The 60,275-nt window shown below is 44.2% G+C and overlaps 2 protein-coding genes across 3 annotated transcripts; both read left to right on the forward strand.

Annotated features, from left to right (window-relative positions):
• The first annotated feature begins 9,709 nt into the window (after positions 1-9,709).
• fn1a (fibronectin 1a) lies at positions 9,710-43,073 on the forward strand. The gene is made up of 49 exons (XM_062403156.1): positions 9,710-10,016; positions 10,912-11,037; positions 11,132-11,269; positions 11,501-11,632; positions 11,869-12,006; positions 12,530-12,688; positions 13,158-13,361; positions 13,544-13,726; positions 13,887-14,063; positions 17,776-17,931; positions 18,528-18,656; positions 18,752-18,895; positions 22,037-22,158; positions 22,306-22,474; positions 22,829-23,014; positions 23,166-23,294; positions 23,553-23,642; positions 23,758-23,952; positions 25,593-25,871; positions 26,010-26,273; positions 26,875-26,969; positions 27,320-27,488; positions 27,587-27,673; positions 31,276-31,467; positions 31,981-32,253; positions 32,765-32,879; positions 32,990-33,066; positions 33,163-33,252; positions 33,369-33,635; positions 33,735-33,851; positions 34,070-34,234; positions 34,352-34,507; positions 34,631-34,744; positions 34,865-35,134; positions 35,277-35,488; positions 36,204-36,291; positions 36,479-36,664; positions 36,781-36,870; positions 37,060-37,251; positions 37,369-37,458; positions 38,406-38,514; positions 38,633-38,852; positions 38,991-39,161; positions 39,292-39,430; positions 39,604-39,771; positions 40,811-40,936; positions 41,110-41,216; positions 41,388-41,507; positions 41,876-43,073. Exons 1-49 carry the CDS (start codon positions 9,887-9,889, stop codon positions 41,942-41,944), a joined length of 7,524 nt encoding a protein of 2,507 aa, XP_062259140.1. The 5' UTR covers positions 9,710-9,886; the 3' UTR covers positions 41,945-43,073.
• Positions 43,074-43,663: 590 nt separating this feature from the next.
• umps (uridine monophosphate synthetase) lies at positions 43,664-50,013 on the forward strand. Of its 2 annotated transcripts, XM_062403158.1 has the most exons (11): positions 43,673-43,753; positions 44,250-44,624; positions 45,524-45,677; positions 45,813-45,937; positions 46,063-46,250; positions 46,349-46,446; positions 46,900-47,060; positions 47,141-47,258; positions 47,384-47,559; positions 47,640-47,754; positions 48,393-50,013. In XM_062403158.1, the coding sequence occupies exons 2-11, from the start codon at positions 44,475-44,477 to the stop codon at positions 48,569-48,571; spliced, it is 1,464 nt and encodes a 487-aa protein (XP_062259142.1). In that variant the 5' UTR covers positions 43,673-43,753; positions 44,250-44,474; the 3' UTR covers positions 48,572-50,013. The 2 variants fall into 2 exon arrangements, with proteins under 2 accessions (XP_062259143.1, XP_062259142.1); XM_062403159.1 differs by lacking the exon at positions 44,250-44,624 and having other exon boundaries at positions 43,664-43,753.
• Positions 50,014-60,275: the final 10,262 nt, after the last annotated feature.

Consider the following 60,275-nt stretch of genomic DNA (forward strand, 5'->3'; position numbering starts at 1 on the left):
ACTATAAAAACTAAAAAAGCCAATTATGCAACAGTTATAAATTATTATTTTGAAATATTTGAAATAAATTGTGAAAAACTGCCTCACATAAATATACATAATCACAGGTATACTTTAAACTACTGGGTTAATTTCCTCTCAGTTAATATACACACACACACACAAACACATAAATATATATAAGACCCAACAGAAGTTTGTCATAGTGATACCCTACTATGTCACAAGAGAAAAGGTTTAAAAATGGCTTTAAGAGACTGTAATGTGAATCTTCTTTCTATTAGTTAGTAAAGGTGCGTCTAATAACTGATAGGGCCACACCAATATGTTTCAGGTTTGAAATGCATAACTCCAGAGTTGTTCGCCCACTAAAACAGAAACTATTGGAACCACTGCTGAGCTGGTTTCTGTTAGTCCGGGAACTGAGACCTTTGGAAACACTGACTCAGTCCCACACATTTATTTAGTGATGGGGTTTTATCAGTCACGATTTGACCACCAGCTGCGAATCCAAAGTGTTCCGCCCAAGTTCGATCTGAGAAAAGAAATCCCTCCTCTCAACCGACTGCAGTGTAGACTGCTTCCCATCAACACCAGCACGCACATGCCCAGTGTGTATGAACGACCAAGCACGACTCTTTGGACGGAGATCGTATTTAATATTTAATAAGTGTGGACAAAGCCGTCCAGAGTTCTCCTGGGGAATTAGGAGGAAGAATAGACTAAAGGACACAATAGGACACATCCCAACTCACATCTGTCTGTGAGATGTACTGGCTAAACACACACACAACCCCTCCACCACTATGCTCCCTGGTGTATCCACATACTTCCTCCCCTCCAGCGAAGGCTCCCTGTGAGTGGCGACAGCCCAGTGCATTATGGTCTGTCACCGAGAGATTAACCAAATGTTGCGGCGATGACATCATGTGTGTGTTTGTTTACAGGGGGGAGGGGTGAAGGGAGAGGCGGAGACCAGGACCAAATGAGAAGTCATGTTGAGAAAGGTAGAGAGGGACAGAGAGAGGAAAAGAGCGAGAAGGAAGCAGGATGCATTTATATAAACCCAGAATGAGCTGGGTTTGTTTAACCCGCAGTTTGCTCACTGAACAACCAAACACTCGCAGTTTGCTCAATGTCTGCTTTCAGGACACAGATGCTTAGTCTACAGTTGAGCTTTTCAATTTAGTGCAGCTTAAATCTGTGTATTATTCTATGATGTTAACAGATACAGACGTCTGGTCTCATGGTTTTCACCATCGACGGTTTGGTGTGGGGGAAAGTCTCATGAAAGATTCTTACACAGGGGAGAGAAGTTTGGAAAGCAGTGAAACTGAAGACATGAAGATTCTGCATTAAAGTCAAATAAACATGGGATTAACATGCAACTCATGAGGAAACTGTGATAGATTATAGAAAAATGTATTCTGACTGCACAGGGATCCCAAAAAGTATTAAACACTTAAATTTGCATTATTTATAGAACACGAAAAAGACAGGAAGTGCTTTCTCTATCATACCTCCCTCAAATCCCTGCCGGCACAGCCATCAGCGGCAATTTGGCGTACAGTGTCTAGCCCAAGGAAGAACTGGAGATAAACCACCGGCCCTCTGGTTAGTGGACGACCTGCTCGACCTCCTGAGCTGCAGCTTCCCCGGTTTTGTAACTAAAGCTGAGGTCAAGATCATCTCATTATGTATATAACTTGCCTTCAAAACATGTGATTGTAAACAGTATTTTTAGTTAGGGAAAGGGTAGTAGCACAAGGCCATCATGGTGTCACACTCAGAAGCAACTCAGCGATGAAACAAGGAGAAGAAACGTTTAAATCTCGACCCTGGCCAATCCTGTCAATTTCAGAAAGCTACACAAATGAAGGCGAATTCCCCCACGTTACCATTTCTGACAACGATTTGGCTCGTGATTTTTAGACCTAAAACAATGAATGAACTCGTATGTTCCCACCGCCGGTGAGACCCAGAGAGCTCACATGGCACCTTAAAACAACAGCTGAATATCAGGTTCCACACGTTTCAAAAAGGCTGCTCCTTCCCAACACGAGAGCGGTGGAAGTGGTGCGTGAGGTGTACGTGACACACTTGGAAGTCCCCCCCCGCCTATCCACAATAACTGACTGACTGGTTGGGGAAATGTGAATCACTCAATATCTGTGGCGTTCTGCAGCCTAATGGTTGCGGAGGTGGTTAGAGGCCATGTTGCTCTCACGCTCCCAGAACCAGTCTCCTGCACGTCTCTGCAGCAAATAGCCATGACTGGGGTCTCACAGAGGAGGGGGGGCAGATATCAGAATCTCCAGGGGGGTTGTTGTGTAATCGGTTGACTTTTTTTGGTTGAATGGAGACATGAGTATCAAATATCCATGAGATCTGCATCATATATACCCAGCAACAAGTTCTAAAGGTCAAATGAAATACACATTTAATCCCGTTGACTACAAACGTATTTTGCTGTCGAATACTTGTGAGCAACTTAATCTTAAAAGATTTAAAAGGCCACATCTGTAAACTCAACACCCGAGTCAGATGTCGACAGTAGCTGCTCCAGCCGTCACTTCTCGACGCGTGAAAGAATCGCGGGACGATAACTTCTCAGTTGCACATTGATTTACGAGACACTTCAAACCAGCTCTGAACAGTTATAAATACCGAGATGCCTTTTGAAGATAGCCCGGAGCTAATCCACCCATGAAAAGTGTGGAGTCTGAGATCCTAATCACTCCATCTCTCCCTCAGACTGTGACCTCATCTCCCCGAGGAGAGGAGAACGAGGCTGGAGGAAGAGGAGGAGGAGGAGGTGAGGCATATCAGAAATGTTTTTGTTACATTTTTGTGTAATTCAATATTTTCTTCCAAGTGAGGCGCATGTAAGAGATCTTTATTGTATTTTAAGTGCACACGGGGGGTGGGGGGGTGATAATGATAATCTGTCTGTCGGTGGGTTTAAAAATCAAGTAAAAGCAGAAACAAACTAAATGCATGACTAACAGACTTCCACAAGTGGACAAAAGGTGTAGGCATTGCACAACTGAATGTTTAATAAGCTCCTCCTCCTCCTCCTCCTCCTCCTCCTCCTCCTCCTCCTCCTCCTCCCCCCTTCTTCCAAATGGAGGTTCCCACACGTTGCCAGTGATAAAACCTCGGTAAAGCCTGGTCCTCATAAAAATCCTGATTTTACTAGAAGGGATTCCGATTAAAATCCACAGTGGAAGTTAACAAGTGGCGATGTGTTACTGGCTACACAACGGGGAAACACAAACACAATCACAAACAACAGCAGGACAGACAAAAGAACAACATCTCCACACAACTATGGTGTATAACAACACACACTGTGCACCTCCTCCCACTGTAAGAATGTATGTAAAGTAGCCCAAACACAGGTGCAGCCATTTGAGGCCTAAAGCTATGCAGCACTGACCAGAGCATCAAGCCGCGCTATCAAAGCCAGCCAGCAGGGGGCAAACTACACGCTTTGGCTTCACTTTTCCGTTCGACTAACAAGAACCAAGAAATGTTTACGCCTGTCTTCAATTTTCCATCAATCCTGTTGTTATGGTTCCGCTCTTGATTTAATTAGGACTTATAAATAAAAGGACAGAACAGTTCATTCAACACAGATACATACGAGAATATTAAGAAGGGACGAGGGAGGTCAGACTGAAAGACGTTTTATTAAAACAAGGAAAATACAGAATAAATCAAGTCTGGAATAGAATAATGGAGGTGGAGGAGAGCAAGTGAAGGGGGGGGGGGAACTCATCTGGGATGTTACAGTAACATGTGAGGAATGGTTGATTGTTCAATGCCGGAACGGGACACTGTGCCAAACCACAGAGAGAAACAGAAAGAACGAAAAGAGGGAATAGCAGATGAAAAACAGAAGTGACAAAGAAACATTTGAGAGAAGCTTCGGTCGTAGGGAGGCTTCGCAGCTGCGACCCCTGTCCACTCTCAGGATTCTGATGCAATCACGCTGTTACAATAGAATTTCCAAACGTCAGCATAAAACTTCATAAAATGCCTACATTTCTCAACTCTCCAATCACTCTCATGACCCCCCCCCCCCCCCCCACAACCCTCCATTACAGCTCCATAAGTCTGTGAGGATTATTCATGCCTCCTCCTGCTTGCAGATCAAGTTGCACACTTGGAAATAATTGCAGCACTTCTCAGTGTGCTCCCCCCCCCCCCCCAGTGTGATTTGCTTTTAATAGCCAATTACCATTTAAAGCCAATTGAACCGTAAGAATGTTTGTATGTTTATATGGGAAGCCCACAGAAGGCAGTTAGCCGGCACAATAACCAGATAATGGCTGTTCAGTGAGGTTTCCGTCTCAATCATCACTCGTCACATCAGCGCAGTGAGATCCGTGGTTCAACCACAGGCAAGTGATTCCAGTTGAAGGTTTAATGTAAAGCGAGAAAGGATGTAGGACTGTTTACTCAAGCATCAGTCAATTTTGAGATTTGTGGAACATGACTTGCTTCCATAACATGTATTCATGTAGACAAGTCAAAAGAAAACGTCAAAATTACACATTTAGGTGTTTATCTTTGTCTTTTTGGAGGTGGGGAAGTTTTTTTGGATTCTTAGACACATCACAATCCGGACGTGGACGTCGATGCAGAAACAGAACTTTGTGTTTGGTGATTCACTTTATGAGACATGTTTACTTGAACACATGCATCACGTGAGCAGCGTAGTTTATCTGCTATAAACAACAAGGACATCAGTGTAAGAGAGACTGAAACCATCCGGATTCATGATTGAACACCATCAATGACTAACTAAATACATGTGGTTATCAGTTTTTGTGAGGGACAGAGCCAGGAAGACACAAACACACAACCACACACACACAAACACACAACCACACACAAACACACAAACACACAACCACACACACCCACACAAACACACAAACACACAACCACACAACACACACACACACACACACACACACACACACACACACACACACACACACACACACACACACACACACACACACACACACACACACACACACACACACACACGCTGCAGACAGGAGAGAAACTTCTCCCAGATTATCACACAATGCTGAATTCTTATTTTTTAACTTCATTAGCAGAAGCGACGCCCCTTTTATCCAGGAGATTCCCACTCATAGTCTATTTGTGTGTGAAGAATTCAATTACATATCTCTGTGAAGGTTCTTTTCTATGAATAATTTTTTATCTCCCTTTGCTAGAAATCTGAAGGTCAGTAGCACTTCCACTCACACCAAACTTAATCCCACTTTCATACCTCTATTCTGAAGGTTTTATAAAGGGATATCTTTCATGATCTATTTAATATTATACTCCTGATATCTATTAGTTAACTTTATGTATTTGGACAAACTTGGAATCGGAACATGTGATACTTTCCTGCAACTAAAAGACAGACAGAGAACTGGAAGTGGCCTCCACCCAGTGGAAGTATTGAATCTGGTGGTTAGCACTTTCAGTTAGTCATTATCTCAGTGCATCAAATTAATAGCACTGTGATTACCTCACACTGGAGCATGATGCAATGCCACATGTCCGTTTCCACTCCTCTGCTTCGAGGCCTCGAAGTCGACCGTCCCTCTGTCCCTCTGTCCCTCTGTCCCTCTGTCCCACAAACTCTCCGACGCTCTGTCGTCTCCACCTCTGAGTTCAAGGTCAACTCAAAAACATGATACTGTCAGTGACCCTGTGGACGGAGACCCATTCAGGGAGTAAAGATGCCATCAGCCACATATCTGATGACCTCTTCACCTCCGTCTCACATCGGCTTTCAACAAATACATCATACTGAGGAGTGTGATCTGGAGGTTTGGTGGAAGGAGAGATTCTCAGTAACACATAGAAGGAAGGAAGGAAGGAAGGAAGGAAGAAAGAAAGAAAGAGAAGAAGGAAGAAATACATGAAGGGAGGAAGGAATGAAGAAGGAAAAAGAGAGAAAGAAAGACAGATATGAAGGAAAGAATAGAAAGAAAGAAAGCCCTTAGCTTGAGGTAAACTACCACAGAGCTGTGTTGTATATGCACACAGATAATCAGGTTGCATTGACACTGCAGCTCTGTAACTAGAAACATGTGTGGAGTCTCTTTGCTCAGAAGTGACCTGCCCTCACTCATTGAGCGGGATCCTGTTTGAAACCCACTGTCGGATAAAAGGTGAAAACCAGAGCCTCATACAGGTCCTTTTATAGAACAGAAAACCTCAGACACACTGTGTAACTGACGTGTTCTTTAGAGAAAACACAAACTGCACAGATCAATGTCACGGTGTCCCTGTTGAACCTCTGCATGCCATAGTTCTCCTGACCCACAGAGGATAAACCCACAGAAGTCTGCCCCCCACATCTTACCCATGGTTTGATTCGCTTGACTAAGCCGTCTGGTGTTGAACCTCTTTACTCTAACACATGAGCTCATGGCTCTGCAGAGGAAAATAATCATTTTTTCATCTTTGTCAGCACTGGATCCCTTGTTTAAACTGGTTTAGGACGTGAAATACACATCACGTGTCCAGGACAAACCATTAAACACGCTCTGGCCTTATCCTTCTTTCTCAAAAGCAATTATATTTTGACCTTATCTCCATCTATTAAAAAAAAAGTTCAGTCATGTACCCTGTAATACTGCTTCCTTATGTTTAATGCTGACAAACCAAAGTTAAACTCCACACAAGGCCAGTTGTTTTCACCACAGGACACAAATGTTTTATTCTGCCCACTGGCTCGCACAGATTGAAAGCATTTTTAATTATTACAATAAACGTTTAGTTTTCAGTTTTTGTTTGACTGTATTGAAGTCATCGCATAATCTTAATTGTGTGGAGGTGACTGAAGCCATGAAAGGACGTCACCACTCATGGATACAGTTAATAAATATGCACTAGGGCAGAAACATGTCAACATTACAGGAGGTATCTATTGATATCATTATTATTTGCTATGTTTACAGCAGAAAATGAAGCCAGGCTGGAGAAAAAGGGACAAAGACACAGAGCTGAAAATCTCACTCTACATTTCAGTTACTACACTAACACACACATATATCTCACTGACTTTAAATGTACAAACCTTAAACGAACCCTGTGCTTCTCCCCAGTATGTAATGCCTCAAAGCACAAAACAAGCCGTCACAAGAAATGTGCAAACTCTGAGATAGAGCGCTCTCCTCTCTCTCTTTCTTTATATGGTGTGAAAGACTTAAACTGGACAACCAGAGGAGTAAAAACAAAGCGGAACCTCTTGACTTGCATATCACAGAAGTTAAGTTTGTATGATGGAGGGATCATTTCAATAATCCCCCCTGGACACCTAAACACTTTCCAGACATTGAAACTTAAGGCTACTGGAGGTTTTCCAGACACTGACGCCATGTGACCCAGTTCCTGCAGATGATTACTTGGACTGTGTAACACCTATAGGCCGATGCACTGCAAAGCATCAGTGTCCTGCAGCAAGGCTGTTACTGTTTGAATGAACATGTCAAGTTCGACCTGAAACCAGGCTTCGGAAAACAACCTGAGGAAATAGAAAAACATAACACGTGACCACTCGTGAACACTGGGGGAGTCCTGGTAAACAAGAAGGCATGCGTGTCCCTCGTAACTGATTATCCATGTCGCGTTCTACACTGGTAGCCGAGGCAGATGCTAGTTGTTTTCTTGCGGGGTGGGGGGGTGGGGGGGGGGTGGCGTCATGTGTTAGGAGCCTGACGAATCAGAGAAAGGCTCCGTCGACCCAATCGGCAAACGGTTGTGAGAGTCTACATCTTCGTTTCCCTACATTTCAGTTCCTGCCCTTCCAGATGTAAACGCAGCCCCGGTTTTCAAACTAACACGGGACCAGACGCATTTCTAAACTTCTCCTTTTTAGCTGCTCTAATACTCTGGAGTAGTGTGGATGCGTTGATGCGATTCCACAGACCCTTGGTTTATTGATGCATGGTGTGAATTTGAGCCAAAATTAATGTTTAACAATCGGTCAATTGTCCTGTTTGAGATATCATCAGCCTTAAAGGATAAAACAAGAAACACATGAGTGTCCCATATTCTGCAAATGTGTGGTTTCACGCACAGGATAGTCACCAAATTCAGTTAAGATCGGCTTTCAGGCACACCTGGGACTCTTCATGCACACTTCAAGAAGAGGGTTGCTCAAGTTACTCTCATCAGAGGGGGTTGGATGTGTTTACCGACGGTGGGTTGAGGCAGAGCTATGTGGCCGACATGATCCTAATCCTCACTCCTAACACGATTCTTCAGTTCACTTCTTTTTTAAGATTCATTTTTAGAGACACCGTTATTAAAAAAAAAAGTACAAAGAAGAAAGAAAACCTGAAACTGCGCAAAAAAAATAACCCATCCTGATGTTTTCTCCAAGATATAACCAATTTCCAAGAATCAAGTTGTTAAATAAGAATTTCCCTGATGTTTTATGGCAGACTAGGCTCTAAATGTTGTAAACAAATTAGGAAATCGGTGTTTCATCTTTAGGCTCAACACATGTGATGGTGATGATGGGGGCGACACGTTGGCTTGGAACTTTCCAACGTGTACAGATGTTAGAAGCGGAGCCCACTACAGACTGTATAGCTGCACTTGTGGTGTCATGTAAAAAAGAAGTGTGGTAAAAGTTATGGATTCTGAATTTCTCTCAAGTTTCCAAGATGGACAAGTGCACGCCACATGTCTGTGGCTACAGCAACGTCTCCACCTTTTCATGCTCTGCTGTGGAATTTAATGTGAAACTTTAGAATAACTGAGTGAGGGTTTCAACAGAGACAACAATATGGGAATTGCTGTAGCAAATGTCGGTGGGATTAGAAAATGGGATGATTGTATTCTATATTCTTGTGCTGTATTTTGCAATTGACCAACAGTTTTTAATTAAAGCTCGACAGCAGAACATTTCTGGATTGTGAACAGATATTTCATGTAGACTAGATATTATTAGATCATCACAATAAGTGCAAAGCGAATGAAATGATTCAATAAATCTTAATTCACACAACCTGTTGTCCTCAGGGAAGGATTCCTGTCCACAGCAGTAAAAAGCCTCTGACTTCTCAATAAATTTGCAGTAACAAATTGAGATGTTGGCTTAACCCCCTTCACTTCACATGTAGCATGTAACTTTCCTCTAAATGCACTCAAGCACCATGATAAATCATTTCTCCACACACAAACACACAGCTTTCAAAAGCTCAGTAGGCCACTTATTGAGACCTGTGTGATTTACTCCAAAGAAAAACCCTCGTTTTCAGCCTGTTTCCAGACATATCAGACATTTGGGCCCCTGCATCTTTAACCATGTGGAGGGGGAATCGAACTGAGCTAATGGGCTCTTCCTCGGGCGTCCTGGAGTCAAAGACACGCTGGAGTTTGTTTGCCTCCGTGTTGCAGGTCGCTTGGAAACAAACCGCGTCTGGATGCTGCTCTTACCTCATAGCGAGGAAATGAGTTTACGTGCGTAACCATCTTCGCGTCGTAAAAATTAAAGTTTGTCAGCCTCGCTCCGACACGCTGCATGAGCACAGCAGCCCCGGGTCCCTCCCGTTGGACCTCCCACCTCCGGGGGAGAGCCGTTCCCACCCACACCCCCCGCCCCCCCACAGCCTGGTAACCTGCACTCTGCCGGGGCCGCACATCAGACCGGAGAGCCCGAGAGGAGCGAAGTGGAGCAACGGAGGCGTGCGCACTGATTTTGGGGAGGTTGGAGCGCGCACTGGAACCGAGTCATCTCCGTCCACTGGACCCAGTAAAAAAAAACACCAGCTTGCAACGAAGGGAGCACCTGTGGGCTCGTTCTGCAGAAGTCGAGGGGTTCTTATCCTAAACAGTGATGTCCGGCAGCACCATGGCCAGGGTGCTGGTTGCGCTCTGCATCGGGAGCGCGGTGCACTGCATGCCCAAGGGGACCCACAGGAGTCGGAGACAGGGGCAGCAGCATCTGCCCTCCTCAGTCTCTCAGGGTAAGTTTGTTTATTATTTATCCTCCATGTTGGTAAACACAAGAGGTCACTTTCTTATACTGAAGGATAAATAAGTGATTAGATAATGAGACTTGTTGTGGAGATGGAAAACAGGACACATCTTTTGTCCCCAGCTCCTGACTCTGCTGTGTGGATCAGTTTATGCGTCCCTGCGACCGATGCACCTTATGGTTAATGCCTTGTGTATTGTGTTGATAATCGCCACAAAAATGATAATCAGTTGTTAATCCTGAACAACTTCTTAACTTCATCTGATGTGAAGGTTACACAGATCAAACCTTCAGAAAGAGGAAACATTATTATTCTATTTTTTAACTTGGGAAAATAAAAGGTTCCAAAAAAGATATATAAGTGGCATGTGAGGTCATGAGATGTGAACAAAGAACATGCCTGGTGGGGGTGAGAGAACAGAGAAGTGTATATTATTCTCCACTGTGTGAGTGTGTGTGTGTGTGTGTGTCTGTTTGTGTGCAGCTGATTTATTACTCTTTAGCCTCTGGGCCCTTTGAAGCTAACTTTAACACATCCACAGTCACTTTCACAGACATCAGTGAAGTCTAGTCCCCGACAATAAAGTGTGTATACCCATTTTAGGGTTTGTGTTTATTTTGGTGTGCGTTTGTCTTTTTTGTCTTTCAACCCCCTGACACTCACCACTGGAGTTTTAGTTGTGGCTCAGGCGTTTTCCAGTGGTTGCGTTTGTCTTTCCACAGTTGAAAGAGGCCGTGGTGGGCAGGTACAGGGGTTTGTGGGTGTGTGCCGGCCGGGCTGATGTGTGTGTTTTTTCCTCCCTCACATTTTCCCTGCACTGTGTGTTTTGGGAGGTTCCTACACCAGAGTCTCATCGGCTGCATGTTTTCCTCTCTCCTGTCAGACGGCTGTATAGAGAACGGCAACTTCTACAACATTAACGACCAGTGGGACCGGCCGTACCTGGGCAGCACTCTGGTCTGTACCTGCCACGGAGTCGCTGGCATCAAGTGTATAAGCAAACCCGAGGGTGAGTGTGTCTCTGTTGCATCATCTCCCACATTGGCTTTGTCTTCGCCTCCCTCTTCCACACATGCAACACACACGTTTTTCTCTCTCTGCAGCAGAGGAGAGGTGCTTTGATAAGATCAACCAGCAGTACTACACCGTGGGAGCGACCTACGAGAGGCCCAAGGACGGCATGATCTGGGACTGTACCTGTATCGGATCCAGCAGGGGCAAGATCAGCTGCACCATTGCCAGTAAGTGTGTTTCTCACCACAGACCACACACCCCTATGTGTGTATATCCCTGTCTGCCAGACTGGGGCCATTAAACTGGTAAATCTCCATATTCTCTACACCGGATTAACAACTGGTGGCGTGCATGCGGCTGTTTGCAGTTTCCCCGGGTGGTTAGATAATTGGTTTGATGTCTGTAGAGTGTTTCTCAGTTTCTTTACTTCCTCTTTATCTCCTTGTGTCTCCACCCAGATCGCTGTCATGAGGGCGGGGCTTCATATAAGATCGGGGACACCTGGAGGAGACCCCACGAAACAGGAGGCTACATGTTGGAGTGTGTCTGTCTGGGTAACGGTAAAGGAGAGTGGACCTGCAAACCAGTGGGTGAGTCACTCAGACAGTCACTGACACACAGACCACTCCCCTTGGCCGATCACTGACGGATTCACTGTAGTTGTCAGACAGAAAATATCGGAGAGGGGACAAAGTCAGAGATAAAGATAGAAATAGAATATAAACAGTGCGAGCAGGAACATATAATAAAAGATAAAACAAATTATAAACAGAATCGAGTCATATGTCGTTGATTCAGTCGTTTTACGAGTGTGTGTTTCCTGCAGCGGAGCGATGCTACGATAACTCGGCGGGGACGTCCTACGTGGTCGGGGAGACGTGGGAGAAGCCGTACCAGGGGTGGATGGTGGTGGACTGCACCTGCCTGGGGGAGGGAAGTGGACGCATCACATGCACCTCCAGGAGTGAGAAACCCTTTGTTTTACTTGTTTTTGGTCAAATCATCGGCTGCACACACACACACACACACACACACACACACACACATGTACTCCTGCTGTGTCTCTGCACTCTTATTAAACAAGTATTGTAACTCGATCCCACCAAATTTTGGAGGAAATGTTGCTCATGTGTTTTTCTAATTGGGATCAAAACTCAAATCCTTAAAAATAAGCTGATCCCACACATGATAGAAAATGTTCTTCACTTGTGTGTTGTCGTCACATGCACGACTTCAGGGTGGCCTCAAAGGCTGTTTAGTGCAGGTCATCAATAAATAGTTATCGTGCATGTGTTCAACAAGGAACCAACAAAGACACCGCAGCACAAACAACACAAACAGCTGGTGGCCAGGAGGAGTCCCCCCCCCCCCCCCCCACCGGATGACTGCTGACTCTTACATCCCTCCTGGAGATCTCCACCAAGAGAACCACAGTGCAGTCTCTCTGTGTTTATAATTAATCTCAGTCACTCTGTCCTCCCCTATAGATCGCTGTAACGACCAGGACACCCAGTCGTCCTACCGCATCGGAGATACCTGGACCAAGACAGACGCCCGGGGCCACCTGCTCCAGTGTCTGTGCACAGGAAACGGCCGCGGGGAGTGGAAGTGTGAGCGACATGCCTCCCTTCACACCACCGGCCTGGGTGAGAACTGATAGCCTGTCCCCTTTTGTGTGGAGTGAGAGACGCACCCCAGAGACAGATGCTGAAGGGGGGGAGAGGGGCTGATAAAAAGGTGCCGAGTGTCCAAGTGTTGACGTGAGACAGAGATGGTCCGAGGGAACGGGAGGATGAGGAGGGAGGGATGAAGGCGAGGAGAGCTGGTGGGAAGAATGTGCCTGAAGTGATAATGAGGTGTGAGACGCCACAGGCTGTGACCTATAGGAGAGTAAAGGAAAACTCAAATGGTTTATTTTTAGTGTTTTATGGTGTTTCTAACTCAGGGGAACTAATTGATTGGTGATGATAGAAGCCTTTTACCAATTTAATCTCTCTTAATCTCTAGTTTGGTCAAGTTTTACTACTACATCACCACTTAAACCATCCTGATAGACGTACTAGCTTAAACTTCATCACTGGCATATCTGACCTTGATTCCCGGGTTCTGCTTTAGGCTCCGGCTCTCGTGTGATCACTAACATCCAGCCGGCGATCTACCAGCCCGCCACCGTGCTCGAGCCCCAGCCCCCCCAGGACGGGCCCTGCCGGACAGACGCAGGACTCAGCTACTTCATTGGCCAGCGCTGGATGAAGACCCAGGGAGCCCAGCAGATGATCTGTACCTGTCTTGGGAATGGAGTCAGCTGTGAGCAGTGGGGTAAGAGACGCTCTTTTGCTTTCTTCATGAATTCAGGGATTCTAATTATCGGCACAGTCACAGACGACCCATTGAGTTTTAAGATTGTAGGCTGAAACTAAAATAACACAATTCAACAGGTTCAACAGTTTGAAGTGGTCCTATCTGTGTGTGTGTGATGTTTACCCCTCTTCTTCTTGCAGACGGACCAGCTCCAGTGTACGGTGGCAACTCGGGAGGTCAGCCCTGTGTGTTCCCGTTTGTCTACAAGGGCAAGACGTACCACTCCTGTACGTCTGACGGGCGCAGCGAGGGACAGCTGTGGTGCTCCACCGCCTCGGACTTTGAGGCCGAACAGAAGTATTCCTTCTGCACAGAGCAGAACGGTGAGCACTGAGGTTGAATATTAGTAAAAAGCGACTGATGTGGAGGAGTGTAAAACTGGAATTGTTTGTTCTTCTTGTTTAATACAGTCTTATGAACACACAGGTCGCAGAAACAGGAGTTGTAATGTGTTATCATAAGTTTATTTCTTCCTTCTAACAGCGATGGTGACGACTCGAGGCGGTAACTCTAACGGCGCCCTGTGCCAGTTCCCCTACCTCTACAACGGCCGTAACTACACCGACTGCACGGCTGACGGACGCAGAGACGGCATGAAGTGGTGCGGCACCACCGTGGACTACGACACCGAGCAGCGCTTTGGCTTCTGTCCCATGGCGGGTGAGTGTGAAGTGACGAGGGAGGAATGGAAGGACTCATGAACGGTTATATTCAAAATGTTTCCAAACAAGGAGACGTACAACATGTTCATTTTAGATGTTTAGATTCGTTATTTGTTTTTAGGGGAATTGGTTTGCAGCAGTAATCACAGGGCAACATTACAAATGTCACTTATTTCAAATCTTCTTCCAACAATCAAATGTCAATTTTGTTGAAAAGTAAAATTATTCAGCTCAGGTCCCAAAAGGAGAGACATTTTTAAAGATGTATTCATTTAAGTGCTTCAAAATAATACATATCCACAGGTTATAAACAGAGAAATAAAATAATACCAATAATTACTGCAATTTATCAATGACAAAATAACAAGGAGCCAGTTTTTACCCAAACATTGCTTCTAAATTGTTTTAGCACAGTTTGAGGAGTTATCACCTTATAATGTTTTAATGTTTTAAATAGTTTGTCCTTCTTTGCTCATGAAGACGAGTTTCAAACCTTCACCCAGGAGCAACAATCAGTTTTTTTTACTTTCATCAAATATAATTGTGACATCTATCGTGATAATCAGCCATATCGCTCTGGCCAAGTTATTTATAACCACTTAAGTGTTTTAAGTGGATCTGCATTACTGTGGCTCTCACAGGCCTGGGGACTGCGGATCACCTCTGTTAACCTGGCATGGGGGTAACTAACGTGATTAACACAGCTAATTACAACGTCTCTCCCAGGCTTCAGTGAAATGTTTCTCCGCCCCGTCTGAATCAGGGAGTTGACGCGGCCTTTGTGTTCTTCCTCTTCTCTTCTTCAGCAGTGTAAACATTTGATGGGTGATATTATCCCACTCGCATAAAAGCCTATTATCAGAGTGACGTTAAAAAGGAGTCCGAGCTGATGGAACAGACCCCAGCTCATTTACACCTGTGTGTTTAGTACAGACAAACTCCCATTGAAGTCCCTGTTGCCTTCTAAGAAAAGTGCTGTTGTGATGTGTGGGTGTTAATTAGGTCTCCGTGGGTAACAAAAGAGGCTGAGGCCAGTAAAGCAGCGGGGGGGCTCTGACGCTGCACTAATGTCTGTGAAGGAGTGGTGGGATGGTAATGATGACCACCAGGCTGTAAAAGAAACAAGAGAACCAACAATCAAAATCTGCAGAACTTCTTTAGAAGTTGATGTGTGTTGACGTGTAAATAACAACAACAGGCTTTTTTTAGAAATCACACAATTATATTGTCTATTGACCATAAGTTTATAAAAGTTGCCAAAGCCACTTAATACAAACGCAGCTGAGGGGTTGTCAACAAATGTGAGTCTCTGGCACTGCTCTCCAAGCAGACATCCTGCTCTATTGCACTTTTAGAAACGTAGACATTTTGTAATCTGCGTCCTCTCCCGTCCTCTGGATCTAGACTGGGAGGATCTTCATCTTTGAAACAAGGCCATAACCTCCATGCTTTTCCAGGCATTGGTTCAGTTGAGTGACTGCACGATGTGTGCATAGTGCCAGGGCAGTCTTAACAATATCCCATAATAGAAGAAAGAGTGGCTGTAATTTATTTAGAAAAAGAAATCCCCTCTTATATCTGTCTACGTCAAAGCGGACTTTTGTAGACTCCAACTTGGACAGACAGAAGATAAAAGAGTCTGTTTGGCAGCGAGCTGTGAAAGGTGCACGGTTCACAGTGGAAAAATCGACGTGTCCTATCTGAGGTAAAGACGTCATTGAATTTTAGAGGGGGAACAAAGGGAAGGACTGAATTCATCTGAGGGAATTCTCTTTTTACTATGTTGTGTAAGATAGATAGGTGATGCTTTCAAGCAGTTCAGGTGTTTTGCACTTCTTTGACACATGCACATGTCTCTGTCCTGTGTTTGGAGGTTTCTGGTTACTTCCTAAGCTTGTTTAGGAGAGAAGAGTTTTCCTTTACACGTCCACCTCAGTGCCGGGACGCACCTCTGAGCCAACACCCTGTTGTTAAAAACAAAAAAACGCCCCATCAAGATTTAACGAGGACACAATCGGTGCTCGTGCCCTGCAGCCAGGGCCCGAGCAGGTCGTGTGTCAGTGCGGCAGGCCGAGCAGCAGGGAGTCTTTGATATTAAACAAACATGCTGCTTGAGATGTTAATGGTGACGTTTTTTAATCTGGTGTCTGCCGGGATGGTGGGTCAGTGGACTCCGCCTGCGAGTCAACATGCAGGGCACACCTCCGTTATGCAAACAGCACCAATTAGATCCACATATCAGAATCTCTACAATCTCTCTCTCTCTCTGAAATCCAGCCCCATGTGTTTGCATCATCAGATCGAACACACACACACACAGGTAGTTATAAAGCTGTTTTCCTTGGTGGGGGGGAGGGGAGGTGGGGGTTATAGCTTTAGCTCCCACAGCTGTTGCCTGCAATGACCAAACAGCCAGTTAAGTTTTAAATGACCACTTTCAGAGTCGTTAAATTAGTGGTCAAATTACCCATAGAACGCATGAAGTGGTTCTAAAGAAAAGAATGTAGGTTGAATTGTTAAGTTCCTTAAAACACAGTTGTGTTTCAAGTAAATAAACTAAAGTCCTTAATGTCTCTTTGTAACTTGAACAAATTAAAGTGTAATACGGGGACTTTAACTGTTTCTCAAAGACTAAGGCTGTTATTTATTTATTTGTATTTTTATTTCACAGCTCATGTGATGAGGTATGAAGGACATATGCTAAGACATATGGTAACAAGGAAATGTCAAATCATAGGAGTACATGTAGCTCAGCTGCTGTACCGCAAATAAATAAATCAGTTTCAACTTGACCACGTCTTATCTCAAACAACGTCTTAAGGATCTCGACCGTCCTTCACCGTCACCTAAACACCTCACGCTGCCGTATTTCAGCCCTGTCTATCCGGCCTTGATGCACTGCCATCTCACCCAGTCCAGAGGATCTTCAATTCCAGGAACCAGAGGTCTGGCTCTGCTCCGGACATAAAAAAAACAAACCTGGACGGGCTCCCAGACAGCAGATCTGCCATCTATCTCCCTCTCCTCCTCCCCTCTCTCTGTGAGGGTTCAACAGATGCGTTCAGGGGCATGCAGGCGTATCAGCTGCTCCGACTGAAGCAGTGTCAGTCGTTTAATCTTCGCCTAATTCATAAAAAATTTTGCAAACTTAACTGTAAGTTCTGTTGCTGCACTCACAGATGAGCTCAGAATCTCCCCTTATATTATTATTTTCCACATGGGGGGTCTGGTCCCTCTGCATCCAGAAGACACAGAGGCGTGTGGTTTCCTCACAGGCAGGTCTTTGCTTGTCCCCTCCGCCTTTAACAAACTTTCTCTCCCTCCTGATGAAAAGCACTCTCTCTCTCTTTTAATAACCGGGGGAACGTGGGGCGAACAAACACAGTCATTCATTCACACCGGGAGACAAAACAGCTGTTTCCGACTTTGAGTCTAAATCTACGGGTGCAGGTGTTTCCGAGATGGTGGCGTCCTCTCTCTGCAGCCCTGTGTTGTAATTACAGGTGATCTCCACGGGCGATCATTCATTATAACGTGTCTGTTTTTTATTTTGAAAATGATGCCATGCTGGTGTTGCTAGTGATGCGTTGGATGCATGTCTGTGCATGTGCATCGGTTTATTTTGATTGGTTTAGTTCTGCTTGTGAGTCTGCTGTAGTTTCCAGACCAATGTATTGTGTTCCTAACTGGTTTTGTCGCGTGTGTTCCAGCCCACGAGGAGGTGTGCACGGCAAACGAAGGGGTGATGTACCGGGTGGGAGACCAGTGGGACAAACACCACGATGTCCTGGGTCACATGATGCGGTGTACCTGTGTCGGCAACGGCAGAGGAGAGTGGAGCTGCGTTGCTTACTCCCAGCTCAAAGGTGTGTATCGCTTTGTGTGTAACAGTCTGGTTAGTAGTGGCTCGGGGGGTAGAGCGGGCTGTCCACTAGCCAAAAGTGTCACAAGGCAAGATACTGAAGAGAGGTCGATAGGGTAGAGGAACACATACACAAAAGCAGGCAGATGTCTCCAGGTTGGGTCAAAGTTCATATTTATATATATATATATATGTATATATATATATATATATATATATAGGTAATTTCCCATTTACCCAGAGGAACCAGTATTCATGATCGTCTGTCCCGGCCGTGTTTCTCTCTACGTGTGAGGGTCCTTAATTACAGAGTAATATTAGAATTCTCTGAGTGACGAGGTGAAAGGTCACGTGTCATATAATCACTCACCTGCCAAAAGGTCAGAAGTGAGCCGGCACACCTGCACTTTAAGGGGCTTCAGATGCACCTGCAGCCCATGTGTACACACACACACACACACACACACACACACCCTTCAGTGGAGCAGATGTGCACAAGCAGTGACGTGTTCAGAGGAGAGAGGTTTCTTTTTGGACGTGTTGTGCACGACGTCACATACCTTATGTTTGTGTGTGTTTGTGTGTGTGTGTGTGTTGCAGACCAGTGTATTGTGGACAGTCTGACCTACGAGGTGAACCAGACCTTCACCAGGCAACACGAAGAGGGATACACCATGAACTGCACCTGCTACGGTCAGGGGCGGGGCCGCTGGAAGTGCGACGCCGTCGGTGAGTTAGTTGTGTTAAAAGTTCACATCTTGGGAAAACTGCTCTCCTTAGTGGGACCTGTTGAGTGAACTGGTTTCATGCCCCTCCGCCCACAGACCAGTGCCAGGAGCCAGAGACCAGAGCGTTCTATAAGATCGGAGAGTCTTGGGATAAACTCATCCACGGGATCCAGTACAAGTGCTACTGCTACGGCAATGGTGTGGGAGAGCTGAGCTGTGAGCCCCAGCAGTCCTATCCTGGTGAGAAGCGAACTTTTACTGACTATATATTCTTAAACAAGTCCGATTCTCTGCCACAATCTTGACAATCTACTTTTCTTCTCCCGTCCTGGTCTGTGACTTTTGATCCTGTGTCAGTCTCTGGTTGTATTGTTTCATGCTGTGTGGTTGTTAGGTCTTCATTCAGTGTTGTTGAAGCTGTTGAGGCGTTGTGTCTTTGTAAAGCCATGTTTGCACAGAACTGACTAAATGCTCACAGCAGACAAACACAGACACTTATGGGAGGAAATCAGTTAAAGTTACAAATTGTGCTTCATTTCTTGCAGTGCAAAATGTTTGCTTAAGTCACCTCCAAAATGAGGGCCGGGACTTTGATGTGAAGCAGACAGGGGTGGGGTGGGGTGGGGGGGGCGTGTGTGATTTCCTCTTTTACAAATACACCCCCCACCCAGGGGCCCTTTGTTCTTGCTGGCATGTGGTACATCCCCTGTGCTGTTGCCACAGCTGTATGGAACACCACACTGCAGCGTGTCTGTTAATGTGTGTGTATGTGTATGTATATGTGTGTGTTTGTACCACTAACACCTTCTACCTCCTTTTTAAAGCTCGTTCAGCAACAGTTTTCAAGTTTATGGATTTTTTTTCTCCATCGGTTTTCATGTCTCTGTCACTCTATCACTCAGAATGGGATCATGCTTCAGTGCAGCATGTCTGTATGGAGTCATGATGGCTATGTTACCTCATTCCTTGAAACCAAGCCGGGCCAGATAGCATCACTGATTCCAACCTCTTTGTGAGATGGTTTGTCTCAGGCTTTATTTCTTTGTCCTTCAGCATGAGACAAATTTCTCAATCAACTTAGATTTCCAGGCTTTTTCCCACTTTGGACTTTTAGAGTTAATACAACCCCTGTTAACTCATCAACTATTGCGTTTCCACTGTCTCTCTCGTGTGTTGTATTGTGTTCCTAGCCCTGCCAGTGCCGCACAACATTCAGAGCTGTTGCCATTCCCTCCTCTCCCCATTTCCCCCTTGTTCCTGATCAAGATTGTGGTGTGAGTTTATGATGTGTTTTGAGCAAGGAGAAAAAACACTGTAACACATCCCATAGAAAACATGAATATGCATATATCAGTTAAAGTGCAGGCCTGTGGGTTGACTAGTTTTTAGTAAAGGAAAATCGAACTGTTCCTCTGTGTGTGTGAAGCAGGTTGACAGGAGATACAAAATGTAGGGCGCTGTTCTGCCATAAGTGGCCGTAATGGCAAACAGCTGTGAACATGCTGTGTGTGTGTGTGTGTGTGCGTGTGTGTGTGTGCTTAGACTTACAAAACACAGCAAACTGAGATTTAAGGGCAGGCAGGAGCAGATCCAGACACCAAATCACGTGGCTTACTGAGTAAAACACCATAAAAGGTCAAAATGGCCATTTCTCCGGATTCAGCCATTTGATAAGATCTCGTGAAAAAAAATTGAGAATGTTTTACCTTTAACCACCTGTGTTATCATCTCCATGTTTGGGTTTTAATCTTTAGACTCTCAATATGACTTCCCTTCACTTTAGTCCTTATCACCATCTTGTCGTGCATCTACCGTCATCAAGAATGACTGTTGTGTCTAGGTTTGCAAAGTAAAGGGGGGGTTTGTGCATGCGTGTTTGGGAGTTAAGCAGATGTGCGTATAATGCCGGGAGAATGTATGTGTGTGTTTTTGTGTGAGTGTGTGTGTTTTTGTGTGTGTGTGTGCACACATGCATCCACTGCAAGTGTGCTTCCGTTTCCATGCACGTCCCACATCTGATTCTACGTAGCCCTTCCACTCGCCAGTGGCCTGTGGGTCTGTAATAGACAGTAATTGGTCCCAGATTGTTTTTGAGGTTTGCGTATCTGCGAGCGACTTCTGGTTAACCAAGCCACTTGCTCAGAAACTCTGATTACAGCTCTGCTATTTGGAAAAACGGTCCGAAAACCTCAGTTCTTTATAGAAGCTACCAGCTTCTATCATCACAGCTCATGTTCGCCGAATTACCTCTGTTCCCATTAGAGATGATTTGATACCCTGGTTTCATTTCTGGGACCAGTACAGAGTCTGCAGCTGTGAGCTTGTGATGATATCAGGTTTCTTCTTTTTATCTCCACTCACCTGATTATGTATTCAACCTGCACACTCAGATATGTGAGATGTCTGGTAAGCTTTTTCCTGGAAGCTGCACAGAACCCAGGTCTGTCCAGTGCAGTCAGATGTTCATTGAGCTCCCGTCAGCTGCACAACTCCCCACTGCAAAGCCCTCCACATAGGAATCCACCAACAGGCGTTCCCTAATGTTAAAGACAGCTGTTAAATGTTTGGCAGCGAGGCCTTGAGATCAATTAGGTATCAAAACCTGGTTTTCTACGACCTGACTTCATCCAACATTCTAATACCTCTCCTCTTGGCTGCTTACAGGTTTCTACAGTTGTCATATTCCCTTGCGTGATCATATCACATGACACCAAACCATATATGTCCACAATGTTTCAGGGTTTATTTGACAATGGATTAAACTGTATTTATTTTGTTCCCATAGCTATATTGTGTTTTGGGTGTCGTCTTGTGATGAAATCTCTAGATCTGTTCCTAACAGAGGTTCAAAATAGATTTTACAAGGCATTTAGATACAGGTTGTTTACAGTAATGTTTCTTGTTACTGTGTATTCAGTTTATTGTGTTCATACTTACTACTAGTAAAGTGACCGTTAAATGCTGATTCACTGAACACAAACTGTTCCTGCAGCAACATAATACTTCCAAGAGAACAGGGAGGTTAGGAACATGGTGAAATAGAGAAGGTTGCAGAGCAGAGAAAGTCAGAGATGCTGGAATCTCACAGGGACGTGCTGTCCCCTCCCCCCCCCCCCCCCCCCCTCACTACTTCTGTGTTCTGCTCAGGGAACAAGCTGCTGCAGTGATACTCAGTGTTGAGAAGGGTTCTGTAAAAGTGCAGGTTTTTGGACATTTCAAATGATGTGGCATTTTGTTGACGTTCAGTTATTGTACCTTTTTAAAAGCACAAATTCCTTTCGCACCATCCATAATATCACTCTCTATCCAGTACAAAAGTGAGACTGGTTTGTTTACACCTCTGTATGTGTCGGTCTCTCTCTCGCTCTCTCTCGCTCCCAGGTGGTCAACGTCCTGTGCAGGTGCTCATAACAGAAACTGGAAACCAGCCCAACTCGCACCCCATTCAGTGGAATGCTCCACAGTCGGCCCACATCAGTCAGTACATCCTCAAGTGGAGAGCGGTGAGTTTTCTGATCGTGCATCACAGTTAATGAAGACCTGACTTCTCCTCTAAATCCGTCTCTCTCTACCTGACTTTTCTAATATTTCACTTCTTTGAAAGAACCCTCATTTCTCGTTGTCTAACGCCCTCTCATCCCATTTGACAGAAAAACACCCACACCCCGTGGAGGGAGGTGCTGATCCCAGGCCACCTGAACTCCTACACCATCTCTGGACTGAAGCCCGGCATCACCTACGAGGGTCAGCTGGTCAGCGTTCTGCGGTTCGGACGCCGAGAGATCACACGCTTTGACTTCACCACCAATTATGGATCACGTGAGTTTGGCCGAGCTGCAAAACACACCGATTGTGCGACAGTATTTACCGTGTCCACATCACTGAGCTGCTTTTTTCCATGTTGGCCTTATGAGACGCGGATGTTTTTCTTCTGCATGTCATTGCAATATGTTTGTCTAACCTCATCCACTGTTGCTGGTTTGCAAAAATGTGGAAGATGATACTGTAAACCGGGGTCTGGGGAAGTGCTTGCAACATCATACAAGCACAATCTTTTCTTCTCCCCTTCTTTGATTCTGTTTGGTTCCTGGAAGTCCTCTGTGAGATAAGATTTCCTGGACAGTCTTGTCTGGTAGCCAACTCTTGTTTTCCATATGTGTGTCCCCCCCGTAGTGGCTACATCACAAGGGGAGACCACCCAGCTTCCGCCTGTGATCGACACCCATGAGTCGGTGACGGAAATCACCTCCAGCAGCTTTGTGGTCTCCTGGGTCTCCGCCTCCGACACAGTCTCCGGTTTCCGAGTGGAGTATGAGCTCAGTGAGCAGGGGCAGACCACAGGACAGCCCATGGTGCTAGGTAACTGCAGATGCATACATGTGCAGAAATACGTTTGCAAATACAGTTTGGTTGTAAAGTGGCATCAAATAAATGTGTATCGCTGCATTTATTTAGCTGCTGATGCATGAAAACTGAGTTGTTTTATAATAATGTGTGTTTTTCCCCTTAGATCTTCCACGTTCAGCTACCTCAGTGAACCTCAATGAGCTTCTTCCTGGGAGGAAATACACGGTCAGCGTCTATGAGGTCACAGATAGTGGAGATGACAACCTCATTCTTACAACTTCACAAATCACCGGTGAGACGATGCACACACACACACTCTTTCCTCTTTCCTCTTATTTCTTATTCCCATCCATGTGTCTTCTCTGGTGTTTTTTCCCTTCCTCATCTGAGGCACAAGGATTACTGCGGCTAGACTGAAATACAGTTTTGCATCTGCAATCAATCGAGTGAACGATGTGCCAGCGCGTGTAAATCAAGTGATCCAAGAAAATAAAAAAAAACTGCAGCTATAATTTTCCTTCCACTACCTAACACATCGTTTGTTCCACAGCTCCTGATGCTCCTGTTGAGCATGAAGTGGAGGAGGTGGGAGAAACCTCCATTGTGATCAGCTGGGATAAACCACTGGCTCCCATCACAGGTTAGTTACGTCAATATCTTGAGTTGCAGCCAAAATCTAATCTCTCAGCTCCCTGTGGCCAAGTTGAGCCTCCGCCTGCACTCGATGATCTTTCACGGTCTCCTCCTGCACGCAGGTTATCGAGTGGTCTACACGCCGTCACTGGAAGGCGAGAGCACGGAGCTGAATCTGCCCGACACGGCGACCTCCGTGACCCTGAGCGACCTCCGACCTGGGAAGCTGTACAACATCAGCATCTACGCCGTGGAGGACAGCCTGGAGAGCGAGCCTATCTTTGTGCAGGTCAACACCATAGGAGATCCAGAGCCAGGTAAACGATGTGTGCAAAGGCCGACAACTAATGTGTGTATCTTTTATTGTGTGTTTGTCGTTGTGACTGAATGTGAGAAATTGTCGAGCAAAGTCTTTAGAACAGTGGGAAGGGTTTCTGGAGAAGTCACTTTTAAATGTTTTATGTTTTAGTCATACTTACAATGCCTATGTATTTAGTGACTTATAATTAGTATAATTGGTTGAATGAGACTGGAATTTACATTAGCTGGCACTTACTATGTGAAATGAAAAGATTAATAAGCTTTGGGACACATGTCACTTGTTTTGTCCAAGTAGGATTTGTTGAGCAGGGACCACATATCTTAACCCCCCCCCCCCTTAGTTCCAGCTGTATGTTCATGTGAAGTCGAGTTGAAGTTCTCCCTCCAAAATCCACCTGCGAGTCGTCTTGTGGCCTATTTAGCGATTCTTTATGGAGACGTTTCAATTCTCAATACTAGAAGTCAAGAGAGTTTTCCGATGGAAAGTGAAGTCATCGAGTTCACAGCTGCTGCTCTCTAATTCTAATTCTGCTCAACTGTGGTTACGTAAAACAGCAGCGAGTCTGCCAGGTCGAAACATGCTGCTGGGTCGGTCAAGCAGATGCTGGAAAAGTGTGTGTGTGTGTGTGTGTTTGTGTGCTTGGTTGTACAGTACAATGGAATACATGTAAATAACCTAGTTCAGGGTAGGTGATGGTGTATTTGGAGTAAATCTCCCTCAGGATTTTTATTTCTTTCAGTGGTGGAGGTAATACTCAAACATTTTACTGAAGTGAAGGTTCATCTAAATTGACAAAATGTACTTGAGTAAAAGTACACATGATGCTTGAGTAAAAGGAAAGTAGGTACTTGCTTTGTACTTTGCTTGAGGTAAAGATATGTGTGTGTTTTGTGCAGAACGTGAGGCAGTGAAATGATTTGACACCTTCTCTGCAGATACTCTGTCATACACCTGATATGTTCGTTAAACATTAAACCGGCTTGCGCTCTGATGATATGAAACATAAAATGAAATGAATGACGTATCAGAGACTGATTTAAAATCATGTTTTGACATAAAGGTACATGGAATTTAATTTAATTTCCATCTTTAACTGATAAGAAGGATCAACTTTTCTGTTTTCGTAGTAAAGGTCATAAAAGCTGAGATAAATTTGAACTACGGATATTAACAAAACATTACGCTCTTATCTAAACTTAAACTTAATTCTATGCTGCGGTGAGTTATGGGCCCTTCCCTCATGCAGTTAAGAAACACGCGTCTCCACAGAACCACTGAGTTTATATCCAACAGCTGCAGGAGAGTTATTCCAGCTATTCAGTGATAAACCGCTGGGGTTTAGACGAACCCAGTGTTGAAATGAATCTTCTGCAGATGCATGTTTGGTTAAGCCAGAGAAAGGAAAGTGCATTAATACACATGAATTATGGGGGTCTCATACACACTGGGTGAGCAGCGTTCATTGGGATTTATGGGATGTCATATATGGACATGTTATCTGTTGATGAATGCTGTACATGATTTGCTTTTGTATCTCGACTCTGCCAAAATACACCAACTCTACAATATCAATAAAACTTCTGAGAAAAATCTGAATGGAGATTAAACAAAGACTTCTGTTTCCTGTGATCACAGAGGAGGTGATTTCTCCCACGGACCTGCAGTTCTTCGAGGTGTCCGATAAAAAGATCGTGCTGACCTGGGCCGGCCCGGGCACTGACGTCTCGGGCTACCGGGTCACCGCCGTCCCAGTTGACGAGTCCGTCTCCCCCCTGAGGGAGATGACCCTGCCTGTCAGTCAGAACTCCTTCATCGAAGTGACACACCTACAGCCGGGAACGCTGTACCGCTTCAGCGTCTACACCATCCACAACGGAGAGGAGAGTTTGCCTCTGATTGGCGAGCAAACTACCAGTGAGTCCAACAGAGAATACAAAACCACACCAGTCCGCCAACTACAAACCTTGGAAAATGGTTGCGTTTTGTGGAAAATTTTATTTTTTATCAAACTCTCCCACATCTAACGGTGTTTATCGATGTTTCTCCTGCTAGAGCCAGATGCTCCCACAGATATCCGCTTCACCAACGTCACTGAGGACAGTGCCGTCATGCTGTGGTTCGCCCCCAGAGCCAAGATCAGCGGCTACCGCCTCTTCCTCACCGTCGGGGGCTCCAATCCCAAGCAGCTGCGCCTGCCTGCTCGCCTCTCTCAGTACACCCTGCTCAACCTGCGGCCAGACACCGAGTACACCGCCACGCTGCACGGCGAGCAGGACACCACGCTGGGTGAAGGACAGATCGCTGTGTTCACCACCAGTGAGTATCTGATATACAAAGGAAAATGAAGGCACTTTTATTGTGGGTCCGATACCTATGGAAGGAAGTGAAAAAGATTCTGATGAAGATATTGGCAGTGATTCCTCAGATGTCTCTTTTCAAACCCTGATGACAAACACATGTAATATAATATAACTGTGACTGCCTGGTTTTAGAACAGCTCTGGTTCTGGAAGTACATTTCCAGATTTATTTTCTCAATTGACATTTCATAAAATCCTTATAGAAAAGAGTTTAAAGCTTGAGACCAGGCCGACTGGCTACGAGAATAGTGAAGGAACTATTTAACTTCCAGTGACACACTGTTAGTCTCTATTTAGGATATTTGACAGTTAAACCATAGTAGTTATTAAAGTTTCCTACAAATATAAAGAAAACACACATAGAACTTGTAACAACTTAAAATGAACAATTTCTCTGTACTGTTTATTCTGCAAGATAAACATTTTAATATCGTCCAATAGATCGATCTGAGTTGGTTGAAAATTAAGGAGCAATCTTCTGAATGTGCATCTACTATGTTAAAGTTATTTTACACCAAAACTGAACCTGACCCACTCGCTCTCTCTGTGTGATTGCAGCTCCCCCAATGGGCAACGCTCCTCAATTCAGCACTGATGTGACTGACACCTCCATCATTATATCCTGGAATCCAGTTCCCAAGATTGGATACAAGGTACGTTCTCTGCTCATACATAACAAACACATTTTGTATTGTATATTTACAAATACATGTAGACTGTACTGTGTGATTGAGCTTATATACAGTATTTCCCTCTGTTTGCTGTTAGTAGCACATCACTACCTTCTGTGTTTGGCCCCTTTGGAGTTTGCCGATATGGGAACTAGGCTCAGGCCTCAAGGATAAATGTGATTGGTCAAAATATGTCACACCAGAGATGAGAATGTTCCGCTGGCCTCCATGTTCTTGGGAAAACATTGACCTCCGACCCTTACCTCCTACCCGCCCCCTCCCCTTCCTGTGTCCCTCTGTCTCTCTGACTCTCTTGTTCACTTGTCTCTCAGCTGACAGTGCGTCCCAGTCAGGGTGGAGAAGCCCCCAGAGACGTGACCTCTGACTCAGGGAGCATTTACGTTTCCGGCCTGACACCCGGCGTGGAGTACATCTACAGTGTCCAGCCGGTCATCAACGGCCAGGAGCAGGGAACGCCAATCACACGCCGCGTTGTCACGTGTAAATATAACTTTGATTCCTCCCATGCCACATTTTCAATCTGCCTTTCCTTTTGTTTCGCTCTTCCCCTGACTCCTCTTCCTCCTCTTCCTCTCCAGCTCTGTCTCCTCCCACTGATCTCAACCTGGAGTCTAACCCCAACACTGGCGAGCTCACTGTGCTGTGGAATGGAGCCAGTACACCAGGTACACACACATACACACACACACACACACAGACGTATATGAATGCACTGATAGGGGAGCTGGCTTGGAGGGTGATTTGGTTGATTTCGATATTTTACTCGATGGATAACCTATGTTTGATCAGTATGAGACTGGAGGAAACCTTTTATTTATTGATTAAAAAAGGTGCAGCTAGTGAACAGAATGTATAAACGCAGCACAGGTGAAGGTCTTCAGATGATTCTCACTCCCTGGAGAGTTCAAATCACATAATCTTCAGTCGTACTTGGACCCTTCCTCCTTATCCTCATCTTCCTTTTAGCCTGTACACAAAGACAAACATGTCAGACTGTGATATCAGCTGCAGGGACCGTGTTGAGTGTAAAATGATATGAACATATATGAGTTGTATGTGAGCATAGTGCATAGTACATACGTATTTGCCACTCCACCCAGGGAAAAGCTGATTTTGAATCTGTTTCTCCCTCCTTGCATATTCATAGTATCTTGCCTGCTCCTCTTTTGACATTGACTTCCACTGTGGACACACAACAACACAAGCAAAAGCATAAGTGCACACAGAATTATAGTTAGAGGAACAATTCAACATTTTATAAGTGTTGTCTTTGACAGTGCTCGACCGCTTTTAAATCTTTTATTAAACTCTGATTTCCTAGGGAATCTTTTTTGTTCCTTGATGACTCTGGTGAAGTTTGTGTGACACCAAGTGTTCCACACATACAAAGCAAAGACACCTACCCTCTTTCCAATGACTTTGTCGACAGTCGACAATCTATAGTTTTGGATCTCCACCATAACGTGTGGCCTCTGTTCCATCAAGAATATCATGAAGGCGTTTGGGGGCTTCTTGACATACGGCTGGCTCTCGTCGTGCAGCTTTGTGTAAAACCTTTTCTTTCAATGGGAAAAAACAGCAAAACAGAGGGAGAGCATGAATTGAGGTATGAGGGGACGGTGATTTAATTTTGAGTCAGGCTTTGTTGTGGTCAGCCACAGATGATGAATCAGTCAGGTGGACTTACTTTGGCTGGTTAATTGCAAAGATATCTGAAGCGACAGGAGGAGCTGAACAGTTCGCAATCCCATAACAGATCTCTCCATTTCTATAAAGACACAATCAGGCAGACTCATTAGATGACAGAAGAAGAGGCTTTGAAGATACAAACAGAGGCTCACAGGTGTGTGTTCGTTTGCATTTATGTGTGAGATACATACATGTATCCTATAGGAGTCAGTTCCGTTCCCTGAGGGAGACTCACAACTGGGACGTTGTTGAACTGGAGACACAAACACAAAGTTTCAGAAACTGCTTGAATGAACTGCCGTGGACTAAAAACACAGCCTGTACACACTTATACTTAAACCAGGCTTAATAACCCCTGTCATGATGCTAACATTGTCAACCCAACAATGACGATTGATAATCTGTCATAGTTGCGCTGTGGTATATCCCAGAACTCAGTCAGGATCACTACTCTCCATGAACTGGTTCTATATGTAAATAAGAAGTATCGTTCTTATGAATCAATCTTTAAAATGTTAATACCTTACCTGGCTGTGGTTAAAAGAAGCTCCCTGGTAGTACATGTGGTTTGGCTGCATGACAGTTGGTGGCTGGTACATGGGAGGAGCCTGTTCAGGGGCAGGCATGACTGGGTGCTGCAGACTGAATGGTGCTGCTCCCACAGGCATGTAGCTGTCTGTCTGAGGCTGCTGGGGGCCAAACATTTCCTCAGCTGGGGCATAATAAGGAGGAAGAGGAGGTAAGCCGGTCTGTGCAGCATGAAAGTCAGTGGTAGACACATCTCGCTGCTGGAGGGTGAACGGTGCTGCACCCAGAGGCAGGTACCACCTGGTCTGAGGCTGCACAGGGCCAAACCCTCCCTCAGCAGGTGCATTATAAAGAGGAAGAAGAGGAAAGTCGGTGTGTGCAGCATGAAATCCAGGCTCAGGAAGGACAAGCTGCTCCAGGCTGAGCGGTGCTGCTCCGGGAGGCATGTAGCACTCGGTCTGAGGCTTCTGGGGGCCAAACTCAATCTCAGCAAGCGCATCAGAAAGAGCATGAAAAGAAAAGTCGGCCTGTGAAGCATGAAATCCAGGCACAGGCAAGATTGGCTGCTCCAGGCTGAGCGGTGCTGCACCGAGAGGCATGTAGCACTCGGTCTGAGGCTCCTGGGGGCCCCACTCCTCAGCAGGGGTATCATTAGGAGAAAGAGAAGAGGGGATCATGTTTGACTCCCATTTTTCCATTAGCATGTCAAAGTCCAAAATACTGTTCATGGTCTCCATCTCCTCTAAGTCAATCTTTGGGTTTTGGTCCATTGTCGTTAGAGATAATAATAAAATACTTGAAAGCAATATTAAGTCAAAATATCCAGGTCCACTCTGCACGGGTCTGAATTGTGTGCAATATATATATGGTTAAAAGCCTTTGAAGTAGATCGAAGCTGGGACATGTGACAAGATCAAAGCCACTTGTGTGTTCACTTCTGAGGTAGCTGAATTAGCTTAATGCTAATGCGGGCTAACATTAGCACACAATTCTCCGCTCACTTATTGAAGTGTAACTTTTTATTCAGACTTTTTATTTATTCTATTATATATCGTATGAATACAATTGCAAATCACATGATTCATACAATACATTTGTATAAAAACAGAGAAGTTAGAAAACGTATTGTTGAAGTTCATGGCTTTGATCTGTATATATATATATATATATACACAATTGTGAATAATTGAAATAGCTGGTGTTATTTTTTCATACTTTGCACTTAAAATATTTCAGAGGTCTGATAAGCAACCTTCAGACCTAAACTCAAAACTATCCTAAATAAAAGATCTGTGATTCAGCTCGATAGGAGCAACAAAACGAAAGTTGTGTACTTACAGATAATCATTCTGTATGTTGTTGTTCCATGAGATCAGTATCGGCTGCCCCTGTCTCTGTGTTTCAGTCCCATATGGTGAAATTAAATAAACAACTCATCAAATCATCATGTGCCGATTTTAAACCCGAGGTTTGACCCAGTGACCCACAGCCTGCTGCAGTGGTTTATCTGATGACTTAGAAGAAAGTTTGACTGGGTCTGTGGACTGTCTGTTGCTAAAAGCTGCACCTTCCCCCCCCCCCACAAAGTTTTATAAAGTGTGTGTGTGTGTGTGTGTGTGTTAGGGATTGGTGGAGGGAGGTAGGGGAGTCATTCTGGGTTTTAATTTGACAAATAGCCCATTGGCATGAATGACGGGTCTAAGGGAAGAAGACATGCCAGCTCACCAGACACACACTGATGCAGCACATCCACACACACATATTTATAATGGAAGTACTGACAACCTGGAAGAATGAAAGTGTTTGCATGCCAGCTCCTGCCATCCAAATACACACACATACACACACACACACTGACAGACCTTGTCCTGTCTCACAGATCATTTAATTGAGCCTTAGTACCAGATCTACCCAGCAACACACACACACACACACACACAAAAACACTCACAGACGTTTGTACACACACACACGCACATGCCAAGACATTCAAATAAAAATTATCCATAATCAAACTACAGCTAAGTTTCTCTCATGTGTCCCCCTCAAGACATCACTGGCTACAGAGTGATGTGCACTCCGACCAATGGGCAGCAAGGAAACAGCTTGGAGGAGTTCGTGCAGGCGGGAGAGAACTCGTGCACCTTGGAGAACCTCAGTCCTGGAGTGGAGTACAACGTCAGCGTGGTGACGGTGAAGGATGATATGGAGAGCACCCCCGTATCGACCATCATTACTCCAGGTGAGATGTGAATGAGATCAATGGCTGATCGATGGCCAACGGATTATGAATTACAAGTTTTATGAGTTTCTACGTGAACAGGTAAGACCGAGATGTTGTTTACAGAATCAACTTCTTTCAAAAGATAATAGATCTGTTAGCATTGCTGCTCTAACTCATCACCAACCAGCTAGTGGAAAAAGGAAAACAGATCTGCAACTGTTTTTTAATATTAATGCTTTATTTCCTTGGTATATATTTTAAGAGAAATTCAATGGAGAAGATTCATTGAATAACTAGTAGCTAACATCTCACTAAACAGTAATATATACCAGGAAAAGCAGCTTTATGGACATTCACTCTTCCATAGTTGTGATATATTGAATATATAAACCTAATGGAAGAGAAGAGTTGTCCTCGCTTCTTTTAACCCCTTTCCTTCCACCTTGCCTCTGTGTTTGGTGTTCCGTCTTCTGTCCCCTCTTTCTCTCCATCCTCTCCCCCTCCTTCCACACCCTCTCTCCACTTACCCAGACATCCCGCAGCTGACAGACCTCAGCTTCCAGGACGTGAGCGACACCACCATCAGCCTGCGCTGGTCGCCGCTCAACACCACGGCCATCACCGGTTACAGGATCACGGTGGTGGCGGCCGGCGAGAGCGTGCCCATCTTTGAGGACATGGTGCAGCCGACCACGGGCCAGTACACCGTCTATGGACTGGAGCCGGGCATCGACTACGACATCAGCGTGATCACGGTGACGGAGAACGGCGAGAGCGAGCCCACCACTGTCACGCAGCACACCTGTAAGATCGAAAACTCCCCAACAGGCATTGTCGTTAGTTATGATCAGCTGTACACAACTGTGTGTTGGTTGTGTGATTTGTGTTGTCTGCGAGTGAGCCATAAATCACGCTTTGTTATAAACCCCAATACATGGCTCTTAGGTCAAACGTTGAAAGTTGCTGATGTAATTGCCCTGTATTCTGGGTTTCCAGTTTAATAATCCTCAGTCTGTGTGTGTGTGTGTGTGTGTCTGTGTCTGTGTCTGTGTGTGTGTGTGTAACATCTGGTTTTAGTTGAGGAGGGATTTATCCCACTGAGGCAATTTTGCCCCCTAATGCAAACACTGCTTGTTCTCTCACTTTTAAGATGTCGTAAATCTTCAGACGCACATTTACACACAGACACACACAGACACACACACACACACAAAGCAGACTCCCTTTTTAAGGAAATTAATCTTTTTCTCTTCTACGTATTTCGTGTTTTTGCTTAGATAACATTTTAAATCATTTTGCTCTCTCCTCTCTTCAGCTGTACCGGCCCCCACCGATCTGAAGTTCGGCGAGGTCGGGCCTAACACTATTGAGGTCACATGGGTCACTCCCTTCGTCCCAAACTCTGCTGACATCAACAGTTTCCTCATCAGGTACAACAAAGAAATGCCCTCAATATTTTCATCAGATTAAGATGTCATCTTGAACGGATGTAGATTTCTAGTAGAAGTTCATCAGCGCATTATTCTTCCTATTTATTCAGGTATCACCCGATTGACGATGAAGATGATATTACAGAGACCAGTGCCGGAGGCCGGGATAACAACGTGGTGCTGAGGAGTAAGTTATTCGCCAAAAACAAAGCATTGACCTCAATGTTCATATACAAAAACAAATGACTACATTTGTTTTTTATTTCCTGTCCCCTCTGCACAGACTTGCTGCCTAACACAGAGTATCTAGTCAGCGTGGTGTGTGTGTATGAGCAGAGAGAGAGCTCGCCTGTTGTCGGAACCCAGAAAACAAGTGAGTTGTGCTCATCAGATTTGGTAATAAGATAATATCGGTCCAGAACTCCCCTCTGGTATCTAAGAAAACAGATGAGAACAAATAATAATGAATATATTTCCTTGTATCTTCAGCGATGGATTCACCGGTGGGCCTGCGTTTCTCGGAGATCTTCACCAATTCCTTCACCATCCACTGGCTCGCCCCCCAGAGCAAAATCACCGGCTACCGTATCCGTTACCAGATGGTCAGCGGCGGGAGGACGAAGGACGAGAGGCTGCCCCCCTCCAGGAACCACTTCACCCTGACAGGCCTCGCCCCAGACACTGAGTACCTGGTCAACATCTTCGCCGTCAGCGGGATCCAGGAGAGCCTGCCGCTCGATGGGAAACAGAAGACGAGTAGGAAACCTCGATTTAATGCTTGACTGTCACTTTTTCACCATTTTATCCTCATTATGATGTTAACGTGTGTCTTTTAATGTCTCTCTCTCTCTCCAGTTTCTGATGCTCCCACAGACTTGGACGTGCTGGACTCCAGCCCCACCAGTATCACTGTGCGCTGGGACGCCCCTCCTGTCACTGTGCGGTACTACAGGATCACCCACGGAGAGACAGGTGAGCTATAACATCTTACCATCCAATGTAATACGATAGGATTAAATATGATACGATTTTAATATGATACGATACAAGAAACCTTGTTTAGCCCTCCCTCTCAAGTTCTTAATAGTTGCTCTAGTTTCTTTCCATTTCCAGTTAAGATTCCTGTTACTTGTTCATCAGACTTTTAAAAGGCAGTTCTGTTTTCTTTACCATTGCTCATCTTTATCCAGGAGGTCACAGTAACCCCAAGGAGTTCACCGTACCTGGCTCTCAGTCCACCGCCACAATCTCTAACCTGAAGCCTGGTACCGACTACACCGTCACTGTCTACGCTGTGACTGGTCGAGGAGACAGCCCTGCATCCAGCACTCCCATCTATGTCACACACAAAACAGGTACACACAAAAGCGTCATGGATGCAAAACCAGGTTTCACCCATTTCTAGCAATTAGGCAGTTTCCTTTTGTTTCCGCTCTTCCTCCTCTCATCGTCTCTCCCGTCTCCTCCACCAGGTGTCGACTCCCCCTCTGGAATGGAGGTGACGGAGACGAATGACAACAGTGTCACGGTGAGGTGGAGCCCCGCCCAGGGCCCCATCAAGGGGTACAGGGTAACTGGGGTCCCCAAAAATGGACAGGGACCATCTTTTACTGAAGTGGTGGCACCAGGTATGTTCTCCGAAACAATATCCCACAAATTACAATTATATTTCCACTGCAGGAAAAATGTAATCTTTGTTGTTTTTATAAATCCTTGTTTTCACATTCTTCAATTCTTCTTCTCTTCTCCAGATCAGACCGAGTTGACTTTCTCAGGCCTGATGCCCACAGTGGAGTACGTTTTGAGTGTGTACGCACTGGGTCAAGATGGAGAGAGCTCTCCAATGGTGGTGAACGCTTTAACAAGTGAGGGTTTACATTCTCTAGAGAGATATAAATGGAATGTTCCACGCTTTAACAAATAGGAAAACAACCTAACGTCTCTCCTACTCACTTCTGCCTTTGACCCACCCTCTTCACCTTTAGACGTCGACCGTCCCAAAGACCTGAGCTTCGCAGACATCGACTCCACCTCCCTGCGAATCACCTGGGACAGTCCCGAGGGAATCGTGACTTCCTACCGCGTCTTGTACTCAAGTCCGGAGGAGGGTGAGCGAGAGGTGCATCCGGCTCCCCGAGGAGATGCAGAGTCCACTGTCATCTACGGTCTGCAACCTGGCACTGAATACACTGTGAAGGTCATCGCCATGCATGAAGACACCGCCAGCGCCCCAGTGATCGGGACACAAGCTACAGGTAACTTAAAATAATGAAATATTTTTGAAAATAGATAGATAAGGATTGAGATGGATTAGAAAAGGTCAAAATTGTATAAAAATTCAATTTCTTACTTGACTTTTTCCCTCTAACCATCTTTTACTTCTCTGTCCTCCCCCAGCCATCTCACCCCCCACCGACCTCCAGTCCTCCCAGGTTGGCCCCACCTCTTTCACAATACGCTGGGCTGTGCCGGGTCAGGAGAACCGACTGAGCGCCCTCAAGGGCCTCACAGGCTACCGTGTGGTGGTGAACCCAAAGAACAAGAGCGGGCCGACCAAAGAGATCAACTTGGCTCCAGACGCCACTCAGGCACACATCTCTGGGCTCATGGTGAGTGTGGGTCTGTGGAAGGGGGTGTGGGGGGGGGGGGGCTGGTTCTTTCTCATCTATTAAACAGAAGTGATCAGTGAGCGTCACTGTGGAGCTGAACTAAGGACATCTAGCCATAGACGAACACATTATTCACTGGTTTATCATATTTTGATACATTTCAGGTATTCACAAGTTGATTTTATGTCCCCCTTAATGTGCCTGGTTTTATTTAATCAAGATCCAGGAATTAATTATCTTAGAAATCACTGAAAATGCTGCAAAACAACCCATCTTACAATGTTAAAGAAAGTGTAAAGTCCATATTAACTGGGTTCATCCCTGGGTTAAGTCCCATCCCTGCACAATTTTGTTTTTTTTATGTAATCTTGTAAACTGACAAACAAACACAGATGAATACATAACCTTGTTTGTAAAAAATACAATCTAAACCTACTGGAAAGTTCCAGCCTCAGCTTTCCTACAGTATCCTCTAATGCACCTGAGACATGCAGCGACAAACACACACGTGGAGGCATGAAAACCCCCCCCGATCATCACTCACAGGAATAAAAGTAATACATAGGCAGGCTGATACATGCGGATCCAAACGTGTAAACATTCACATAACAGTGGTAATTGTGGCAGCAGCAGCCAGGACACTGCAACTCTATTCTATGGAGATTGTGCAACATGTCTTATGTGTTGTGTTTCTCTTTTCCTCCGTCTCCATTAGATCGCAACTACGTATGAGGTCAATGTTTACGCCATGAAGAACTCTCTGACCAGCAGACCAGTCCAAGTGGAGGTCGCCACTTTGGAGAGTGAGTCACTAACTCAAACATTTACACATAGTTGTCCTACAGGAAGACACTGAGATAGCATTGTTGATGCTTAAACTTTGTTCAGTATAGTTATAAGCAAACAACAATCATGTATACACACTCTTTCGTTCCCAGTTTTGTCCATTGCCTTCTCTCTCTCACTCTCCTCTTCCTCATCTTCCTGAAGACATCAGCCCACCTCGCCGCGTGCGCATCTCCGACGTTAACGACTCCTCCATCACTCTGACCTGGCGCTCCAAGACGGAAACCATCTCCGGCTTCCTGGTCGAGGCCACGCCCACATCCTCCACGTCAGGCTACGTGCCCATCAAGAGGACCATCGGCCCGAACTCGCGCTCCTTCTCTATTACAGGTACACGGGCCGGGAGAATGTAAACACACAAAGTATAAACCTGGCAGGCGTCAGGCGTCAGGCGTCGTTGTGACTACACACAGGCCCTCATTGATTTGTCTGTGTCTCTATATCAGGTCTGGAGCCTGGCACTACTTACAAGATCAACATCTACACTCTGAAAGGGAATGGACGCAGCGCCCCCCTCACACTCACCGCCACCACAGGTACCCATCAAACCCTCCCCTGCAGTCTCAGTCAGTGTTTTGGAGGGCGGCAGATGTTATGTAGCACTTAAAGTATTTTGGTGTGATTAGCATTGAGTGTGATATCTGCTGATTATCTAGATCTTCTGCCCAACACGTTTTTGAAAGAGTTGTTCAAAGTATTTACTTCAATGTTCTGCCTCACTCCAGCTAAACCTTTGGTGATCCCGCCCACCAACATCCGCTTCACCTTCCTTAACCCGAGCAGCATCTCTTTCACCTGGGAGCCGTCCCGCAGCCTGGGGGTCACTGGGTACTACGTCACCTACGAGGCGGCCGGGGGTTTGCCTCGAGAGGTCATCCCCAGGCCCCACGCAGGCCAAAGCTACGCCACAGTCAGTGGTGAGTGCAGAGCATGACACGGATCCACGGGACCCACAGTAACTGCAGATACATTGATTTTAAAATGTGACGAATAAGAAATGAACCCGCTGATGTGTAACTATTGTTTGGTCACAGGTCTGAAACCAGGAACAGAGTATGTCATTAAGATCGTTGCACTGCAGAACGCTTTGAGAAGCACGCCTCTAGTGGGCAAAGCCAGAACACGTAAGTACAACTGTTTGCATTAATGGTGGGTTCCTCTGTTTGAGTGTGACTTGCTCTTGTGTTAAGATATTTAAAGTCAAAATGTAGTTTCTTATTTTGGAGAAATTAAAAACGGTACCTCTCACCCTTTCAGCCTAAATCATGGCATTCTGAAGTTGTTCGGTCCAACTGTGGCTGAGGAATTAAAGAAGAACAGGAGCAGCTATTTAGACTTTTACAAAACTGTTGATAAAACCATGAAGTTTAATCAGAAACAGAAATACTTCATTGTTCCCCAGAGGGAATTTGGTATTTTACTGACTAAAATTAGTATTTCCTGTTTAAAAAAAGCAAACAGAACTCTTTGAACCAGGCTTCAAAGTTTTTACCATTAAATTACAGCAAGTAAAGACAATGGAAAAAGTGAATGAGTCAGAACTATCCATTAGAATGCTGTTTTTATATAAGGTGACTGAAGATGAACAGTACTTGAAGATATATCTCATCTTTCCATTGCTTTAGATTTGATTTATTTGTCACCATGGTTGTTTAATAAATAAATTATCTTACGACAGCTGCACAAGTTTTAGCCGTTATGCTATACCGCCCCCTGCTGTACTGTGCTTCTGTTCCTTGGCCCAAATGCTTTGCAGATAAACTGCTGTAAGTGTCAGACTCAGGTCATTATAGTGTTATCATAACCAAGTTACAGCTTTAAGAGTATGAGGAGCAATGCATGAAAATTGTGTTAATACACATTTTAATATCAGTCTGGTTCTATGGTCTGGATTCACCAACTGCATTGTGTAATCCTGCATTTCTGATGGAGTCTGGTTTTCCCTCACGAGTGTTACGTTAAACCAGATGGACATTCCTCCTCTGGTTCAAACACAGTGGAAATACATTCATTTCTGCCTTGCCTTGCTGACTGCTAACAGCTGGCATACATGTGTCTGTTGTCCAATCAGAGCCAGCCACAGATGATCAGCTATTGGTCCCTGAGCTGCCTCGGCTTCCTGTTCCTTACCGACCCAGCACAGACATCCTGGATGTTCCTGAGACCTTCACTGACCAGATGTAAGAACCTGTATATTCATTCTGCTACCTGAAATGATTTACTTATAGAATGTATTTTAATCCCCTTTTTTAAATTCCTCATCTTCTTTCTTCTTCTTTCTCCTTTTTCTGTGTCCAGTTTCAACAACAACCACGTGCACTTGGCTGGCACCAGTGGTCAATACCAGCCAGGCCAGCAGGGCCAGCACATCTACACAGAGTACCAGAACCTAGGCCCCAATAATGGACTGAATGTCCCCTACACGGGACCCAAAGAGGGCCAGAGACCCACTCTCAGAGAGCCCCTCATCTATATTCCTGTAGCAGGCCCTGACGGGAACAGAGTACCACTGGTCAAGGTGTGTGAGCCTGAAATGATCGGATGTAAATCTGACAAATATTACATTTTGCAGGGGAGCAAAGGGAATATTGTATTAAACTGTCTCATTGATGTTATGATCTCACTCTGTCCGTACGCCGTGTGTTCGATGCCGTAGGTGAGCGACGGTCCTCTACCCGGTCTGGCATTCGGTTTCCCCGACAATGAGACAGACCTGCCCCAGGAAGCACAGACGATCACAGCCATCTCCTGGCAGCCCATTCCCCAGACCTCAGAGTACGAGGTGTCCTGTAATCCCATCACTCACTTGGAGGAGCAGAGCTTCCAGGTACACACACACACACACACACACACACACACAAACACACAAACACACACACGCACACACGCACACGCTCTCATGTATTTACTGCTGGAAATGTAAAGACCCCTCGTTAACTTTGTCCTCCTCCGTATAGATGCGTCTTCCTGGCACGTCTAACAGCGCCACACTGATTGGCCTGACCTCTGGAGCGTCCTACAACGTTGTGGTGGAGGCCATGAGGGGCGGGGCTAAAGAGAAGGTTCTGGAGGAAGTCGTTACCGTTGGCAATACTGGTACAGTGGTCCACACGAGGAGAATTTCTCTTTCGGCACAACAAGCTTGACTTTAACACATGAAAAAAAATCGAACCATAAATAGAATGAATTTTAATGACGTGATATCTGTTGGTCAAGGCAAAACACATCATCTAGTCCTTTTCTAAACATGTTTTTCTTCCCTCTCTTAGTTCCAGGTGACGTTCCCATCACCGCCAACCGGGACGTGTGCTACGACACGTTCACACACACCTATCACGAGTTGGGCTCCGAGTGGGAGCGCATGTCCGACACCGGCTTCAAGCTGTGGTGCCGCTGCCTCGGCCTGGGCAATGGTCACTTTAGGTGTGATTCATCCAGTGAGTGGCTTTATAACACCAAACCCTGCATGCTTTGCAAAAACACCCGACTGCACCACATGGAATTAGAAGTGAAATAATTCTATGGGATTTACACAAAAGGAATTTATAAGAGGGAATTATCAAATGTCCAAAGACTTTCTTAGCAAGCATTGAGTCATAAGATGGACTTATTAAATACTCTCTTTATGAATGAGCAAATTTGATATGTTACGTCTTATAAATTCCTTAACCATTGTGGTGTTAAAGACATAGAATTTGTCAATTCCTGTTCTATGTGCAGCAACATGCAGTGATACGATCTCAGTGTGGGCAACCAGACGATTTACTACATGAATGCGTTGTGGAGAAAATCATTTCTGTGCAATTTATTACATGTTTCAACCAGTTAAACTCTGTGGTTTGCTCACACTGGCCTAAATGCTATGTCTCCATAATAATATACATATTTGGGGAAGCTAAGCTTAGCCAATCAGCTAACCTGAGCCTCAGTTTTGTTTGTATTGTCTTCATAACTAACACGACAATACCAGAAACTGAGCTCATCATCATTCATCAGCGGTGATTTAGGTCTGTCCGTCTCTGTTTATCTCAAACTGGGAAAACGTGCGAATTCAAGTGGAAACCAGTGAAACTCAGACAATGACTGTCCTTAAGTTTGTCTTTTATCTGCTGTCTGAAATGTATTTTGCACAGGGAAGATGAATTCCCCCCCTTTGAACCTTATTGTGTTTTATAGACATTGCAATTTTGACTGTGCTGTGTGGAAATCAGATGAATGTTGTGTATCTGTCACTGCAGTGTGAAGAGGACACTTATTAACATTGCTCTTTACCCAAACTGATGAACTTCTCTCCCATGTTCACATCCCTTCCCTCATTTTATCCATTCTTTGCTCCATTCTCCATCTCCAATTTATTACCTATCTCCTCACTTCTACATCTCATCCTCGTGTACTTCTATCTTCACTCCCTTGCTTCCTTCGCACTCTCTCCCCTCCTCCTTCGTTCCCTCTCCCTGCTTCTTCCCCCTCATCCAGAGTGGTGTCACGACAACGGCAACAACTACCGCATCGGGGAAAAGTGGGATCGCCAGGTGGAAAATGGTCACATGATGAGCTGCACCTGCATGGGGAACGGAAAGGGAGAATTCAAGTGTGAACCCCGTAAGTGAACACACGACACGCTGCGTCTCCCTGCTGACATTAACTTCTCCCCGGTTCACTCTGGTTTACATTAACTTTCTCCACTCTTAATGTTGCTTTTTATTTTTAACTCAAACTTCTAGATCTCCAGCAGGCGACAGCACAATTTCAATATTTATTTTTCCTTCCTGCAGATGATTCGACATGTTACGACGATGGAAAGATGTACCAGGTGGGAAACCAGTGGCAGAAAGAATATATGGGCGCCATCTGTACCTGTACCTGCTACGGAGGACAACAGGTGGGTAACACACTGTGCATGTGTGCAAGTTTTTTGAGCGCACAAACCTCCTCTGTGCTGCTTTAGGGATTATATTGAAAGTGTTTGCAGTAACTCTGGTTGTCTGCATCTCTGTGTAGCACGATGGAAACCATGAGGCCTGAGTGTTTGTGTGTGTGCGTCTCTCTGTAGGGCTGGCGTTGTGAGAACTGCAGGAGACCAGGACCACATACGGATGTAGACGCTGACCTCCTGCAACCTGTCAACTCCGATGTCTACGACCGGTACCGAGAAAACTCTCTACGCAAACTGGTCAGTGGCTCACTTTGAATTTGAGCTTTCATATGGTGACTTCATCTTCTCCTCTTCGCATTTTCATTCTGCTAAATATTGTAGATTGAGAAAAAAAGCTAATTTATATAGATATTTAGTTAGAGATCAACACAATCATGTTTGTACATTAAGGCATTAACGACTACTGCATATTAAAGTAGTTAGAGTCAGTTATTCATTAAAAAGTAGTCGACGAGTCCATTAATCACTGTAGACTTTTTTATTTCTGACCCATAATGTGTTTATTAACATTAATTGTGAGGGATTCAAAAAGTGAATCCAGTCAAAACTAATCCTCTCCTCGTCTCCTTTCCTTCTCTCCTGGCCCCTCCCTCGTTGCCGTCCAGAACATCCATTGTCCAATCGAATGCTTGAGGCCCGAGCTGCTCGCCGATGCTCTCAGCCCCACAGAGTAGAGCCGGGCGGAGTGTGGGTGAATGAGGAAGACGTGAGACCCCTTTCAGGATGGAAGCCTCCTCCTGCTGTCATGTAAAGACCTCTCCATTAGATCTGTGCCTGAAAGACCCCCACCAGCACCACCACCACCACCACTAAATTGTAGTGCCTTAACAAAGACTTTTCAACACCAACCACTGTGCCTGTTCAAAGACCTTTTCATGTTCTTCACCAAAAACATGGATTTCTTCATCAAATGACATAAGTCCTGCTGCTTTGTCACCTCGAACCCAAACTCACCACACACACACGACAACACACACACACTTTTTACTGTTGCATTGGTACTTTTTGGACTTCATTTGATTTCAGAACATTCCATCACAATTCTCTCCCTTTTGAACAAAATGGAACACACCACTACAAACCTCCATCCCTGATGATTCCTGTAGTATCTGATGTACTTCCCACAATTTATGAGTCTTTTTGTGACTAACGTGTACGCAGAAGACATTAGTAATAACAATAGATATTAGTAGACTGCATTGTGGATCCTTGTACATTTCCAAAACCAAAATTGTTTTGCAAAACTTTACATTTCATATATTTGCCTTTTTGCCAGGAACTATTGTTACAGTTCCTGTCTCAACTCGTTTGACCTCTACAGACATGAAAGATGCTCAATTTAATTCATCTGGCATTTTGTATTCTTTATTGTGAAGGGGGTTACAGTTGTAAAAGTGAGCAGAACAACTGGTCACTAATAACTCTCTCTGGTTTACAAATTAAAACTTCAAACCTTCTTAAAAAGATAAGCACTGTTACCTTTGAGTATGTGTGTGTTTAAAACATTGCCTTGTAGCACATCTACAATCTATAGAGCCAACGCTGACTGACCAAAAGTTGGACTCTTGCTTCAAAAAATGAATGGGGAAGAAAAAACAAAATCACCATTATTTCCAAGTGAAATGCATTTTTAATTACATAAATGTTTGTATTTTTTTATTTATCCCTTTTTATTCAGGCATTTTGTTCAATGCTATTTTGGGGTGTACACTTTATTTTTTGATTTAACATGTTTTTATATTGTTGGTGCCAAACTCTGAACTACTGTGGATTGAATCTTTTTAATAAAAATCCAAGACAATTCTTTTTGGTTTTCTTCCTCTGTGGGAGGGTAAGGGGGGGAGAAGCAAACACGCATGCAAGCCTATGACATAATGAGGATATAGACAGCACTAGTAAATCTTGTCATTGATGGTCAACTGCCCCATTGGGGCCAATTTACTGGCCCCAATGGTTATGATCAATTTCATTATAAGTGTTAAAAGATGACACGAAGCAGCAGGTTGGGCTTTGGAATGATTCAATAACGATAGGAAGCTTACTGATGTACAAGGAAAGCAACAAATCTAGAGGTGCTACTGCTGAGAGACAGCAAATGTATATGAAAACAAGTTTAAAATCAAACAAAAGACAAAATAAGGAGTAGATACCTATTTTATATGGCAAAAAATGGAAATATAACATAGTTCTGAGAAAATAATGAAGGAATTGTTATTTTTGGGTGAACTAGCTGTGAACATAGGCCAGTCTTAGTCAGATATACATAAAAACCCAAAAAGTTTTAAATTCAGCAGAGACATGTTTTGCTTTATGCCAAATGGGTGGGAATCAGATTGCAGTGTATCAGCATAAGTCAGGACAACATGCCCTTTATCCTCATGTGATTGAGACTATCAAGGTTCACTTTGTCATAACACCACAGACAGGAGGGCAAACAGAGAACTCCAAACCGGGAGCACTCCTTGGTCAACAGTCTGTGAAAGGTAACTGACGACAGCCTCATCTAATCTAATCTCCTCATGGATAGAGGGGTTTTAAAGACGTGATCTTAATCAATGACGTGACGTCGTAGCTGAAGGATCGCAGAGGACAAACTATACAAGTTTGGAGGGTTTACTTTTATTCTGAAAAAAAAAGGAAAATTTATTGCCGGACGTGACATCACTTATGCTTCTCTCCTTCAAAATAAATGGCGTAAAATAGTAGTAACGATTTGAGTTCTTTTTATAAGCAAAACTTTCAAAGGATCTGTCGTGCCATCTTTTCTTCTTCTTCTGCTTCTTATTGTTGTTATTTGTCACATATTAAATTAAGCTGTTTAATGAAATAGACGAGTTTGTTCTTTATATGTTCTTTAAGGCTATCTTTCTTGTTTTTGTTCTGGCTTGTTTTGTTCTGTCTTATTCCCATGCATTTTGTAAAAACACACTTAGTAACATTGTTTAAATAAAATTTGTAAATCTAAGTTATTATTTACAGGAAACCTCGGACTTAGGGGTCTGAATAAAATATTCACTTCAGTACATCGACATCCTCCAAGAATCACGGTGCCCTTATTCTGAAAAGAACCCGAGCGGAAGTGTTGAGACTATTGCCCCTGCTGTGGAAGCGACGCTCGGGACACAAGTTAGAGAGAGAGGGAGTGAGAGAGAGTGATATCAGAGAGAGAGAGAGAGAGATCTGCTGTTGTCAATAGACGTGAAGATGGCGAACATGTGCATCGACAGTCTGATCCTGAAGCTGCACGAAGTGAATGCGGTGAAGTTCGGACAGTACAAGCTGAAGAGCGGCATGATGACGCCCATCTACATCGACCTGCGGGTGCTGGTGTCGCATCCCGCGCTCATGAACCAGGTACACACGTGCTGCTGCTGCTGATCCTCCATGACTCTACAGCGTGTTTCCATAACGCGACCCACTCTGCTGTTCGTCCTGCTGCTCCACTGCCGCCTGTTCTCAGATCCGTGTTGATATCCGCTCTGGAAGTTATAATTAGAGCACACGTGGCTGTGTACCAGCTCAACACGCTGGTGCACTTCTGTTGAACACTCATCGGGAGCGATGACACCTTCATTACTAAACAGACTTATTAATAGATGTCCTTGAAGGATTCTGCAGCTATTGGTTAATGCAAGACTTAATATGACATTTAAAGGTTCAGTGTGTAGAATTCAGTGACATCTAGTGGTTAGTTTTATGTTGCAGCTGGACTACCCCTCACATCACCCCCCCTTTCCAAACATGAGAGAGAACCTGTAGCCTTTAGTTGTCATAAAAACTCAAAAGGTGTTTAGTTTGTCCAGTCTGGGCTACTGTAAAAAAAAAAACATGGCTGCCTCCGTACAGAGGACCCATTTTAAATGTAAATATAAAGTATAAAGGGCCCAATTTAGGGTAAACAAAACAGCAATTTAGATAAAACATACAAATGAAAAGGGCTATAGCACTGACATTGAAGAAATTATCCAAGCTGACTCAATCAACTGGTAAATCTGTATTTATGATTAAGCTCAACCTGCCATAATCAGAATGTACACGATGAGCTTAAAAGTTTCCAGTAAAGAACCAGATTTGTCTGAAAGTTGTTGAGTTTGTCTCCCTGTGAGGTCTGAGTGTAATAGATTCACTTTATGGAGTTTAAACGTGATCATGAAATGTGTTTGACCTCGAAAGAAACTACATTAGATGTGTCTATGTCCCTTTATGGTTACATTCTGATCTTTTTAATGCTTTAAACCTTGTTTTACTCTCAGGTGTCGAGTCTCATGTACCAGCGAGTGGAAGAAGAGGGTCTGCAGTTTGACTCGGTGTGTGGGGTTCCCTACACGGCGCTGCCCATCGCCACGATTATCTGCTCCAGGAACGAACTGCCCATGCTCATCAGACGGAAGGAGGCCAAGGACTACGGTGGGTGCTGAGAGGGAAGGACAGAATCAATGGACCCGGCTTTTAAAAGGTCCAGTCTGTAGTTCTCTGCTAGATAGTGGACCAACTCAAAGTCCATAATAGTGACTGCTGAGCTTCCTCGTGTTCTTCTTGTAGGGACCAGGCGTATGGTGGAGGGGTCGTATCGCGAGGGGGACACGTGTCTGATCATCGAGGACACCGTGACCACCGGCTCCAGCATCATTGAGACTTCTGAAGTCCTCTACAAAGAGGGACTCAAGGTTCAGTATCAAAACACAGTGGTGATGATGTTCCAGTGATGGTCCTGATTAAAGTGATTCATCACTGCAATGGCTGTAGAAGTACAGGGACCGTGATTTTTCTAATATTTGCTTGATTGCTCCAGGTGACAGATGCCATCGTCCTCATGGACAGAGAGCAAGGAGCAGTGGAGATGTTGGCGTCTCGGGGAATCCACCTCCATCCCATCATCTCCATGTTCAAGCTGCTCAACGTGCTGCATGCAGCCCAACGCATCGACGACCAAACTGCCCAGAGCGTCCGCGAGTTTATCCTGGGCAACAACACTTTCAGGTACAGTTGTGCAGCTTTGTCCCTTTTTGCTGACACTTGTGTTCTTTATGTTTTGATGGGCCTGTCCCAGAGTGACATTTGCAACTTGCCCCTTCCAGCCCCAAGGAGGAGAACGGCAATGAGGCTCCTGCCACCAAGAAGCCATGTGTGGAGCAGAAGCTGGAGCTGAGCTACGCTGACAGATCCAAGCTGCCAAGTAACTAAAGCTGCTTTCAGGGCCTGCACAGAACTCCAGACATTTTCCTGAGATTAATGTCCCTGTCAGTTGCTCTGGACATTTTCCTGAACTGTTCGTGCTTGTAGATACAGCGGGGAAGTTTCCGGAAACTTCATCGCGATCAAGTGTTGATGGTGTTTGAAGTAAAACTGGAGAAATGCAAACATCTCAGAATGAAAAAGAGGACAGATAAAGATGTCAACTTGGAAAGACAAGGACATTCAAGAGCTTTTGTCAATAAGGGCCGATGCAAGCAGTGATGTGCTGTAAACTAAAACACATGCAGCAGCAGATTTTGAGATCCGTGTGACAAGCTAAATATAATTGACGATATATCAGTACTCAATTTGAGTACTGATAGTTATGCTACTCAATATTGCATTGGGAAATACATCTCTTCCTCTACTCTCCCCTCTTTTTCCCCCCCTGCAGACATTCACCCTCTGGCCTCCAAGCTGCTGAAGCTCATGGAGGACAAGCGGTCGAACCTCTGCGTGTCGGCGGACGTGACCAGCAGCCAGGAGCTTCTCCAGCTGGCCGACTCTTTAGGTCCCAAGATCTGCGTGCTGAAGACGCATGTGGACATCCTCGAGGTAAAGGAGCGGAACCCACTCTGTTGCAAAGGAGAACTTTGTCGAGACAAGTGCTCTGACCGTGTCATGTCTGCTGACAGGACTACACGGCGGACTGCTGCCAGAGGCTGCAGGAATTGGCGGGGAAACACAACTTCCTCATCTTTGAAGACCGCAAATTTGCCGACATTGGGAACACGGTCAAGCATCAGTACCAAGGTTAGAGGATTTAGTGAAGTTTAAGTCTGAATTTGTATGAGGCTTATTCATAGACTGTCACAAAACTTTTCTCTTTTGAATGTTTAAGTTGCTTTACAGTGTGCTCGTGCTTCCCTGTCTTCCAGGTGGTCTGTACCAGATCTCGTCTTGGTCCCACATTGTGAATGCTCACGCGGTGCCGGGGCCCGGTGTGGTGAAAGGTCTGAGTGCAGTAGGGAAGAGTCTGGGCCGAGGCTGTTTGCTCATAGCACAGATGAGCTCCCAGGGCTCACTGGCCACTGGAGAATACACACAGGCCGTGGTACGCGTGGTTCTCCGTATGTTGTCCATCTCCTGTAGCTACAGGTTGTCGGTGGTTAACTCTGTTCTCTGTGCTCGCAGCTGAAGATGGCAGAGGAGCAGTCCGACTTTGTGATCGGCTTCATCTGCGGCTCCAAGGTCGGCACCAGGCCGGAGTTCATCCACATGACTCCCGGGGTGCAGATGCAGGCTGGAGGTGAACTGACGCTTTTCATCAGACCAATCACTTTTTCAACCTTTTGTTTTCATTTGAGTGTAATTTACATTCCGAGTATTGGAAAAGAAATTTCCATTTATGCCACAAATACATCACTTCACTTATTGCATAAAAACGGTTCTATATGTATTAAAAACCTCTTTAACTTAATAATAATGACAATTCCATTTTCAGACATCTACAATTTAATTCTGATTAATCCTAATCCAAGTTTCACCTAAATCAAGATACCTTAAATTAAGTTTGAACACTGTGGTGCTGGAGATATCATGAACTTAAATGACCAATCAGAATGATACTGTAGATATCTGAAACTGGTATTAAAGATTATAATCTATTAGGATGTAATATAATTCGACTTTTGAAACAGAATTGTTTTATAGTCACAGTAAGTGTCTCAACGACATTGTTGATATTGTAAAGTAAATTCCAAAAAGTGAAACTTGGCATGAAGACAGAAACTACACTGGTGTTGTGACTCATCTTTAACAGTAGGTGGTGCTTTAGCACAAGAAATCACATCTGGATTTTCTCCCCTGTGCACAACAATCCGTCCCTCCCTCTCTACTCCTCTTCAGTCATGCATCCCATCTCTCTGGGTCTCTCTCCTCATACAGGTGACGGGTTGGGCCAGCAGTACTCCACCCCAGAGGAAGTTATCCACACTAAAGCCTCTGACATCATCATCGTGGGACGGGGCGTCCTGGAGGCGCCCGATAGGCTGAAAGCTGCCGAGTCGTACAGAAAGTCGGGTTGGGATGCTTACACAAAGCGCCTGAGTCCAAGCGGCCAATAGGAGCTCGGGAGTAGTGTTATCATTAAGCCTCTTCCAAAACTTAACTCTAATAATTAGCTATGCAGATGATCTGGGAGTGTTTGTTTTTTTACATAGTCCACATAGAGCAGAGTGCACATGCTTGAATCCATCGACACAAGCATGTACACTTTCACATTTAAATGCAAAATAAGCTGTTCCTACACAAACAGATGTAGATGTTTGGGATCAGACGTGTTACTGTTAAATATGCTGTCGTTCCATCCTGTCCTTAAATAAGCTGCTTTAGATGTGTGTGTGGTTCTGATTCCCTCCAATTCATCCCTCGCAAAACCCACACTGACCTCTGATCAGCTGAGGGAACAATCCAGATTCAGCTAAATGCTTCAACTTGAGGATAAAATGTGTTTTAATTACTTTTTATCTTGTTAATTAGATCACCTCTTCCACTGATGCTTGTCTCTTTCAATAGCTCACAGGCCCTGTGTCTGCTCTGTGTAGAATTGCTGAAATACTACACAAAATGTTGGTAGAACAAATACGGGTGTGTATGGGAAATGCCTGTTAATGGTTGTAGAATATTTCCGTTGATATTTGGGGCTCTGTTCTTTTCTTTTTTATAGAACACAATCAAGGATCTTTTGAGCTTCGGATTTGCTGAAGCTGTATTTTCCACATCACAGACACAAATCTGTGTTAGTTACAGTCTTTCATTTTCAGCTCGAGCTCATCAGTATTAAGTTGATTCAAATGGCTTGAGCGTGTTTCTGTAATGGATGCCAGGGTTTTCAATAACAAACTGTAATCTTGACTTAATATTTTTTTGAAAATGGAAAGTTAGGAATTTTATAGGACAACAACTTAAAAATGATAGTGTGTTGTTTACTCTGTCGAGAACATGACGGAACCTTCTGCTTCACATGAGTTCAGCCTTTTGCATCAGTTGTGATTATTGTCTGTATCATCAGGGTTATTCCCTCTGATCACTGTGAATCCCAAAACAGGAGAAATCTGACTGGAGCCAGATTAATAACTGACACAACTAACTCCACTGCCGTCCACGCTGCTCAGTAAAATAAGTTTTAGTTAAGGCAGTTCTTTTTCTCAGGTGACTCACAATCAGAGAGCGGACAGGACAAAGTGTGGAAGGAGTTTGCCCACTGGTTATTTACTCTCTCCCAAAAGACAGGTTGATAAACAGGAAAGAGCTGCCTCCACTTTGACCCCTCCCCCTTGGAAAGACTTTGCAAACAGAGACCTGAGGCTGCAACTGTTGTGAGTTTGGACCTAATGTGAATGCAGTGAAAACGGTTTGTGGTTTTGTGATTCATTCAATGGATAAATATGAAGTTTCCTTTCCTACAGAGGTCGATAGATTTGGGTTTTTGTGCCACTAAGTTTCCTAATAGAAGATGCAGTGACTTGTTTTGTATAATGAACTCAATAAAAACTTCTTGTTTCAACATTGTTTTATATTTAATTCTAAATGATTTTCAACTGTCAATCGTGTATCTTTACTTTACTCAATATAGAAAGGTCTGGATACCGGATGAATGGCCGAGTTGAGCTGTGGATTATGAGTGATCATGATTTCACCTGACTTTAAAGTGACCCCGCTAAAATGAGATTCAGGTTTGAAGGAATCATACAATTACTAACTAGTTTAAGTGCACACATACTGTTAGGATCTTGAGGCTCTGTTTGTGTATTTCTGAAAGATTGGGTGCGACATGGTTGAAATGAATATTCCAGTTTTCTCAGAAGTTTTATTGGTTTTGATTTATCTATTATGAAAAGTGAAATAATGCAAATTAGTATTAAATAAATGTATATCCTTATTTACATTTCTAAACCTCTAATAAAAGAACCATTAATAGACGATGCCATTTAATTTAAACAATTCTATTCTAGTGATTGTCTTCATATTCTATCTAAATTAATTTGTTGATTGTGAGGCAGATTTAAAAAAAGTAGCCAAACCAAAGGAGGATCTTTTGTATTTTATTCCAGCTTCAAAAGGAGGATCCTACATTTCCCATGATGCATCTCTGATCTTTAGCCCTCCTCTGCCTGGGAAATGCTTCAATTAGTTTACTTCAAGCTCTAAGGTTTGTTTTTAAGTAAAGGGTAATTTAAATATATATATATATATATTTTTTATAACATTTCCCGTACTTGAATCAAGTTCCTGCACAGTCCCAAAAGACAATGAGAGACAATGAGAGTTACTCACACAGCTTATGAACCGACGTGTCGATTTGGAGGAATGATCCTTTTAATTTAAGATAATCATTTAAAACATCAATCTGAGACATGTAATAAAATTCATGTTTATTGTCCTTATTTTTTTTAATTACTTTAGCCTCGCTCACAACCCAAAAAACGTTAGATATTATTTTTTAAATTACAGAATAGGTCAGTTTTTTCTCAAGGCTGATTTTTCCTCCAGTAAGTTTTAACGTCAATTATTTCCCCTTCACATCATTCCACAGCTTGACCCTCCTAAAATAGTTGTTGGGCAGGCAGGGTGAGCCAGAGCCTCCCAGCAGCGCAGTCATTTGCAAGGTAGATGATATGGAAATGATGCCCCAGCAGGAGATGAATGGGACAAATGGAGTCGACAGGTAGCTACGTTACGACGAGGCTTTTTTTCCTCACAGGCACAAAGGTCAGACACGTTGCCTGGCACAGGAGAGGAAGAGGGATGGCGCTTTGGATGGAGGTAAGGGGCTGGTCAGAAACATTTAAAGTCGTGTGTGTGTGTGTGTGTTTGTGTGTGTGTGTGTGTGTGTGTGTGTGTGTGTTTGTGTGTGTGTGTAAGAGAGTGCTTCTCCAACACACACACACACACGCACCCTCCCCCCTCTATGTCAATATTGGGTCAGAGCAACGCACCGTGCGACAGGTGTCTGTGCGCGCCCTGAGGATCCACTCTCTCCCCCCCTGCTTTCATGCAGGAGGGGTGGATAGAGAGAGAGAGAGCGAGAGAGAGAAAGAGAGGATGGGTAGAGAGAGAGAGGGGGGGGGAGTATGTAGAGGTATAAAAGGTGTATACCTGTCACACGCAGCACACATTCAGTGCGCGTAAAAGCTGATCCAAACCTGACCAAGGTGGCGCACGTTGACCTTTTCTATATCTTTGCATCCTCTCAAGGTAAGTTAAACACTTCTTCACCTCGGAGTCGCTGTCTTTACTTTGAATTGTCCTAACTTTTCTGAATCTTCCTCCCGAAGGTTCCCTGACGCCAGGAGGAACCAGCTGTTACGCGCTGGGGGAGCCCTCTCCCTCCCTCTCCGTCTCCAGGACCCTCGTCTCACCCTCTGTGACTTTTTTTTCCATGTCTGTATTTGCTTCACGTTGAGCCTCACGTACAATACCTGAAGATGGAGTTTTGTTCGTTCGGCTCGCGTTACGCAGGTACGGGTTGGCAACTGGAAAAAAAGCGCAAGGATGGTTTTGGTCCTATAGGAGATGATCACTGGTCTTAAACCACTGTCCAGCCTTAATTTATACACAAAGGATGGAGGAAAGAAAGTTTGATGGTCTTTGTTCTTACTGGGTTTGAGTGTATTTAAATGAAGGTCGTCTAATAGGTGAGGCCAGACGCTGCAGCCAACACCAGTGATCCAAATTCTTTAAATGAAAAACAGATGGTGAACTAAAATCTTCGAACACATTTCGAAAAAAAGTACACGAGTAGTGAAGTCTGTTCCATGTGAGACAATTCAGCAACAGCCCAGTGTCTGTGACGGAAGCTCCAGGTGTGTGTGGAGCATTTCACTGAGGTGGCCTTATTTGCATACAGGTGGCTTCATGCAGTGCTCCACAGAAAGACACGGCAGCCGTTGACCCACTGTCAGTCACAATCATTCACCTGCAGGGAAAGAAACACAATGAAAAAACTTGATCTATAAAAAACACTAATTTGAGCAGTTTCCTTTTGAATATTGCGTGTGGATTATTAAATTATTATTAGTAAAGAAAGAACAAAGCAGGTGAATTCAGAGATGTTATCAAGGCAGGAGGTTTCATCTTCTGTCCAACATGTATTTTCTTGTTTATTTTTGTCTGAAACGTATATCAAGTGAGCCACACATGAATCCATATGTCTGTTTTGTAAACACCTGTCTGCTCAGCTCACCAGTGACACCATCACCACTGACAAACCAGTAACCGTCATTGGGAAAGCGTCCAAGTGAAGGTCCGTCTCTGTGTAGCTGTTATTCCGTGTGTATATCTGAACTCCACCTGGACGATGTCATATCATACGCAGGCTGCTGAGGAGACTGACATTTACAACGGTACATGGGTGATAACCTGCATCTCCCTTTTGGCTAATCATTTCCCCCCCATTGGCACATTCATGATGACACTGTGTATTTTCCACTGGGGCCTATTCATTACTGTCCATCGCCTACGTCATGAGCTGAGGCTGCAGGCAGGCACCGGGGGGGCAGAGCGATGGGCTTAATGGGACTTCATGTTAATCATTAACTAAACATTAAGCAAACAGCAGACATCTGATATGTGCCATCTGTCATTTTGGATGCTATGAGATGTAATATTCAGCCGTCGTGCTTTTACCATCCATTACTTTGATTGTTCCTCATGTTAAAGATCACATGTGTCTTTAAATGTCTGATTTGTATTACACTCATGTATTTTTCTTTTTATCCAACAGCTGATGAGGGTTTATGTTTTCATACCTTACTAAAATAAACGTACCTATTTTAATTTGTTTTCAAATGGTTAAACTACACAACTTTCACCTACACAATCCTGCAGAAACATGACAATGACATGCAGTGTAACACGCAAAGTGCCAAAACACCTTAAATACAGCCTATATTTCACTTTCTTTTTTTTGATTTTTCATTCATTCAATGAGATATCCCATTAAATATCTTCCTATGAATCCTTCGAAGTTGAAATGTGTCTCAAACACGTTTTATTATGCAATTAAAAGTATTTATGAATGGCGCCTTCGTGGTATTTGGATGTTTTTGAAACTGTGATAGTGAAAAACATGAAAGGTAATTGTGTTGCCCTGTAGTGAAGCATGTCCACCTGCCAGTGAGATAAGTCTTGATCAGGCTGAATTTGGTTCACATTTTCTCTTCACCTCTTAATGCCCTGTGCAGACAAAGCCCTCCACGTTCCCTCCACTCGTTCTTTTCTTTCAATAAAACATCTCATGTTGGCATCATCACCTCACAAAAGACATTATGACAAAGCCGGTCCTGCATGTGTCTCTTTACCTGAGAGCCTATTTGCCCCTGCTGGAAGCTCCAGTCAATATTTGTTAAAAGCCAGAGGAGAGGAAAACTCACGCTCCTTAGTATCCTGGTTACCTCGCTCCAGTTTGAACCGACTGTCCCGACTGGTCCTGCTGCTGCTGCACCCTCCCTTCCATGCAGCTCCAGGAGCGGCAGTATTTGTTCAGGATTCAAGGTGGAGGCTTAAGCACCTGCGTTTTTCACCTGTGTCAGTGAAAGAAAGGGTCTGAATGAGGACGTTTGTTTCAGGAGACGGTTTGAATCACCGAGTCATGTTTGACACACATGGAACAGGTGGGAAAACCCAAACTGAATCCTATAGGCTTTACAATGCAAACACGAGACACGGCCATAACGAGATAAAATATAAGGTGGATTGTTTTAAAGCACATATTATGCACCAGAAACTCTTATGTAAGGTTCTATTTACTTAATATTGTCATTCAGTTTCATCATATTATAGTTTTAGCGCTATATCTATGGGCTGTGTGTTTTATCCCTGAAGAGTGTTCCATCCCCTGGTGCTGTTCTTGACTGTTTTTCATCCGTTGACTAAAACGTTTAAGAAACAAGAGAAGCACCGACAGGAGGGAGGGGGGGGGGGGGGGGGTATGTACAAACCTGGCCTCTTCCCATTTGCCCCGGCCGTGACCCTATCTGAGGTCTGCTGTGCAGGGCCGTACTGTATCAGCATCATTAAGGGCGCACTTTGTGTCCGTGCAGCAGGGAAGATGATTACATTTGTGGTGCCTGCCAAACTGTTTGCTGTAAATGGTGGAGCAAGTGTTTCCCAGAGGGTGTGTGTCTGTCTGTGTCTGTGTGTCTGTGTGTGTGTGTGTGTGTGTGTGTGTGTGTGTCTGTACTGCCTGTAGGCTATGTGCTGTTTCCTCTGACAGTTACTGATAATGAAGACTCATGCAAATGGCCGAGGCCTGCTCTCTCACTCCTGGTTGGAAACTATTTTCCTCTGCTCTCTGACTCTCTGATGTTTCACTGAGTGTTACTGGTAAAAGTTATTCAATTCTGTGCTTAAACACTCAAAGTTCACTTATGGGGGACAACCCTGTTATCCAGAACCCCCCCCCCAACTGTAGTGTGTTTGTGTTTGTGTCTTCACCAGTCGAAGATTAAAGCATAGAAAATTAGTAATAACGAACATTTCCCCCCCTCTTTGTTTCATGGAGGTGAATCCAGCTGCCTGTGTGTCATAGCAGGGATCAGTGGGGGGGACGCATGGAGGTGGTCCGAGCAAAAGACCTGCTTGCATCATCCTTACCTGGATTAGTCGCCATGGTAATCTTCCACCTGAAGGAGGGCATTTATTCAGTGTGTGTCGGTGGATGTGTATTTATGGTGTGTGTTTGTGTGTGTGTCCAGGTGCAGTCACTGACTATTCAAATGACTCTCGCTGACCCAGAAAACAAGGCTCTCTGTGCAGTGTTGTTCGCAACCGTCGAGCTCTGCAACCTATTTATACAATAACTAAATATATGATATCAAATTTGTGTTATTTTACTGAATCCTCCATCGGTTCTATGCTTTATATGGATTGAGATGTAAGGACAATTGCTTATTTTATGATTTTTCTTTGCATTTTAACTGATTTATCTAAGGAACAGACATATTACACAAATCATCATTCCTTAAAAATAGAAGCAAAAAGTTGTGTTGAAAGATTGAGTTGTATTTTCAAACTCTGGACCAGCTGCTATCGCTACAGCCCCGTTGAAAAGGAAGGATATTAATATTCAGGGAGGAAAAGCACAGACTAATTTCTCTGCACACCAGATCGTCCCCAGGAATAATATTTTCTTTCGTGAAACTCACTTAAAACTGTAATCCACCAATAAAATACTGTATTTACAGGCATGTGATTATGATCTTATGTCCTGAGGTTGGTACACGACCTCTAATAAAGATCCAGACTTAACTCCTGATCACACTGCAGCTACTTCCCCAGATGAACTCCATCTTCATGTTAGCTGATACTCTCCACACATAGCGACAGTATTTATCTGTTTAACTTTTATACTTTATTTGTCATCCCGGCTGTGACTGACGTCTAAAACCTGAGCTGAAGAAGATATCGTGGCGGCAGTGTTGTGCATGAACGCATGCAAAAGAACGCGTCCAACTTTATGAGAACGATGAACTGAACGCAACTCAATGACAAATAATGAATTTGAACCGTGAACAACAGGAAACCTCTCTTTATGTGTAACTTCATTACACTTTAAGTCCAGCGAACACGACACACTTGTTCGTAACTCCGACACTCCTATCATCCACCACTGTATTCTTCACTCCCCTTCCTCATTCACCCTTGATACGCCAACTCATCAGCCAATCAGAGCCTGGCATCCAACAAACCCTGCAGCCATTGGCCTAGAACTGTCACGTGCCCCACCCCTACCTGTTCAATGACCCTCGGGACATTTCAATACTTTCTCCTCAGGAGAGACGCTGTCTAAATCGAATGCTCTCACCAAGTCGTTGCTCAGTGCCCGTTAAATGTCCGCGATTTAGCCTAACCGAACCAAATAACTAGACTTCGCACTACGTTACCCATCACTCATGGCACACATATGCAGACCAAACAAGCAACGTATTCCAAGTGTTTTCTTCTCTGGCCTGTGTCTCGGTTCCGAACCACACAACTTGGTAGAAGGAAGCTTCATGGATCAGAGATCTGTTGAGCCGTATAGTGAATGAATCTAGAAACTTCTCTCCAAAAATATTTCCCCCCCCACCGGGCTATTCTATAACAATAGGTTTCATCCAGTATCTAAAAGCCAAAAATATAAAAGTAACTTTAAAGTAAGTCTGACAAATATATGTAGTGAAGTAGAAAATGTTTTCTCTGAAGTGTTTATCAAAAGCAGAATAAAATGACACCGACACACACGCGATAATTTGTCCATCGAGTTTTTATCCTAAGATCAGAGTAGAAGCCATCATCCTATGTGGCCTAGTTGGTTAAGTGGTCGGTCCCTGAATCGAGGGACCCGGGTTCGAATCCCACAGTCTCCCGTTTTCAAGCTGGCAATATGTTAAACTCTTAATATTTGCAAGACTTCTCCTAATAATAGCAAAATATCTTACACTATATAAATTTAAATTAATTAAATATAAAAACAGGAAAAAATTTAATTAAAAAAAAAAAAAAATAATTCCTGCGCAATGGGCTTCTGCGCAGAATGTGCGCAATGGGCTTCTGCGCAGAATGTGCGCAATGGGTTTCTGCGCAGAATGTGCGCAGTGGGCTTCTGCGCAGAATGTGCGCAATGGGTTTCTGCGCAGAATGTGCGCAGTGGGCTTCTGCGCATAATGTGCGCAATGGGCTTCTGCGCAGAATGTGCGCAATGGGTTTCTGCGCAGAATGTGCGCAGTGGGCTTCTGCGCAGAATGTGCGCAGCAGGTTTCTGCGCAGAATGTGCGCAATGGGCTTCTGCGCAGAATGTGCGCAATGGGTTTCTGCGCAGAATGTGCGCAGTGGGCTTCTGCGCAGAATGTGCGCAATGGGCTTCCGCGCAGAACGTGCGCGCGCAGTTTTTTTTTTTTTTTTTTTTTTTAATTAAATATTTTCCTATTTTTATATTTAATTAATTTAAATTAAAAAAATATATATAACATTTAATTACATTTTTTTTTTTATTTAAATTTTTTATATTAGATTTCATCATCATTATTTCTCCGCGCTGGTTCAGGGGTAAATGATGCTGGTCTTCACAGGTGACTGACCTATGCAAGCCTGTAGCCGCCACCCCCCCACAGGAGATAATGTGCCTTTGTGTGTGGCCGCGGTGCTTCCTGGTTCTTCCCGGCACTACGCTGCCGGTGCGAACAGCCCAAGTATTTAACATGGGCAAGGAAAGGAGGCGGACCGCTTTTCGCAGCGCTTCTTCCTCCAGTGCGTCCCCGGGGTTAGAGGATGATGGTGTGACGTTAATGAATTGTTTTACATTGCATGTGTCACGTCACGATAAATCAGTCTCCTGTGTCGCCTGTACCAGGAGCCGGTCACCAGTCACTGGTTATCTTGGCTCGCTGTCTGGCCGGTAACCAGCCGTCCGGACCGCTCCGTGAAGAAGGAGGAGGAGATGTTTCTTTACTTGGAATGCGGCCACTACATTTCTCGGATATACAGCAGGAGCAACACTCGCATCCCCTCTAGGTGGTCCGTCACTTCTCCTTATAAACACACTTTTACCATATTTTCCCACAATACCCTGGTGCACTACGTCACACACTACAAACTTTCCTTAAAGGGGCAGGCCATACCTGCGACACAACAGCTCTCGGTCTCATATACAGATGGCAAGAGAAAGCAGAGACGCAGACTCAGCAACTACATCCGAGATCCGTTGCACCTTATAATTATCTAAGGGATTTTTACACACTGTCTGATAAAGATTCCGACAGTAAAGGCAAGGGGTAGTGATGGATAAGGTTTCCTTTAACAAGTCTTTCATTCTCAGTTTCCACCTAAAAACCATGAAATGAACTGAACTATGAACTAGTTCAAAATTTAAATGGTGAACTATGAACGTGAACTATTCATCTTTACTTGTATGAACTGAACTTTGAACTAGTTCATGAGAGGTGTGAACTTGCACAACACTGGTGGCCGGTGTGTCTCCAGGGGATAAAGCTTACAAATGGACTCGATGGTTCAAATGTCAAGTATTGAATCATAACATGAGCAGTGAGAAGAGATGAATGGATTAGTTTTTTCTTCAAACAGCCAGATAAGGATTCAAAGCAGGACTGAACTATCTTTGTACAAGTTCTCTGTACCTGACACATGCAAATCGCCCCAGGCTGTATTTAACAGGGAAATAAGGTGTGCATTGAGTGTGTGTGTGAGTGTGTGTGTGTGTGTGTGTGTGTGTGTGTGTGTGTGTGTGTAGGAAGAATAATCAACAGCTTCTTATCAGACTTGCTGAAGAAATAGGAAATCATTTCAAACACACACACACACAAAGAAACATACATGTACACTCACACACACATGACTACATGTACACACACGTCCCTATTTGTATGTGCTGCTGCACATATACAAACTTGGTCGCTCAGGTATTGGAGCATGAACACACACTAATACGACATCTGGGTCTTTATGCGCATGTTGTCTCACCTGCCCATCACCTGCTCTGAGGACAGGCAGGTTGACAACAAGCACACACACACACACGCGCGCGTAGACACGCACGCGCACACACACACACACACACACACACACACACACATACACACACACACACACACATACATACACACACAAAGGGAAGGACAATGAATGGGTTACAGAAGAGCAAACAGCTCACACATGCCCACAGGTGAGAGCCCTCAATCCCTACCCCCCACCCCCACACACACACATACCCACCCTGCTACAAATATTATACACAATGCCCCTCTTACATTTTGTGTTAATTTGTATCTGAATGTTAGTTTCAATCCTCGGTAATTCAGAGCCACAGGTTAGTGAGTGAAAGTGAAGTGAATTAAATGTTAACACACTTATTTACAGGCCTCTGCCATCGGGAGTGTAATACACACCTTCGCCACTAGATGTCACCAATGATGAAGGAAAGTGAGTCAATGATGTGCAGCGTTTATTGCTCGACTCGACATCACAGCTATTGTTTAAACACTGATGTAGTGAAAACTCATAAATCATGCAAGAGGAAAGAACTAAACAGGACATGGAAAAGCTCCTTTTAATTAATATCACTCCACAACTAATAGTTTAATTGTTTTCTAGAGCAATAGAGCTTGAGTATTTTGACAGTGCTCACTAACCCTCATATGTACGAGTATAATTTTATGTTTAGACAATTTGATTATGTGTTTTATAATTACTATTTTATTATATACTAAATGTATTATATAAATGAAAACATGTATATGAATTAGTGTTTTCATTTTGACTTCACACAAAGACTCAGAAAACAAATAACAGAAAGAGAATAAGCAAACAAAAGACTCATACAACACACGATTGTGAAAAGGATTTAAAACGTGATAATGAACCGTTCTCAGCCATTGTTTCCACACATGTAACAAAGGAAACTCTATAATCAAACAGAACTGGAATCCCTGACAATTAGATTTAAAACGCTGGAGGCTGGAGTGGCTTCTATAATTACAGGTCTGTTAATCAAGTAACTAACACTGGGCGTTATTGAACTTCTTTATATTATCTACTGCTCTTTGATGGACTGATGACCTGTCCTGGGTGTTTCCCACTTCTCACCCAGTGTCAGCTGGGATGGGCTCCAGCATGATTATAATAAGATAATGGATGAATGGATGAATCGAAGCTGCATAGGTTCTAACTATTTAAGTTATACGATCAAAAATGAAGTAGGACTCAGTAGAAAAATATAAGGATTGTCCTTTCATCCAGTTTTGTTGATTACCCATCTTGAAAATCTATTTA

This window comes from Platichthys flesus, chromosome 13 (assembly GCF_949316205.1).
Source record: "Platichthys flesus chromosome 13, fPlaFle2.1, whole genome shotgun sequence".
Classification (NCBI taxonomy): Eukaryota; Metazoa; Chordata; class Actinopteri; order Pleuronectiformes; family Pleuronectidae; genus Platichthys; species Platichthys flesus.

What these genes read in the sequence shown, in the direction of transcription:
- fn1a (XM_062403156.1), top strand. Translation starts at nt 9,887, where the DNA reads ATGTCCGGCAGCACCATGGCCAGGGTGCTGGTTGCGCTCTGCATCGGG. An exon ending in CATCACATGCACCTCCAGGA is followed by an intron (nt 12,007 to 12,529) that starts GTGAGAAACCCT and finishes CCTCCCCTATAG; the next exon opens with ATCGCTGTAACGACCAGGAC. An exon ending in CACACTCACCGCCACCACAG is followed by an intron (nt 36,871 to 37,059) that starts GTACCCATCAAA and finishes GCCTCACTCCAG; the next exon opens with CTAAACCTTTGGTGATCCCG.
- umps (XM_062403158.1), top strand. Translation starts at nt 44,475, where the DNA reads ATGGCGAACATGTGCATCGACAGTCTGATCCTGAAGCTGCACGAAGTG. An exon ending in GAAGGAGGCCAAGGACTACG is followed by an intron (nt 45,678 to 45,812) that starts GTGGGTGCTGAG and finishes TTCTTCTTGTAG; the next exon opens with GGACCAGGCGTATGGTGGAG. An exon ending in TCTACAAAGAGGGACTCAAG is followed by an intron (nt 45,938 to 46,062) that starts GTTCAGTATCAA and finishes TGATTGCTCCAG; the next exon opens with GTGACAGATGCCATCGTCCT.